The 65,038-nt window shown below is 33.7% G+C and overlaps 6 protein-coding genes across 7 annotated transcripts; 3 read left to right on the top strand and 3 right to left on the bottom strand.

The window, feature by feature from the left end:
* Nucleotides 1-6,784: 6,784 nt before the first annotated feature.
* Nucleotides 6,785-9,242, bottom strand: P24BETA2 (emp24/gp25L/p24 family/GOLD family protein). The gene is made up of 5 exons (XM_078319831.1): nt 9,101-9,242; nt 8,317-8,526; nt 7,879-8,065; nt 7,385-7,492; nt 6,785-7,034 (listed from the first exon to the last, which is right to left on the bottom strand). The coding sequence occupies exons 2-5, from the start codon at nt 8,521-8,523 to the stop codon at nt 6,901-6,903; spliced, it is 636 nt and encodes a 211-aa protein (XP_078175957.1). The 5' UTR covers nt 8,524-8,526; nt 9,101-9,242; the 3' UTR covers nt 6,785-6,900.
* A 7,090-nt stretch (nt 9,243-16,332) lies between these two features.
* On the top strand, nt 16,333-22,058 carry LOC144569552 (uncharacterized). Its single transcript, XM_078319949.1, has 6 exons — nt 16,333-16,582; nt 17,906-18,143; nt 19,160-19,266; nt 19,699-19,831; nt 20,241-20,435; nt 21,464-22,058. Exons 2-6 carry the CDS (start codon nt 17,913-17,915, stop codon nt 21,767-21,769), a joined length of 972 nt encoding a protein of 323 aa, XP_078176075.1. The 5' UTR covers nt 16,333-16,582; nt 17,906-17,912; the 3' UTR covers nt 21,770-22,058.
* Nucleotides 22,059-26,178: 4,120 nt separating this feature from the next.
* On the top strand, nt 26,179-32,177 carry LOC144569898 (transcription factor). The gene is made up of 5 exons (XM_078320385.1): nt 26,179-26,309; nt 29,549-29,643; nt 30,043-30,115; nt 30,376-30,431; nt 31,954-32,177. Exons 2-5 carry the CDS (start codon nt 29,609-29,611, stop codon nt 32,066-32,068), a joined length of 279 nt encoding a protein of 92 aa, XP_078176511.1. The 5' UTR covers nt 26,179-26,309; nt 29,549-29,608; the 3' UTR covers nt 32,069-32,177.
* A 5,916-nt stretch (nt 32,178-38,093) lies between these two features.
* On the bottom strand, nt 38,094-38,848 carry LOC144569534 (uncharacterized). The gene has a single exon (XM_078319919.1). The coding sequence runs from the start codon at nt 38,751-38,753 to the stop codon at nt 38,286-38,288; it is 468 nt and encodes a 155-aa protein (XP_078176045.1). The 5' UTR covers nt 38,754-38,848; the 3' UTR covers nt 38,094-38,285.
* A 6,224-nt stretch (nt 38,849-45,072) lies between these two features.
* Nucleotides 45,073-50,626, top strand: LOC144569660 (putative serine/threonine-protein kinase PBL7). Of its 2 annotated transcripts, none has more exons than XM_078320116.1 (6): nt 45,073-45,604; nt 46,205-46,416; nt 47,439-47,628; nt 47,941-48,174; nt 48,546-48,703; nt 49,788-50,626. In XM_078320116.1, exons 1-6 carry the CDS (start codon nt 45,481-45,483, stop codon nt 50,244-50,246), a joined length of 1,377 nt encoding a protein of 458 aa, XP_078176242.1. In that variant the 5' UTR covers nt 45,073-45,480; the 3' UTR covers nt 50,247-50,626. The 2 variants fall into 2 exon arrangements, with proteins under 2 accessions (XP_078176242.1, XP_078176243.1); XM_078320117.1 differs by having other exon boundaries at nt 45,529-45,633.
* Nucleotides 50,627-50,829: 203 nt separating this feature from the next.
* Nucleotides 50,830-54,554, bottom strand: LOC144569661 (bidirectional sugar transporter SWEET13-like). The gene is made up of 6 exons (XM_078320118.1): nt 54,365-54,554; nt 53,137-53,173; nt 52,659-52,869; nt 52,235-52,396; nt 51,840-51,959; nt 50,830-51,304 (listed from the first exon to the last, which is right to left on the bottom strand). The coding sequence occupies exons 1-6, from the start codon at nt 54,414-54,416 to the stop codon at nt 51,005-51,007; spliced, it is 882 nt and encodes a 293-aa protein (XP_078176244.1). The 5' UTR covers nt 54,417-54,554; the 3' UTR covers nt 50,830-51,004.
* Nucleotides 54,555-65,038: the final 10,484 nt, after the last annotated feature.

Raw genomic sequence — 65,038 nt, 5'->3', positions numbered from 1 at the left:
GATGAGGGATATACCTTGTAATTTTTATCTTTTTTGAAGATTCGCTTTCCTCTTGCGGATTTGCATCTGATTTTTCCTCTTTTGGAGATTCGCCTTCCTTTTGTGACGATCCCTCAGATTCTCCAAGATTTTCTGTGACCGGCACCTGCGCCTCTTGTGTGTTTTGCTAATCAGCTACCACCATTGCATTGATGTGCTCACGTGGATTGTTCTCCGGCTTGCCAGGTAGCATACCTTGTGGGCGGGGAAAGGAGTGGCTTGTTGAGCAATTTGGGTCTCCATTGACTTATTTTGAGCGATTATGGTTTGGAGGAGGATGGTCGTGTTTCTCATTTGATCATATATGTCAGTATTGAAATCCCTTTGGGTCTTGTTCTTTGCCTCTTGATCCTTGATAAGCACAAAATATATATACTTTTGCTTAGGGTTTTGAATCGATAACTTGACCAATTTCCCTGCATTTAGGTTAATTTAGCATAATTTAGCTTAGAAATACATCAAGAACCAAGTTACTGCCGTTTGTTCATCTTATTTGTAGTTTTGGAGCATTTGCAAGCTTTGGAACGGTCTCTGGGGCACTTGGTGCGACCGTATCCACTTTGGAAGAAACCTCTATCAAAAAGGAACAAAAATAACCAAGTCAGAGAGGTCGTGCGGCCTAGGCGACCCGCACACTTCTCAGCGCACCAAACAACAAAGCACAGCACAACTGTGCGGCCACCACTGGCCGCACCCTGGGCCGCACCAGACAGAATTTCACCAGATTTTATGCATTTAATGCTGTATCTTCGCCTGATTCACTTCCAGATTGTGCCTGATTATTCCCAAGTCACGAATTTTGTTATATAAGGGAGGAGACAGCCATCTGGAGAGGCATCTCACACACCACCATTCTCTTTTGAAAACCCTAATCCCTTTTGTTCACACAAAAGTATGCACAAAGTTTCAGTACAGCAAGCTGTACCATTTAACCTTGTTTACACCTTTCGAATCAGATTGCAAGTGTACAATCCTATTGAGTAGTATATTAAGGGTATCGATCCACATGACGGTTCAAGTCTAATCTGGTCAATTACTCAAACTAATTTGTTTCTAGAAAACTGTTACTCTAGTAATAGGGCATTTGCAAGATAATATTTTGCCAGATGAATACAGTTATAACTAGTAGTGTCTCCAGATTGAAAGATAATAGGGCATTTGCAGCACTTTGGTAATGTCTCTATATGGCAAGAGAAGAGCATCGTTGCAACCCCTAATACAACACTCAAATTGATGTTGTTTGGAGCACTATAGTATTGTCTCTATATGGCAAGATAATATGGCATTTACAACCCTAATACAACACTCAAATTGAAGGCGTTTGGAGCACTCTAGTAGTGTCCCTATATGGCAAGATAATATGGCATTTATTACCCTAATACAACACTCCAATTGAAGGTGTTTTGAGCACTCTAGTAGTGTCTCCAGATGGCAAGATAATAAGGCAATTACAACCCTAATACCACTCCATTTGAAGATGTTTGGAGCACTCTAGTAGTGTCTTCATATGATAAGATAATAGGGCATTTACAACTCTAATACAACACTCCAATTGAAGGTGTTTGAAGCACTCTAGTAATGTCTCTACATAGCAAGAGAAGAGGGTAGTTGCAACCCTAATACAACACTCCAAATGAAGGTGTTGGAGTACTTTTGTAGGGTCTCTATATGACAAGATAATAGGGCATTTACAACCCTAATACAACACTCCAAATGTAGGTGTATTTGTAGCACTCTAGTAATGTCTCTCTTTGGCAATATAGGTACATTTAAAAAAAAATCACTAGTGATCTGAATCTCAACTCGAATCAATGAGGTATAGAGAGATCAAGATCTAGATCGCTCGGAGCTAGATCAATCTCAAAGGAGAAGGAGAGAGAGATGAAACCCTAGCTGATCGGCTAGGGAAGAGAGGCAGCGGCCGATGGTTCCCAAACGACGGCGGAGGGACAAGGCCGATCAGATCGACGGAGAGGCGACCTCGGCTTGATAACACAAGGAGGGCTTAAACGGCGGCTCGGCTCCAAGCCAATTTGGCTCTTGGCCGATCATGTGATAGAGGTCAAATAAGTCACTATTTTTCCTATCACTTAGCCTATATTATTGTCATTTATCGAGTTACAATTGATTATTTTTTAGAGAATCGGATTCTTTTTTGTTATTTCACTTAATTTTAGAGAATTGCATATTTTCAATGATATTGGAGCAAAAACAGGCGTAAAACAAGCAATTTTGACATCTCAGACGCACGGATGCCTTCATCCGCATACTACTCGGAAGAGCTATCGCAGGAGGTTATAACTGCCCGTGCGGATCTTAGCCAATCCCCATGCTATTCCAGCATCCGCATGCAAAAATTGCCAGAACAGCAGTTACAGATCTAACTTCCCAACCAAGGCCTATTTAAGCAAATGAACACCTAGGAAGGATCTCTCTCTCTCTCTCTCTCTCACTCTCGAATCTCTGGAACCACAGAAGCATAGACATATCTAAGAGCACTTAGAACTAGGGTTTCACTCTAGTGGAGGCTATGCAAAGGAGAAATCAATAAGGAATAACAAGGTCTCTACTAGAAGAGAATGAAGGAACAAGGCGTAAAGATGGCATGCATGAGATAAGGGGCAGCATAGGTGTTCTCCCTCCATCTCTCTCTATTGCTCTCTCTCACTTTATGTATTTTGTTTCTTTTGTTGTTGAACCCGCCATGAGTGGCTAAGCAACCCTATTCTAGGGTGAAGACATGTAATCTTGAATTCTTATGAGTTTAATCTAATTGTTCATTTATATTATCTTTGTACTATGATCTGAATTCCTACTGAGATTTTATGCCTAATGTTCTTGTTTATTGGGTGCTTAAAGTGACCTCGTATGATAGAAGTACGTAATACACTCATACCTAATTGGAGTTAACTAATATCCGAAGAATATAAGTTATCCTAGATATAAGTAGAATAGACTGACCAGTTGACCGCTTGTATTCGAGCCACAGTTAAGGGACCTATTGGGATGTGGTTTAGCAGACGAATGTCACATTCTATTACTAATAGTGGGGTAATCTTAATTGTTATTATTACCAAAGGTTAGAGGAAGGACCGACCAAGTGAACTTGACCCTTTTGTAATATTAGTAATTAAGACTTATCATTAATCTACATGAAATTGTGCTAAGTATCCGACAGGTACTTACTCAGTTAGGGTGTTGTGAGACTGACCGGAGATCAACACTAAAATAGAATTAGCAGCTCTCAGATCGCAGAGATACCAGTATCGGACGTGTACGGTTCTGGCCAAACCGTGTGCGATTCCAACTGGAGTTGAAATCATACTTTGTACGGTTTATCCAAACGTGTGCGAATGGTGACAGAGCCGCATGCTATTGAGTAATTTTGCAACTGACAGGTATTAGCAATAGCATGCTGTTGGTGACAGACCGTGCGCTATTGTTATGACAACCATAACTTAGATTACACAAGTTTGAATGATAGAATGTATGATTCCCTGAAGCTCATCTTCTAAACACTTAATCTAATACTACTCCTCTGTTGTAATTCAATAATTATAACCGAGCAACCAACAACCAATCAACCAAACACACTTAACTCACATAAAAGAACCAATAACCTAGACCTTAGTTTACATCTTAGATCTCTTAATACATCATCCCTGCGGATCGACACCCCAATCTATACTATACAATAGATTCATGCACTTGTGAATCGACCAAACACATTAGGGTTATAAATATTATTAGCATTGATTTCCACCATATCATCGAGTCAGATGGAGCAACGGCCGGAGCTGCGGACCGGCAGCAACTCGGTGGTGGTGTGGGTCAAGGGGGACGCGACGGCTCAGTGGTGCTCCTTGCTTGCTTGGCCAAAGGAAGAGAAGAGAGATAGAGAAAAAAAGCTCTAGAACTTTCTAAATCTACTTTTCAAACTTATGAAATGAATTTGTGTTAGATGAAAGTGTAGGGATGTCATCTTATGTAGATTGTCATAATTACTTTAATGCCTCCCATTTAAAATCAAAATGATATGACATTAAATGAGAACATATGAGTAATATCATATAGCAATGGTCCATTGGACCATTAGTCCATCCAACTTTCATTCAAAAGGTTGCTTACATAAGAAGCAATTTTCCCCTCCATTTTGTTGACCAAGTCAACAGCACTCTCTTCTTGGTCAAAGTTGTTGACCAAAGTTTGACTACATTTGACCATGGTTAAACATTAATTCCAATGATCATAACTTTTGAACTATAAGTCCAAATTGCGCATGCCATATATCCACTCACTTGTATGATAATCATATATAACATGGTATGATCAAATCAACCAGAATAGAAGGTTTAACACATCTCACATAATCAAAACACCATTTGTAACTCGTATTATGTGATTCACTATGCATGTTGTTTCCGACATATTTGCACGGTGTCATAAATCTGTATGACATCTCGACCAAGGGACCCTGTAGGTGTGACCGGCTTGGATCTTTATTATGTTAGCAATCTGGAACATCCTGTTTCTAATTGATCAAGATTAGTGTCTAGCAACATGCCTTGACTATCCAATTATACATACGATATGTAACCTGACAGTATCGTTGATCTATATAGACAATGCATGACACTGCTTGTGTTGTTTTCAATATCTCATGATGATCCAATGATAAACGTGAGACATGATGTTTGTCGTTCCCACTGTATCATCGATTATGTTTCTTGACGCGTGAGCATCATATTATAATACATGATTGCAACTGGTCAATCATGTTGTGCACATATAATATAATCTCTATCAAGAGGCCTAGGGATATCATAACTTACTCAGCATACACCAGTATGCAAATAAGGGATATTAGTTCTGTTGACATATGCGTACTAACCAACGTAAGTTATACACATAGAGAGGATGTTTTTATAACTCCCTGTTACGGCGAGTGGTGGACAGCAACCACTGATGTACATACCTAATGTCTCAGAAGACATAAAATATTACCGTGAACCATCAATGATAAAAAAAATATAAAATCCTTTATGATGTTCACGTGTGGTCAAATCCGACAACATATAAACACTTATATGCATCTGTGACATTGAACCGGCAACACGGCCGTGTTGATCTGTGATAGCTGGATTAAAGCTTTCAATCGTCACACTAGCCTTACATGTAATCAGTGTTCCTTGCTGATTACCTCGGTCGAGGATACTTTACATTACTTTTATCAGCTGGTTGCTACACAATCTAAGTACTTAGATAAACCATAAGTAATGCAACTTTAGGCAATAAATTGACTATCGTCAATCAATCATATGAACAAGAAATACAAACAAGAGTTTGTTCTAGGGCACCTAACTCTATCATAAACTGCATCCAATGAATGGGTCAAAACTCAAAAGCCAATCTAAAAAAAAGGATTCATTGATCAAATTCAAATAAAAGAGTTGAACTAGAGTTTGTGTGTGAAGGCATAGCACAATACGACATCCTTGTTTCATAAAACGTGTTGCTCCATAGAAGTAAGGAATTTACCCTAAATAAGAGAGGGAAAAAAAATAAACTGATCGGTACTTGCATAATCACAAAATTCTTGAATAGCAAGAATGAAGGTTGGAACACAAAAGAGTACTTGGAGATGAGGTGTAGATCTGGCCGGAACTCCAAGAACAAGTATACCAAGTAGAGCAGAGTACACTAGAGGTGATGAATCGTTCAATGCTTAGAAAGACAAGAGGGAGGAGACTAAAAGAGCATAGGAGAGAGAGAGGTGGGTCTCATCAACGGTTAAATTAGGAAAAAAGAACTGGACTTGGAGAAAAATCAAGATGAGATATGCAGCCTCAGCCTTTCTGTGGGTGATCGCGTGGCCTTCATCTAGACCAATGAAACTTAGATATTCTGCTTATGAATAGCCTGACATGTTACCAACTGCGTCAATGAGAGTCAAGATGACTGGAAATAAAGTACCAATGCATACTCCATATAGATTGCTGCCATGAAGAGAGGTAATTTTGTTGCAAACAGAAAATAATATAAGAGGAGGAAAGCAAACAAACAGTGTTTATGTACAAGGTTTGCAATGGAAGTTGCATGATTATAGAGAAAGGGGGAAAAAATAGAAAATCGTTTAAGGAGAAGGGGCACAATAATAATAACGAAGGCTCATGTAATTATTTTGCTGGATGGTGCAAGTGAATACCATTGAAGGATTAAGAAACGGTGTTTATTTGATGGAGAGCTTATGTAGGTTTAGTCTCGATTATAGCCAAAACATCAAAAACCTAGTGCCTAGTTAAAACGGCACTACAATACCAAGCTGGAAACAGCCAAAAAAATCAGCATACTAGCTGAAATTGCTATAATAAACACCTCAAAATCACTTTTCTAAAGTTATCAAAACAAAAAAAATTTCAAAGTGAAAAACGCTTTATGCAAAAATTAATAATTAACTAAGAAAGCACATATATTGAAGCACAACCATCAAAGACAGAAGCACAGCCATTTGCCCATCATATATTGAAGATAAATTACCACCTTAAATGCATAAATTATGTTCAATGTATACTGCTCCCAACAACTAAGGCATTTATAAACCAAAAGCATTTTTCTGGTACCAATAACAAACAGCACCGTCTCATATGAGAATATTTCATTCACAGAATCCAATCTTAAAAACTTGGAAGCTTTGTCATATTAGATAGTTAATAAGTTTTAATTTAAAAAAAAAAGAAGAAGCAAGATGATGTTCCTAGATTATAAATGTGAAACCTCTTCTAAGATACAAAAAAGAACATATAAATTGTTAATAATAGTACAAATGGAACGAGAATTAAAATATCACAAAGAGAGTGTTTCCTAAACCCTAGTGGTACCAAGCTTGCGCTCGAAAAGGCGTCGCAACAGGTAAACCTGTAACACACTTGCGCCAATAAGTGCCAACGACTCAAAGATTGCCTTCTGTATCGCCCTCTTGCTCATTCCTTCATTCACTGGCCCCAAAAGATAATTACAGAGAGATAAATAAAGATAAAGTCATGAGTGGAAGTACTACTTCGCATACGGAATGTTCTGGTTTTCAGTGTTTCTTTTTTGTTTGTTTATATGGGTTCATATGGTACCAAACTGGAAAACCTTGTTAATAAAAAAATTGTACACAGATGCATGTGAGGTCAAGGCATACACAAGGGACATGATGCAATTCCTGCTTATTATTACAAGAATATATTGACACTATCAAGTAGTGTATGTAATGCCAGACATGACATGACATGGACAGTACATAATTTGGTCACAGGGAGGCAGGGTGGGGGAGAGAGGAAGAGAGAGGAAGGGTGATTACAGATGGCCTGTCGGTCAGTCTGAGCCTCGATCCAATGCTGCTCAAATTGTATGTTGTACAATGCTTCATCTAGCTTAGCTATTTGGTCCAACAAAGGCGCAAAATGTTCTGCAATTTAATTCATTCACAAAAATATTTCATTACAGGAACCTCTACTGAAAGTCTGAAACTCCTAAAACTCAGATTGCACTCATAATTATACTCATATTCCTATTTTTGTAACAATAGTTCACATGTATAATTGTATCGTAATAAGTGGAAAAAATAAAAATGTCAGACCTCAGATGTTTAGTTTCAGTAAGATACATACTGTAGCATCCCTTGCTGTAAGGTATGCTATAGCTGATGTGTGTTCTTTTCTTTAAAGCTAATTTAACAAATCTCAATTACCAAGCAGCAATTGCTGTATCACTAATACTAGGAAAGAGAAGTTGAAACAACAGGAATGCTACAGAGTTTGTAGGCAAAATGGATCAAGGTATGGTGATTATTACCGTCTTTGGCATGTTGGTCGAAATAGGAAAAATGGCCAACGTGGACATCAAAATCAATGGTTTCATGGTATGGTGATTTGTTGGTGAAACAGAAGCGGTGGAGGCCTCTTTTCTGCACTACAAACTCAAGCTTGTCACTTATTTTATCCCTTGAGTCATGAATTTGCGCACCAGATGGGTCTTTCACCTGGAAAGTCATAAAATGTGCAATATTAATATTTACCGAAATAAACTGGAAAAGTGGGGAGTCAAGGAGCAATTGAAGCATGGTAAGTTGGGAAGACTGTTCAGGTATCTTTCAGGAATTTAGGACAAATTACAAAATTCTAAGGCATGTAAACAGAAATATCAAAAGTAATAACTAATAACTCATATAAACATTACAAACAGTAGTAGTAGCAAGCACTAAAGACATGATAAGCAGCATCAGGACCATACCACAAGATCTACACCCTCATCGGAGTAATGCCAGGGGGTGTCAGTCTTAATGACAACAAATGACGCGTGCAAAGTATCGCCTTCATATTCAACTTGGTGTGAGAAGCACTCTTCCCTATCTATAACGAATCTTATACCCAGAGCAGGTCCCATGTACAGAAAGAGACTTGAAAGTAGTAACAGGTAATTCAATCTCCTACACGCCATTTCCTATCAAAAGATAGTACAATAAGGATGTGAATGACAGAAACAACATACTTGGGGTAATTACCCATTAGAGAAAATAACACAAACATATAGTCTAAAAAAAACTAAAGCACTGAGAAATCTCTAAGCAGGTCATGAATGCTATAATGGACAAAACAAGGTATAACCCAGGGTTGTAAAAAACGGCCGTTTAGGCCGATTAATCGACTGATACTAAAAAAAGAGTCAAACAATTCCACTGGATTTGAAATTTCTGACTAAATTCCTGTCTAATTAGCCTAGAAACACCACATGTAACATATTCCCCCATGACTGAGACAAAGCTAAAATTCCTATTGAGATGATATTAACCACTACCACTTGCTGAAATGGAGATCCCAACTGTAAAACCCTTTCTCTTATCGCTCATACTCAAACCCTCAACAGTACCATTACTTAAAACTAGGACCTTCTACTGTACCGAGCAATAATCACTCCATTGTTGCGCTGCTACCATGGTTTAGAAAATCTATTATCCATTGGCAGCCCCCAATTCGATTATTTGGGCGAAAAAACGGTGGAATCGGAAGAGACTTACCGTAAGAGTTACGCCGATTCTTCTTTGCTGACAAGTTCTTCAGATTTGATTTTCTACCGATTTCGATTTCGATTCTTCAAAGGCCGATCTGATTTATTGATGATTGGAAGAGAGATTTGGTGATTGCGTCAATTATGTTTCGCTAATTAAAAGGAGAAAGAAGATCCGAAGGTCATTCTATTTTTTGTTGCGGTCCTTCTTACTGACTTCTAATAAATCAAATTATATAACATTCTATTTATTTTGAAAAAAATATAAAAAATATTTCTAATATTTTTAATACAAAAATAGATAAATCATAACTTTTTCTAAAAAAAAAAAAAATTCCCAACCGGCCATTTAATGGCCGGTTCTCATTTTAATTCTCAACTGACCATTAAATGGCCGGTCTGGGGTGGACATATTTATTATTTTATAATTAACTTTAGATATTAATAAAAATGTCGGAATATGAATGATATATATAGAGAGAGTGACTAATATGCATTCGGTAGCATATGGGCCGATATGCATACGGTCCAAATTTGAAATTTCAAAATCCAAAGTCGATCTGAATCATTCATCTTGTTCTCCATATTAATATGTGCTTGGAGACCAAATTTTACATTTTCTGAATTTTTTTACTATTTATTAAGCCATTTTGAAAATTGTTAATCCAACAGTGGCTTAACAAAACAGTAAAATCAGCAGCCACCGTTGGATTAGCAATTTTCAAAGTGGCTTAATAAATAGTAAAAAAATTCAGAAAATGTAAAATTTGGTCTCCAAGCACATATTAATATGGAGAACAAGATGAATGGTTCAGATCGACTTTGGATTTTGAAATTTCAAATTTGGACCGTATGCATATCGGCCCATATGCTACTGAATGCATATTAGTCTCTCTCTCTCTCTCTCTCTCTATATATATATATATATATATAGAGAGAGAGAGAGAGAGAGAGAAAGTTAGGCTGGGGTGCTATAGATAGCATAGAGGCCTCTATGCTACGGTTCAATATTCGAGTTTTCAAAATCCAAACGGTCGATCCGAACCGTTCATCTTATTCTCCATATTAATATCTGTTTGGAGACCAAATTTTATAATTTTCTGAATTTTTTTACTATTTATTAAGTCACTTTGAAAATCGCTAATCCAACGGTTTTACTGTTTTGTGCAGCCACCGTTGGATCAACAATTTTCTAAAAAACTTAATAAATAGTAAAAAAATTCAGAAAAATGTAAAATTTGGTCTCCAAGCAGATATTAATATGGAGAATAAGATGAACGGTTCGGATCGACCGTTTGGATTTTGAAAACTCGAATATTGAGCCGTAGCATAGAGGTCTTTATGCTATCCATAACACCCCAGCCTAACTCATATATATATATATATATATATATATAGTACGGCTAACGCGCTTCCTCTAGCATATGGGCCGAAATGCTTCCGGTGGAAAGTTGAAATTTTAAAATCTAAAAAGTCGATCTGAACTGTTCATCTTCTTCTCCATATTAATATCTGCTTGGAGACCACATTTTACATTTTTCTGAAATTTTTTACTATTAGGTCCTGGGTTCGATTCCCCTCAGCCACAAAATAAATTTGGTTTTGCGCGGTGCATGGTGGACCATGCGCTGTGAGGGTTGTATGTGCGGTTCACCGTGAACCAAGCGTATCCCATACGTGTCCATTCGTGTCAGAGGCGTATCCTAACGAGTCAACCCGTATCGGAGACCGTATCAAGATGGTTGGGACGCGCCAGCTCACCTGACACGCCAGCTGGCGTGTCTGATACGTGTCGTGCCCGTATCGGAGGCGTGTCGGTGTCGGATACGTGTGAGACATGGGTACGATGGGTTTCCAGGAGTGTCAGGGTAACATAGCTTGAAACTAATCTGATAGCTATGTGACAAAAGAATTAACACGAGTAAATTGTTTACTGGATCGTGATATTGTACAGTACAGCATCATCTGTGTAATTGGATGGTCATAGTGTATACTGCCAGATGCCTCCTATGATTATAGAAGTTAAAACAGTTTTAACTCTATTTACCAACATAACACAGATCCTATCGGGTCACACCATATAGGAGTTAATCGGAGAATCTTATTGTGATTGATTATAAATTGGTTATGATCAATAGTAAGATGGTTAAAATTAATTATACGTGTTATAATTAAATTATAAATGTTATGTAAAAATAACAAGCAAAAACATTGGTTAATTTATAAACGTGTGTGACACGTTGTATAAAAGTTAACCGGTTAATTTATAAATGTGCAGGACACGTTGTATAAATTACCGAAACAACAACCGCAAGAAAAATATATATAATTGTTCAGAATAATTATACGAATATTATTTGTATTCGGGCCGAGGGCATTCAGGTCTTTTCAGATTCGTTCTTATCCGCATGACATGTCATCGATCCTATCCAGATGACACGTCATCGATCTTATCCACATTACATGTCATCCTTATCCATTCAATGGCATATCTTGTAAATAGGCATATGTTGAGGGGTATTTCGGTCTTTTGAGAACCTCCTCAAAAGCCTATAAATAGAGGGGTGCATGTAGAGAGAAAAACTGCTAATTCACTTGTATCGTTTCGTGCAGAATCGAATCGGTATTTTCTCTCTTTCTCGGTTTCTCTCCGAAATAGTGTTTCGGTTGAGAAAAGAAAGTTATACGTAGTTGACATATAATCTTGCGGGTTGTTGTAGAGTATATTTACGGGATCGATGAATAGTGTTTTCCTGAATTTCGCGGTATGTCGGTTTTGCTTATTTGTGAAACTGAGTAACTGAAAATTCGTGTTTACGGGTTTTCGTTTTTTTCCCATGAATAGTTTTTTTGCAGAATTCCGCGGTTTATAGTATTTCTGGCAAAAGAAATAAACCGTTCTCTGGTTAGTCCTGGTGGATAACTTATAGAGGTATCACACGTGTGATACTCCGAGTCGATTCCTTCCCTGGTGAGGCTCTACTCGCTCGGTCTGCATTCCAACTGTGATTTGGAAACAAGGTATAAATATGTTATATTAATCTATTTAATTGGTAAGTAGATTAAAGTTTTAGAAATCAATCATGGAGTAGATCTGTAAAAGGATTAAATTGGGTTTTGATGCCAAAGGAATACTGAAGGTGAACCGCCTTGGAAAGTTTCCTGACATGCCCCGTTTAATCCTTGGCTTAAGTTAGAAGTAAAAATTTTTGTTTTACGTTCTTTCCGTAGCTTAAGCCTAAACGGGTTTTGGTTACCCCGAAACCCAACAATTACTTCTATTACTAATCCGAGAACAAAATAGTTGTTGCTCGTCATGGTATATTTTTTTGGAGAACGATTTCTTGCAAAAAGAAGTAGTGGGAGTAATGTAATACTTGAAGAAATTCAAGATACATCACACAATACAATATCTGAACCAGATCAGATTAACCCACCTCTTGATTTTCGGCTGATGAGCATCTGGAAGTACCAAATCCACAAGTAGCTGTGGATGAGGTTCTAGTCCCGAGCTCAAGTACTTCAACGCAAGTTGAAGAAGAACTAGATCCGCAGACCGTTGTGGATCAAGTTCGACAGCCCGAAGAACAAGTGCTACGTAGGTCAACAAGAACAGTCCATGCACCCGAGAGGTACTTGGGACTGCACGATATCTCAGTCTATGACACTGAAGATCCTCTGACCTATGCGGAAGCAATGGATAGACCCGACTCTGATAAATGGCTGAAGGCCATGAGATCCGAAATACAATCCATGTATGACAACACGGTCTGGAACCTAGTTGTACCACCTGATAGGGTAAAACCCATAGCTAACAAGTGGGTTTTCAAAATGAAAACAGACATGGATGGTAAGATGACTATATACAAAGCACGGCTAGTAGCGAAAGGCTTCAAACAGATTCTCGGTGTAGATTATGATGAAACATTTTCGTCCGTGGCTATGTTTAAGTCAATTCAGATACTCCTAGCAATTGCCGCATTTCATGATTATGAAATATGGCAAATGGATGTCAAAACCGCCTTCTTAAATGGAAATTTAGAAGAGGATGTGTACATGACACAACCTGAGGGTTTTGAAGATTCAAAGAATGCTGGGAAGGTGTGCAAGCTTCTTAAATCCATTTATGGACTGAAGCAATCTTCGATTTGACGAAGAAGTCAAAAAGCTTGACTTCGTTAGATGCGAAGAAGAACCATGTGTATACAGAAAGACTAGTGGGAGTGCCATCGCTTTTCTTATCTTATATGTAGATGACATACTACTAATGGGAAATGACATTCCTCTTTTGCAACAAGCCAAGTCTTCGTTGAAGAAAGTCTTTTCAATAAAGGACTTGGGCGAGGCTGTCTATATACTAGGCATAAAGATCTACCAAGATAGATCAAATAGACTTATAGGTTTAAGTCAAAGCACGTACATTGACAAAGTGCTGAATCGGTTCAGCATGCAGGATTCTACGAGAGGATTCCTGCCAATGTCACATGGTGTTCAGCTAAGCAAGACTCAGTGTCCTTCGACAACTGATGAGCGAAGCAATATGAGCAGAGTACCATACGCTTCGGCTATTGGCTCTGTCATGTACGCCATGTTGTGCACTCGCCCTGATGTCTCGTACGCTTTGAGTGTGACGAGTAGATATCAGGCTAATCCAGGCATGGAGCACTGGATTGCTGCTAAGAACATCCTTAAGTACTTGAGAAGAACTAAGGATATGTTTCTCATCTACGGTGGTGATTCTAAGCTTATAATAAATGGTTACACTGACGCCAGTTTCCAAACTGACCGTGATGACTCAAGATCACAGTTTGGGTATGTATTCATACTCAACGGTGGTGCTGTGAGCTGGAAGAGTTCAAAGCAAGAGACTACAGCAGACTCAACCACCGAAGCAGAGTACATAGCTGCATCCGAGGCAGCTAAAGAGGGTTTCTGGATCAAGAAGTTCCTTAGCGAACTTGGAGTGGTTCCTAGTGTTCAAGGCCCTGTGGACCTCTACTGTGACAACAATGGAGCTATAGCTCAGGCCAAGGAACCGAGATCGCACTCGAAATCCAAGCATGTTCTACGCCGTTATCACCTGATACGAGAGATCGTAAATAGAGGTGATGTAAAGATATGTAGAGTTGACACAGTCAGCAACACAGCTGTCCACTCACAAAACCTCTTCCTCAAGCCAAGCACCAGATGCATACTGCTTCTATGGGTCTGAGACACATAGGAGACTGGCTATGAGTTTTTCTTTAGATCTACAAGATTTTTAGAATACTAGAGATTTGTATAAGTAGTGCCTACGATGATTGGCTCCTAGCTTAAGTGGGAGATTGTTAGTTTGTAATAATCTAGAAGTCAATAATACGATAATTTATCATAAAGCTTTGTTCATGAATTGAATGTTTAATTATATATCATTTTGTTGCCTTGAATATTATTGTATTATGGATCATTTCGAGTTCATGACTGGAATTGTGAAACTCCATAATTAAGATGATGTATATTCTTAAGAAGTCACTAACTGAGGTAATTAGCAGGAACACTAATTAACCGTTACTAGGTTAGTATGTGGATTAAAAGATGGTTAAGTTTTACAAACCATATACACGAGATGTCATTTTAATCACATAGATACATGTTCTAGGAACATGGTATTTAACAGACCTCGAATGAAACATTGAATAGAATTGTGTTCGTGTCATTAATGTTTTCATTCAGTGTCAAGTTCTACAGTATGAGGTATTTATCGTTCCTACTAAGTAATATTTATGTGTGAGTGTTATCTAACGCTGTCCGTAAAAAGCAGTCATAACGGTAGCATTTCCATATGTGTAGCTTATCATATGAAATTTTATATATATTGTGTGTATATAAGTATATTGGTTTTCTCAAAAATTCATGAAAGGAATGTGTACAACATTATATATATAATTACTAGACACATGTGTTTGTAATACAAAAAAATAAAAGTAGACTTATTTGATAAAATATTTTAACTATTGTTTATATATAAAAAAAAATATTTAGCATCATTTACATAATTAAAAAGATAATCAGAATTAAAAAATACTTGCAAAACTCTTTTCTCCAATCTTTCTATCATCATATACAAATTTTAATGAAAACTAGTTCAATATTTCTTGTGTGTCATTTAAGTGCACGTATAATATTACAACCTTTAAACTATTCAAAAGTAAAAAAAGTAAAACAAAATAAATTTTTACAACAATTTTTTTTAATAGCCAAAACTAAAAAAAAGACGATTATAAAACATTATTTCATTTTTTTTCCACGTAAAAATATCATAATACATACATTAATATTGAAGAAATCACTATAATATATACAAAATTGACATGATAAAATATATTATATAAAAATAACTTTTGACATTTATAAATAATTGAAAACCGAAGCTAGTGAAAAAGTGATTAAAAAAAAAGATAATAGTATTTATGTCTACTTGTGAAAAATAAACACATTTATCTCTAGAGCTACTTATGAGCCGAGTTGAGAACAACTTAGATTCAACTCGCGAATTCATGAGTAGAGTTGAGTTTGAGTTGCTAATCCAGTTTCGAGTCAGAAATTCTAATTTGGAATCAACTCACGAGTAACTCGAGTCAAGGTGATTCGACTCGTGACTTATAATATAGTATATAGTGAGACAATCTAATTTAATTATAATAAAAAAAATATTACATAATTTATCAAAATAATACATAATTAAAGACAAATACATAATGAGAGAATAGTCAATACATAATTAAAAATTACGAAAATACTAAAATAGTACATAATTAAAAATTACCAAACAGATAAAGTTTAGTTATTTGAGAAGCGGCGATTTTTTTTTTTAGTTTCAAGCAGCAATATAGTAGATTGTAGGAGACATGTATAAGGCATGGAGACACATAAATTAGAAATATATGTATTATAATTTGGTGTGAGTGCAACCGAATTGATTCCAAACCGAGTTGGGAGTAACTTGAATTCAACTCATAAATTAACCGATTCAGTAAACTCGAATCAATTTCAACTCATGTTATTTACGAGATCCGAATTAATTCCGAACAGAGTTTTCATTCGTGAGCTCTAATCTCCGTTTGCACAGTCCAAACGTTCACAATAAAATAAATTATCTATTTTTTCTCTAATTAAATAAAAAATTAGGAAATAATTGTTTGCCTAAGAAAACTAATTATAATTGGATTTTCTCCTTAACAGCAGTTAGCAGTCTATTCATGACATCAACCATCGCATCCATTCCCACCCGAGATCTGATCTGACAGTCTGTGACAGATCCACCTTCAGATCTTCTTTCTCCTTTTAATTAGCGAAACATAATTGACGCAATCACCAAATATCTCTTCCAATCATCAATAAATCAGATCCGCCTTTGCCCTTTGCGGCTTCGCCTTTGAAGAATCGAAATCGGTAGAAAATCAAATCTGAACAATTTGTCAGCAAAGAAGAATCAATCGGCGTAACTCTTACGGTAAGTCTCTTCCGATTCCACCGTTTTTTCTTTTCGCCCAAATAATCGAATTGGGGGCTGCCAATGGATAATAGATTTTCCAAACCATGGTAGCAGCGCAACAATGGAGGGACTATTGTTTGGTACAGTAGAAGGTCCTAGTTTTAAGTAATGGTACTGTTGAGGGTTTGAGTGTGAGCAATAAAAGTAAGGGTTTTACAGTTGGGATCTCCATTTCTGCAAGTGGTAGTGGTTAATATCATCTCAGTAGGAATTTTAGCTTTGTCTCAGTCATGGGGGAATATGTTACATGTGGTGTTTCTAGGCTAATTAGACAGGAATTTAGTCTGAAATTTCAAATCCAGTGGAATTGTTTGACTCTTTTTTTATTATAAGCTCTTGGGCACTCTTACATTGTGGTAGAAAGATGAATTGCAATTTTTAGCCTTTATATGCATATGCATGCAGACACATTTGTATGCTCGGCACTTTGACCACCTTATACAGTTATACATAGATGTGCCTACTAAATGAAGAAAATGGCACTGAGAGTTTATTGCACACAAGTAAATTCTAATTAGATTTGAAATACTAAATTTGGACCAGTAAATAAAGAGAAAAACATCCATAAAAATAGAAGGAAGCTATTTTTGGAAAAAAGAAAAGAAAAGAAAAGTTGATGAAATATCTTTTCGTGCTGAATTTTATTGAACAATGAGGTATTCATACTTATTATTTGATATAAAATGGATTTCCCATCTATTTTCTGACATGGACGAAATTCTTCGAAATCAGATATCATTTTCTAACAAAATGGGAATACTGTCACTTGGACCTTTAACATGTCCATTAGTTGCAACTTGCATATCCATCCCATTTATATCTATCGAGGTGAAACTTATTTTTTGTGGATCTCTTCTTCAGGATATAGGAACTCTTTCTTTCTTTTTCCTTGAAATATTCTTTCCACAATCTAAGCAGGTGATAGCTCATGTCATGATGTTCTTGTTACCAATGTTTGAAGAATCTATTTTGTTGTGAATAAACCATATATTGAGAAATTTTCGATATGTAACTCATTATTGATATGAGTTTTCTTCCACAAAAAAGGGATATCTTTTGTTATAAGAGATGTAGATCATTTAGGGGTAAATTGCCCAAATACTTCATATTTGTGGTATTATTTAGTAGTATGGTTGTGATTTTAACTTGGACGCCTCTTTCATTCATCATAATGTACTATTACCCACTGTCGTGATAATTGTCATTTTCTTTAGAGAAATGAGTGTATGCTACTTATATGTAATCACTTTCTAATGGCATTTTGTTTTCTTTTTTCTTCAGCAAAAAGATGTCAGATAGTGCCCTGAAAGATCACAACGTAGTACCTCCTCCTGAAGGGAAAATTGCAAAAACTGTTTTGCAAAAAGGCAATGGTTGTAATGCAATTACAGCCAATAATAATTTGCAGTTGAATGAGAAAGAAGCTTTGAGCAATGAACCAGAAGCTGTGATTATAGATGTGGAGTACATTGAGTCTGAAAATTTGACAGAAATTGCAGATGTTGATTCATGCATGACGGTATGGTTTTTCATTTGAACCCCTATATTAACTCATTTGTTTCTATAGCCTATTCCTTCTCCTTTCTTTGTCATGGAATGCCATTTGATATGTGCTGTGTAAACTTCTATGCTCTATGCTTAAGTATCCTTAAATTTCACGAATGCCATTTAAAGAAATCTTGTATGTAGTGACCTTCTTCAATTTCAGGAATTTGGATACTTAATACTGTACCATCCTGAATCTTCATTTATACCTTTTGAAATATCAGACCTTACATAACCCTTTTTTTAAGTATTATTGCCATTTAAATATCTTCTTCGAACTGGATGCATGTACAATTACACGAGGGTTAATTTTATCAGAGCCTCAGAGGTCCTTTACCTAATGTTACAACTTACAAATTGATCACAGGACTTTTGGTCAATTTTAATTTTAATTTCATTTAAATTGACCATACAATTTTGAATCCACAACCCCTCAATATAATTTTCCAATTGGGTCACTCTTATACATCCAAAATTCAAAATGTACATATAACTGTATTTGATTTGTCAAATAGTTAAAGCTCTTGAACTTCAATAAATTGCAGGGAATATATTGTGGCAGTAAGTTTTAGGTAAGTGCTTATATAGTCTTTTAAACTTTGAATGAGTCTTCGCAATTTTCTGTAACTTACAAATTATGGGATCAAGTGCTCTAAACACAATATTTAATACTTGGGATGACATAGTGGCTTGTTATTCTGCAATTTATATTTTGTCTGTATTTTGAATATAGAACAGATGTAGAGATCCAGTGGATAAAATATTAGTTGAGTGGCTTTGAGTGGAAACTGATGATGACCTCTGGCGAAATTTTATCAAATGTAATTTTTTAAAAGGGCATGTGTGCAGACCCCTTCAATTATTCTGATACAAGTAACAAAATCCAACATGCGTAATTTCCTTGAAGTTTTAGTATTGGGAACGTGGATTTTTTTTTTAATTTCTTTCCATGGAAAGACTATAATGCTAATTTTCAATTCAAAATAACAGACACTAATGACAAGGCTGGAATCAAAGGACTGGGTCACAATATGCGCAGCACTTAACAATGTGCGTCAGATCTCACTGTTTCACAAGGACAAGTTGCTGGATAAATTGTAATCCCCTATTAATATCTTAAATTCTGCATGTGTTCATTATCTTTGTACATCTCCCTCCCCCTTATACTTCTAGTTATGCATTGTTGAAGGTGGTGCTAATGTTATTACCTTCACAATCAACAAATTTGCATTTAAGTGTGAGATTTTTGGTTGCTCTGAAGAAAGCCAGAACTCTTGAATGTGGTGTATACTGTACCAAAGATACTATTTCAGGCTTTTAGCTGGCTTATTTGGTTCCATTTTTTCTACAGATATAATCATAAAGCCCCTTCCATTTTTGCAATTTTGTTCATGAGAGAATGATTGGAGAGAAACATTATGGAAAGATCTCATGGATTTGGCTTGTTCAAGTACATTTATATGGTAGACACCTTTGGATACTTGTTGATTCAAGTTTCTTTTTTCATATTTCTTATGTTTTTCTGATAGGGTGGTGGTGATACAGCTTGTGGTGAAGTCGTTGAAAAACCCTAGAAGTGCTGTGTGCAAAACAGCAATAATGACATGCTCTGACATCTTCACCGGCTATGGTGATACTGTTGTGGAGTCTCTTGACCCACTGGTATATCCCTTTTGTTTTCATTTTGACTCCTTATTCTTTGCTGGTTTGAGCTAAGGATTAGAATTTCATACATTAGATTCTTCATTTTATCCTTCACTTTTACTTAGTTTCATCACTATCATTTATCACTTTGCGTAATATATAGACAGTTTCTTTGGACACTTTAGTGATTAATTCATCTTGAGCATATTGTGTGTCCAATTTAAGTGAAATTAAAACTGAGAAACCTCATATAAGCTCGATAAAAACTAAGCTATTTGGACATCTGACCATAAAGATAATTGAGCAACATGCTGGGTATAGGCTTAATAAAGTTGATGGTTAAATTGTTCATTTTGTTTGGTATCATTGATATTTTATATCCCTTCAAAATTTATCTCATTTTGTTGTGTTTTTTCTCTTTCCCTAGCTGGTACAATTGTTTCTTAGATCATCACAAGACAAGAAATTTGTGTGTGAGGCAGCTGAGGCAGCCCTAATTAATATGACAAATCGGGTTTCACCATCAATTTTGCTGCCGAAATTGGAGGCCTATTTGAAGCACAAGAACCCTCGTGTAAGGGCAAAAGCGTGCATGTGCTTCGGCCGTAGTGTGCATCATCTTGTAAGTTCATTTCTTTTAATTTAACTGTGTGTTGTGTAAACTCCATAAAAGCTGGTCAAACTGTTGGCAAAGGGAAGTTGGTTATTCATCCATTTCAGTATCGTACTGGTCTAGTGCAAAGTTCCGTTCCAGGATTCCACTGGGACTGTATCTTTACTGCTTGCAGAAAGTTATTATTGGCATCTAAGTTAATCAGAAATTGGTTATATCAAGAATTTCTGTTCATATGCAATGTGATTCTTTTATTGTGGGCCTCCTTGTTCTAGGCTGTTCAGGTTCTTATTGCTCAATTGAGTCTAAATTACAGGTTTAGGTTCGTTTTGATACAAATTTAGAGTCAATTCATGTTAAAGGTACTTTAAGATGGTTGATGCACATTTAACTCGAGTCAGGCTTGATTGAATATCTGAAATTGTGTTGGTGCTATGTTCTGTTAATTGGGGCTCTAATGGGTGCTGATCTGAATGAAATGTAGGCTTGTTGTCATATTAAGGATTAATTTGCCCATTAAACTGCTGTAAATGGATGCTTAGTTGACCGAATGAGACTTATTTCATACCAAATGTAAGGTTATTGTCCCAAGTTGCTTCGGAACTAGAAACTTTTCTGTTTCTGAGCAATTGTCGCACTGGCTTGGTTCAGGTTTTGGTCAGTTGGGTTTCAGTTGCTCTGGATCTGGGTTAGATTCAGTGAGAGCAATTTATATTAAGTTGGGTTTGGGTTCAGATTAGAGTCGATCTGGTTGGTTGTTGCATTATTTTGGCTTTTCAAATGAAATTTGGTCAGGTCTGGTTTAAGTTGTATGTGTTCAGTGGTTATTTCAGGTTAGGTAACATTCTGTTAGCCCTAATGTCCAGTGGTGTTTATTCTAAGTACATTGAGAATTAGATTATTAATCTATGTAAATTAAGACTAAAATTCCCAACTGGTATTGGTGTGCAGAATACCTGTGCAAATATACTTTGATAAACATGAAAAGATCGAGGTGGAACTCATCATAAATTCTCATACAAATTTGAATATTCTAGGGACTTGAAGGGATTAAATCATATGGCATCGATAAGCTAATTAAAGTTGCAGCTACTCAGCTAAGTGACCAATTGCCAGAATCCAGGGAGGCTGCTCGAACCCTTTCTCTGGAATTACAAGGCTTCTACTGCAAGTTAGAAGATGAAGATCTTTCTGTCCAATTAGAACCTAACCCAGACCCTACCTGTCAGTCTAAACTTTCATGGGAGGAGTTTTGCCATGCAAAGCTCTCTCCCCTCAGTGCCCAAGCAATACTACGTGTCACTACCTCTTCTCAAAAGGAGACTCTTGTTGCAGATTGCTAGAATTGAAGTGATTGTATGTAGTTTTGCAGGGGTTTAGTTCTGTCACTTGTGTTTTTACCATGTTCCATGGTAAGATGTAAGGTGTGTTGAGAGGTGTCCATACCTTTTTTGGGTGATTGCTTTCTTTGGGGGGGTATAATTTGAGAATTATTGTACATCGTTTTATGTTGTTTTGCGGTGGGTGGGGAGGGGGGAGGTGGGGTTATTTACAGATTCTTTTCGCATACGTTGGAGCCAGCCTTTCGAGTGAATTATTCTTTTCTCTGATCTAGTTCCCATTTTTGTTAAATTTCTGTCTGTGGAAACTTGAGAGATTTTGAGATATCTGCTGGTTACCATCACATTGTTTTCTTAAACAGTAGTTGTACACTTGTGCTACCCCATTTCGTTGAAATAAACAATCCATACGAGGGCCAAAATAAAGGAAACAAGTACAACTTTTTTTAAGTCAAAAATATATTTTGGTGCTTATTTGGATTATAGGAGATCTGTTTTGAGATTCGTGCCAGGTTAAAAGAACAGTCCGGATCTATTAAATGCACCTCAGTATTTTTGAAAATTTATTATGGATTTTTAAACCTAAGATTTAACTTAATGAGAGAAATAAAAATTCAAGATGTTGTTTGAATGACGATGGGGTCTCATGGCAGGACTTCTCATTGACGGATGGTCACACAGATCCCACTTCTTAATTCTTCTCTCTCTATTTCTATTACAGGCGGACCCCACCTGTATCCAAATATCCAAAAAATTCAAAAATCCGGATATCCGAAAAATTATCCGATTATCCGAAAAATATATCCGAAAAATGAACAATTTGGATATCCGAAAAATCAACGTATCTGAATTCGGATAATTATCCGAATCCGTATCCGTATTCGCTTCTGAAATTAAAACCAAATTCGTATCCGTATCCGGATAATATGTGCTTGGAGACCAAATTTTACATTTTTTGAGATTTTTTTACTATTTATTAAGCCACTTTGAAAATCGCTGATCCAACGGTGCCTTTTGATTTTACTATTGCCGTTGGATCAGCGATTTTCAAAGTGGCTTAATAAATAGTAAAAAAATTCCAAAAAATGTAAAATTTGGTCTCCAAGCACATATTAATATGGAGAACAAGATGAACGGTTCGGATCAGCTATTTGAACTTTGAAATCTCAAAAACTGATTTGTTATAACTTAGGTTGAAATTATAACGTTATGACATTAGGAAGCATTTCGACCGAGGTTCTTCCGGGGCTATATTAGCATATGTGATGTTCAAACAATAAATTCAAACCGTTAGATGTTTAATCTATATTAAAATCTACTTGGAGACCAAATTTTATATTTTTTTGGAATTTTTTTACTATTTATTAAGATGGTTTGAAAATCGCTGTTTTTATTAAAATTATGCACCGTAAAAAACAGCGACTTTCAAACCATCTTAATAAATAGTAAAAAAATTCCAAAAAATATAAAATTTGGTCTCCAAGTAGATTTTAATATAGATTAAACATCTAACGGTTTGGATTTGTTGTTTGAACATCACATATGCTAATATAGCCCCGGAAGCACCTCGGTCGAAGTGCTTCCGGTAGCAAATTAGCCACACTCTATATATAGAGGAGGGATCAAGTTACAACAATTTTTGAGTTACAACAAGGATTTTCTATATTTTCAAAGTCCAAATCGTCGATCCAAACCGTTAGATGTGATCTCTACAATAAAATGTGCTTGGAGACCAAATTTTACATTTTTTGGATTTTTTTTACTATTTATTAAGATGGGTACAAAATTCAATGGTTTGAATTTGACTAGTTTTTGTACCCATCTTAATAAATAGTAAAAAAATTCAAAAAAATGTAAAATTTGGTCTCCAAGCACATTTTATAGTAGAGATCACATCTAACAGTTTGGATCGATGATTTGGATTTTGAAAATGTAGAAAATGCTTGTTATAACTTGTTGTAACTCAAAAATTGTTGTAACTTGATCCCTCCTCATATATATATATATATATAGAGTTAGGCTGGGGTGCTATGGATAGCATAGTGGCCTCTATGCTACGGCTCAATATTCGAGTTTTCAAAATCCAAACGGTCGATCAGAACCGTTCATCTTATTCTCCATATTAATATCTGCTTAGAGACCAAATTTTATAATTTTCTGAATTTTTTTACTATTTATTAAGCCACTTTGAAAATCGCTAATCCAACGGTTTTACTGTTTTGTGCAGCCACCGTTGGATCAACAATTTTGTAAAATACTTAATAAATAGTAAAAAAATTCAGAAAAATATAAAATTTGGTCTCCAAGCAGATATTAATATGGAGAATAAGATGAACGGTTCGGATCGACCGTTTAGATTTTGAAAACTCGAATATTGAGCCGTAGCATAGAGGCCACTATGCTATCCATAGCACCCCAGCCTAACTCTATATATATATATATAGAGGAGGGTTCAAATGCATCCAAATTTGTGTGCACCCTATCTTTCATATCCTTTATCTCCGTTTTCAAAGTCAAAACAGTCAATCCGAACCGTTAGATGCGATCTATATATTAAGATGTTTTTGGAGACCAAACTTTTCATTTTTTGAAATTTTTTACTATTTATTAAGTCACTTTGAAAATCGCTAATCCAATGGTCCATAAAATGAAAAATCAGCAATTTTCAAAGTGGCTTAATAAATAGTAAAAAAATTTTAAAAAAAATGTAAAATTTGGTCTCCAAGCACATCTTAATATATAGATTGCATCTAACGGTTCAGATTGACTATTCAGACTTTGAAAACGGAGAAAAATGATTTGAAAGATATGGTACATTTGGGTGCACAAAAATTTGGGTGCATTTGAACCCTCCTCATATATATATATATGAGGAGGGATGAAGTTACAACATTTTTTAAGTTACAACAAGCATTTTTTACATTTTGAAAGTCCAAATCGTCGATCCAAACCGTTAGATGTGATATCTACAATAAAATGTGCTTGGAGACCAAATTTTACATTTTTAAAATTTTTTTTACTATTTATTAAGATGGGTACATAAACTAGTCAAATTCAGACCATTGAATTTTGTACCTATCTTAATAAATAGTAAAAAAATTTCAAAAAAATGTAAAATTTGGTCTCCAAGCACATTTTATTGTAGAGATCACATCTAACGGTTTGGATCGACGATTTGGACTTTCAAAATGTAAAAAATGCTTGTTGTAACTCAAAAAATGTTGTAACTTGATCCCTCCTCTATATATCTCCATTCTATTATTAAGCACGTTGAGTGTCCGATCCGCCAACGGCTACGATTGAGAGATGAAACTTCAGATTTGATCTCAGCTCTCCAATTATATAATTTTTCTTCTTTTGATTAAATGCATCTCTTTTATGTACAGAAGTCTAAATTTAGTTAAAAACATACCCACCACATGTACTGCCACACGATACGTTACAATTTAAAATGAATAAATTCTGAAATTTAGCAATATATTTATTTGTTTTCTTATTCCTTTATTTCCATATTTCTCCTCTTCAATTGAGAAGACTCAACCTTCCATTTTCTTATTTATTGTTTCCTTACTTCTTCGTTTCTATACGAATCACAATGAAAATCATATTTTTTTTATTTTCCTTATTTTTCTTTCTTTGTTTCTATACATATTGGTGTGGGCAATTTAGAATATATTTCCAATATATAATATATCAATATATGTATGTGTGTGTGCGTGTGTGTATTCTAAATTGGAAACAAAGAAGAATATAAATTGGAACGTGTGTGTGAATATATATTTTTCTTATAATATGTGTGTGTGTGTGTGTATCCTATACATACAAACGATAACACTTTTTATTTATGTTTTTTTTATATCATATTATATGTTGATATTGAATTGTTGTATGATATTTGATATTAGATTCGAATCGAGCTATTATTTGATATCATTGGTACTTAAAAATAAAGAATCATCACATCATCAAATTGTTATCAGAGATCACGATTAAAGTTAATTAAAAATACATAATCATATAAATTTTCTATTAACATGTGTTTTAATTTTAGATAATTATTATTTTTATTGATATATTTGTTTCTTATAATATGTCCCCGTTGCAACGCACGGGTATGATACTAGTATATATTTCATATATATAAAGTTGGAAGGGTTGAGTATTGTTCATTGAAGCGGTGTCATCTCCTCAACCGTTGAAATTGGATTCAACGGATTGTGATGAATTCAGATCTATTAGTGTCACACGTGTTCTTCTTTCGTTTATTCTTCCGATTAGCTCCTCTTTCTTCTTTCATTCCTTCAACCCTCCGTCTCGCCGACCTAAACCCACGCCTCCGCCTCTCTCCCACCCTCTCCTCTGTTTATTCTCTTCTCTCCCACCCTCTCCTCTGTCTTTTCTCTTCTCTCTCGTCGTTTTCTTCTCAGCCTCCGACCCGGTGCCACTTGCTCCAACTTACGACGGCCTCTCCCTTCCGATTTCTTTGCTAATATTCCAGCTAGAGGGGAGGAAAGCAGTCCAGCGGTGCGCTCAAAGCAATCAGGTTGGTACATTTTAAAGATTTTTAGGTTTTTTCAGAAATTAGATTCCTACGTTTGTGAGAAATTAGTTTTCTAGGTTTGTAGATTGTATGCTTTCAACCATATTTGCATGTTTGTGAGAAAATTAGATTTGTACGTTTCTCAGAAATTCGATTTCCATGTTCGTTAGTTCATAAAATAGATTTCTGGGTTTGGGAGAAAATTGGCTCATCCCATTGTCAGGTGTTATTGGGTTCAAACCTGACATCTCTATCTTGCTACCAAGTGTGGTACCAGAAAATCAAGAGGTATGTTTTCATGTTTGGAAGAAAATTAGGTAGTCAACATTTTGATTGCAATAGAAAAACAAACACCTGATGCTAATGAGCTTTAGAAATCATCTCATGTACTAATTTTGAAATTTGTTTTCTCAATTTCACCTGTTGCAGACATAACAATTTCCTCATTTATGGCATAATTTGAAAGTCATCATTGAACTTTCACTACCCATTAATTAATTTCCAACATAAGTGTAACATTGAAAATAAATATCGAAATAGTTAAATATGCAAGAAGTGTAATATACAAATTTGATACACTGGGCAGATGAAGCTTAAACAGCACTTGAAAACACAAACTATACAAACCAATAAAGCGTACGAAGTCCACCTGCAAATGTGGAAATGAGAAGAAAATCAAAGAAATTAAAAAAAAAAAAAAACAGATAGGCGTGTTTAGAGCAAAACACATCAAAATTCACCAAATATTCATAGGTTCATTGACTTAATTGAAAGATATGTAACTGATGCAGTACATGTGAGTTTGGCACGGAAATATTGAAACCATTCCAATACCTACTAATGAATTTTGAAGCATGGTGTAGTCGACAAGTTTGTTGAATTGTATGCTATGTTACTAGTATATATATATTTGTTTGATATATCTGCCAGTCTGGTCAATTATTAAAAAAATAAAAAATATATATAAAGAAGAATCGTTGTGAAATGCCAATCAACATTGAACAGTAGGTGGACTGGTGGAGACAACAGAATGTGCTCCATCACCATGATTCAATTCTAGTGCCGCCAAATCTTGAAAATAGAAAGAAAATTGGTTGCAAAATTCAACCGTTTCATCCGCATGTGTAGGAAAATATATTCCTATTTATTTTACTGACAAATTTTATATTTGTCCTCCACCAACTCTCCTTCATCAAACACTTATTACGGTATCCGTATCCAAATTCTAATTGATTACTAATTTTATCTAAATTTTAATACTTTTTTGAGTAATTAGAAGTTAGAATTCGGTCTGACAAGAAGTAGACAGAAGAAGGGATGAGGTAGATGAGGAATGTAATTTTCCATTCATGTCAAATAATTACATCAATTGAGTTTGTATGAACCCTCAATTTTACCAGAGAAATTAATGATAGAAAATAGATAAACAGTAAAAAGTAAAAAACAGAAGACCAGCTGCGATTGGCTGCGTCATCAGAATTCACATCCTCTTCAATACCTGATGAGGGAATCTTTTACAATTATTAGATCTGGACCGTTCTCTTTAACTTGGCACGAATCTCAAAGCCTAATAATACTGCCCCCCAAATCCCAAACCGATTGAGATTTAATCTCAAACCGTAAAGTGAGGAGAGAGGATACAAATCCTCCCCTTGAGAGCTCAAGACGGAAAAAGAGAGATAATACTGACGATGAGGGCCCCATCTTCAGTCTCTGTGCCGCCATTGACTAAAAGTCAAACCGAGATAATCAACGTCACCATCCAATCAGCAACTTTGTCACCTGACAAAATGATTACTCAAATGACATTATTTAGAAAACTTCATTTTGTATATTAGCATCAGGTCTACATTAATATATTTTTTTGGATAGCAATTAATTGAAACCAAACCGAGTGCGCCATATTAGAGACAAGTGTACCACATATATGCAGTGTTATCAGAACCGGATCGGACCGGTTGGTTCGACCAGAAAAAACCGGAACCGGACACCTGTTCGGTTCGGTTCTTCACAAATATTGTTTAAGATAATAAACCGGTCACAGCTGGTTTAACCATTCGGTTTTATTAAAATCCGTTGAATCGAACAGACAAAAATACCCGGTTCATTTCTCAAATCTCCTTCTCAGAGTCACCGCTTCCCATCTCAGATCTCTCTCAAGTTTCGATCTCGCTAACCTAATATGTTCCATTAAATTTAATAAGTTTCGATCTCTCAAGTTTCCCAAATCTCCTTTTTCTGGGCTTTAATTTTTCTTTGATCCAATATTGACACTTTGTAAAATGAGGATCAAAGATTGATGCTGCCTTTGGTCATTTTGTGAGGAAATATGTAGTCGTTGGTATAATCAGCTGTTAAAAAATTATTGATTAGTTGTGCTGATAAAGTGATACCTAGTACCTTCAATCGTTGCCCTCGTTGTCCCATATCACTTTTTTTTTCGGTTGCAGTTTTTCAACCAAATAAAATACTTTTCTCTACTTTAGTCTGTTTTTTATTTTATTCATTTGTAAAGGCACCAGAAGAAGTTATAAAACTTACAATTCTTTCTACTGGTACAAGTACAATGTTCGAACTTGTGAAAATTTTATACCATCAATGATATATCCTTTTTCAATGATGGAGTCAGTCACAAGCCAGTACACAATAGCTGCAGTTACTGGTAAAACATAGCTGTTGTAAATTGATGGAGATTTAAAACTGTACCGAACTGGTACATGATACTGCTTGTACGATAGGAAGAAGAACCAGGGGCTCTTGTGTAAAATAGCAACTTCTAAAGGCTGTTTCTTTTGTTTCTGCTTTTTCTGTCATTTTTTATTCGACCATCTAGAGACTTCTCTTTCACTTGCTTTGATTTTCTCCAATTTATTTTCTGGTTTCAAGCTCAATTGTTTTGAGCATTTAAAATTTCTGTAAACCGTCAATACAAACTTTGTAACCACAATTATCAATTAAATATGAAATTTGACCCAAATTTTTCTTAAAAAAAGATATATCCTTATTCAAGGGTCTTCTCATTTCCTTGTTTCTAATTATTAATTCAATTATAATGTGTCTCTGAATATTCAACTAGAATCAAACTGGCAAACTTTGTTTTGTTCAATTTGAATGTCAGACTACTTATATTCCTAATGCAAGTGTACCATATAGCATGAACAATATTGACCTATTAACAAGTTTCTATTGAAGTCATCTCTATTGAATTAAATTGAAATTTTATACTTCTTTGTTCCGATCAGAGCCACACTCTGCCGCGCGCTCGGTTTAAAACCCTAAACTACTCGGTTGCACCGCACGAGATGGAGGTCGCTACATCCAGTTGGGATTTTAGTTGGTCAGTACTTTCTTTCTGGATTTTATGGACATCTTAAGACCTGATTGGAGCATGTGTTGGTTGAAGCTTTATTTGTATTTTCATTAATTATCGTATCAAAGGAATTATTGAGTACCAGGTTCGGTGTACCTGTGCAAATTTTAGTTCGCACAAAATACTTATATATCCTTATTTTTGGGATTAAACTCCCAAAATAGTTGTACACAAATCTTTAAGAGATAGGAAAGTAAAATAGAATGCTACTGTATGGTGTGGAGATTTAGGTTGCAATCTCTATTATGTTGCAACAGTAGAGCCTATTGTTCTCTATAAATTTTTGAGTTAAATCTTTTTAAGAGCTAATTTTGGGTGTTGACTTTGAAACCATTTGAAACTATTTGTTTGTATTTTAAATTATAGTGACTTTGAAATCAATTTTGGATCGAGCGAAAATGCCTCAATTGTATACTCCGTATTAGCTGTTGATAAGGAGGTATGCTTCTTCATTCTTATTTTCTCAGGGGCTTTAGTTGTACTTCTCAAGTTTCTCTCTCAAAACTTACTGGATTCTGGTTAAAATAATGTTAATTTTAAGGGGTATCTAATTTGTAAGAGGTCTATGAGACTTATATGCAAATATGACCCGAAGGTTGTACTTCTCAATGTATTTTAATTTAATTTGATAGGATTAAGTGCAAAAAGGTGAAGATTTTAGTTTACAAATTTGTTGATTTTTGTGATTTGAATTTACAGTTGCAGCCTGACAAGGTTAGAAGAGAAATGTCTGTGTCAGATGGCAAGATTTTTGTGTATGTCTCTATTTCCTCTCTCTCTCTCACACGCAACACATCATTTGTATTCTACCAAACATATAATTCTGTCAATTAAATGTAATTACATATATGCTAGTTATATACGGCCTTAGAAATATAATACTTCCAAAGGACATTAGTAAAAAAATGTGATTAATTCTAATATGTTTATTAAAGATGGTGCTATAATTATTCTGTACAGTTAGCTTTAGAAAGCGAAATACCTTTTACTCCACTGACTGATAATTATTCCATATGCATCCCTGAAAAAATGTAATATTTACGTATCCTACAAATGGTAAAGATGTTATCATTCTCCGGGTAATAGTTTCTCTTCAATACAAATCCAATTTGTATTAGTTTCTCTCTCTTCTCAAGAAATGAGTGAGAAACAAGTACCAGCTTGGTTTTTTTTTTTTTTTTATATCTTTTGGAAGAAATGCGGAGGACTGAAGTACCAAAGGTATTTTCTGATATTATTTGGGGCATGCATGATATCTCTTGCAACTGGTATGAATTAGGTAAAAAAAAATCGAATGAGGCACAATGCCCATTTTTATTACTGAAAAAAGTTAAATACAGACTCAAAATCGTAGTAGCTATTATAATCTTTTCCTATACCCTTTGTCCCAGAGAAAAACCCTCTGTTACATCTTGCCTCAGCTGCTCACACACCCGCATCCTTAACTGGCTAGTGAAGCTATCAAAACCTTAAAAATTTGGTTAGGCAGTAGCAAGATTTCAGCATTGAATTTGATTCATCGGTAGTTACTCAAAGCTCAAGTCCTACCCAACAAGCAACCAACTGGTACGACATATATCTAGTTATCGGCTGTAACAGCTCACACTTGTTTTTACAACCCATATAAATTTGAACTCAAAAGCTTCTTTTTGAAGCACAATATGGCCCTCATTAGATCATTTTTCTGCTAGCCAGAAGTTGTGGTACCATTGGTACCACTCTTTTTTCAGCCCTCTCTGGCAAGGTCTCAGACGGGTACAGACACTGAATAGGGAGGCATCTAGTTGAACAGGCAACCACTTGTGCAAATGGAGACATAGTTGCTTCATCCATATTACCCATCAATAATTAATCATAGCACATATTAGCAAGATCATATTTCTTGTGGATTTGATATTTGTACCAGAAAAAACACTTCATTTCTCATTTTCAAGATACACAATTAGGTATAAAATCAGTAGACATTCTTGACCTGATGTATAATATGGGAATCTGTTACGGTATTTTACTGTAAGGTATCCCCATTAATGCATGTAAAATGGTTTATTTACTGCTAGTCCTCTAGAAAACTTGAAATGTACTATGTGTTTTCCTATAACTTGAGAATATTATGCATGCCCCTTTGAATGAGAATAAGAACAAGAACATGTCTTAATTTCTCCTCTCTCATACAACAATGGTTGTCTTAATTTCCCATTATATTTCTGATCTTGAAGGGGTATACATGAAAATGCTCTTAAAGATGTTTTTACACATTTATTGATTTGTTTATTGTAGTCACTTTGAAGCTGTGGAGGCACGGTTTTTAAGGGCTTCATTTAGTTCTCTTTGCGACCTCATGGTACTGGCAACACAGTTTATTGAAGAATATGGGGGCAGCAATGAAAAGTGATTGTGATGATAGAATTGTAATTGGAATTCATCATTATTAGTGAGTGTACTCGTCAACTGTGCTTGATTAAGAAATACTGTTTAATTTAGTAGTTTAGGACTTTTAAATACCTATTTTGTCAATGTATTTTTAGATGGATCTTCAGAAGCCTTTGGATAATTGGGCCTTGAATCTATTAAAGTTGTACCCAACTTTGTACTTATTATGGAGTTAGGCTAATATGACACTAGTGTTATATCAAATTAAATAACACCACATCTTAAACCCTTAGATCTGCTTTAAGATTCGTACTATCTGCTTTTACTGTTCAAGCACTTCATTTTGTACGAATCTTAAAGCAGATCTAAGGATTTAAGATGTGGTGTTATTTAGTTTGATATAACACTAGTGTCATATTAGCCTAACTCCTTATTATGAAGACATTTTCTTTTCGAAATGAAAAGAAAACTAATAATAAACACAATGCAGAGAAAGGGGAGGTTGCAAGTGGGAAAGTATCATTTGCGCAGTTTTTCCATGCGGAGTTGTGCGGAGCTTTGAATCTGGTCCGTTCGTTTCGAATCGGACGGACCAGATCAGATCTTGCTCGAATTTTAAAAAACTCAAAATTTGGTGAATCCTTAATCTAGTCCGTCTGATTCGAAACGAACGGACCAGATTCAAAGCTCTGTACGGAAAAACTCCGCAAAGGATAGCGTTCCGGTTGCAAGTTGGCTAGGAAAAAGTTCCTAAAACTGTTAGTTAACTAATAGTAACTGCAATCCTAAGTGCTCGCATAAGTTTCTATTTTAAATGTGCATGCTAACTGTTGGTTTTATTAATTTAAAGGACAATCATTTTGTAAAAACAGAGATTTTTTGTTTGGGTGAATTGTCGGCAAGAAATACATTAGAGAAGTTTGAATATATACTATTGTACCCTGCGCAGAGCTCCCATGTTAAAGCGAATGCGTATCCTCTTCATTAACTCAAAGGGAATCTTTTGAGTTAATCAATTTCAACCGTCTGATTTTGAACAGAGGCAATCTGTCACCTACCTATAATATAAAGGGTCTTTCAATATTAGTGCAGATCTGGTCTGTATGAATTTTAATACAGATTGGACAGTTGAGATTGATTAACTCAAAAGATTTCCTTTTGAGTTAATGCAGATGATACAGATTCTGTTAAAGCAAGGTAATTTGAAACGTAAATATATATATATATTTTTTTTGATATATCTGCCAGTCTGGTCAATTATAAAAAAAAAATTAATTTTTTTTTTAAAAGAAGCATCGTTGTCAAATGCCAATCAACATTGAACAGTAGGTGCACTGGTGGAGACAACAGAATGTGCTCCATCACCATGATTCAATTCTAGTGCCCGTCAAATCTTGAAGATATAATGAAAATTTGTTGCAAAATTCAACCGTTTCATCGGTCTGTATAGGAAAATATATTCCTATTTATTTTACTTGCAAATTTTATATTTGTCCTTCACCAACTCTCCTTCATCTTCTTTGGTAGTTTTATCTAAATTTTAAAACACTTACGGTATCTAAATCCAAATTCTAATTAATTGCTGATTTTATCTAAATTTTAATACTTTTTTGAGTAACTAGAAGTTAGAATTCGGTCTGACAAGAAGTAGACAGAAGAAGGGATGAGGTAGATGAGGAATGTAATTTTCCATTCATGTCAAATAATTACATCAATTGAGTTTGTATGAACCCTCAATTTTGAGAAGAAATAATTATGTAGAAATTAATAAAAAGAAAGAGAGAGAAACAAAAAAAGTACATCAGATTTTTGATTGATAGAAATATCAGTAGGATTTCTACTGATTCTAAAAATAAAAAAATTTAGATCATTGGGAATTCCACATATCTAAACTTAGATCTTTTTCTTTTTTAATCTAATGCATAGATGGAGATAATTCTTCTATTAGATATGTAATAAAATATAATTTTTTTTTAAAAATAGATGGAATATTTCTATTGTATCTAAATTAAAAGACTATATATATTTTCATAAAAAAAATTATATATTACTAGAGAAAATTAAAAGAAAAATAAACTAGTTTGGATCGATAGAATCCCTACCTATCCAAATTTTTTTATTTTTAAAATCGATAAAAATTCTACCGATCTTTCTGTCAATAAACCTGATGTACTACTTATGTTTCTCTCCCTTTATTTTTATTAATTCCTACGTAAAAAAATTCTGCTCAATTTTGCGAGAGAAATTAACGATATAAATTACAAGAAAAGAAAACAGATAGAAGTAAAAAAGTAAAAACAGAAGACAATGGTCCCATCATCCTGTGTGGACCCCACTCTGATAGCTCTCCGTTTCTTACTCTGACAGTGGTCCCATCTCCTACGAAACCCTCCCCATTTTCAGTCTCTGTGTTACCATTGACTAAAAGTCAAACCGACAATCAACGTCACGTCACCATCCAAATCAGCAACTTTGTCACCTGACAAAATGATTACTCAAATGATGTTATTTAGAAAACTTCATTTTGTATATTGGCAATTTGGCATCAGGTCTACATTAATATTTTTTTGGATAGCAATTAATTGAAAACAAACCGATTTGGTTTGGCCATATAAAGGACAAGTGTACCTACCACATATGGACCACCACCAGATATATGTAACAATGTAAGGCTAGGCAGTAGGCTGTAGGCACCAAATCGCTTTAAATTCAAATCATGTGAATTGGTATTTCCTTAAATTCAGACCATGTTGGCATAATGGCATGTCACTAAATATGTTAGTTACCATATAAATGCTTCGGCCTACCAACCGTTGAAGCAAAATTGCTTCCATCTCAGCATTACATTACATAATTATAAATTTATAACAGTACATCCATCTTTGATCATTTTGGAGAGGACGGAATCTGACATTAGTATTTCATCTTTAATAAGACTTTAACACCGAAATTAGTAGATTGAAAGATTTTTTAAAATTTAGATCAGCTTTGTGTCTTATTTAGAAAATTTTGGGTCAGGCGTGATTAAATCATAATTAAAAGTTCATCGATCGGTTCGCTGTTACCTGTTTTTACCCTCAGTTTAAAAGATACGTTGCGTCTAAATAAACACAAGTTGCAATCTGAAATCAACATAAAATCATAGCAAATCCGATCATTCAATGTGTATTATCCTTTTAATTGTTTTTCTAGTACAAAAAGGCAGATGCGGATCTGTGAAATCAAACCAGAATGATTCTAGGATTCATAATTTTCAGATACGATGGCATGATGGGGTGCATTTACCAATTTACCACATATTTGACCTTCTAGAAGACGACTATGCACATTGCACAGCAATATATGTAAAGAACGAAAAAATGTTGGGGCTTGACCAACTTTATTATGTTATGACACAAATACAACGTAATATTAATAGCCTATGTCATGGAATTTTTTTGATAAACAATCGCCTAAAGTTGAGACCGAACGGTCTGTTCGGTCTGGGGAATAGGCGAATTGTTTATGGTTTTTCAAACAAAAAACAAACAATCATGTTGGTTCCGTAAAATTGATTTAATTATTTATGGTTTATCAAAAAAAGTCTATGTCATGCGGGGTCCGGATCCCCTAAAGTAATTCAACTTTTGGATTTTGGATTGGTACCGTCCAATTCAAATCCATCGCTTGTGATCGTCTCAGAATTTAGATTCGTAGTTTGGGAAATGTGCGCTCCACTTCAGTGGATCTTCGTGAATTTGAATCGAATGGTCCCAATCTAAAATCTAAAAATTGAGTTAATCTGAATTATGTCATGCGTAGCTAAAAACGTGATGTGATTTACATGTCGTTTGACGCTTAACGTTTGACATGATTATTTGCATAACGTATTTTTCTCAATAAAAAATGATACAATACATCACGTCATGTAAACCGACATTGACACATCAGGGATCATTACAGATTTATAGATACATCGTGATCATTTTTCACAATTTTAATCACTTTCCTAAAAAATATTTCAATCATGTCAACGTTACGTGAAAAAAGAAATTTAATCACATCACGCAACACTTCCAATTTTAATCATGTCTCGTTACAATTTTACATCACTACATGACTTCTCAACCTAATTCATTACAAAAATGCAGGACAAAAAAAAATGTTACGTGTAGACGGATGGTAATCTAATAATACGAAAAAAATGGGTAGGTTGTTAGATTCAGTGGCCGTAGTCAGAATTTGAGTTATATATAGGTAGACAGAAATTAAGTTTGGATTCAAATTGTCTTCATAATTCTCTTTCTATCTCCATCCGCCTACCAAATTGCATATATGCTTATTGAATCGGTTGTAAATTCTAAATTACTAATTGGTACCAAAATTACTAAAACAATTGGTATTAATTGGGCGGAGGAGAATCGCTACTCCGAATTGAACAAAGATTTAAAAATACATTTCTTCTCTAATTAAATTAAATGACTCATACATCTATCTTTGAAGTCTGAACTGATAATCGCTACTCTGAATTAAATCTAGGAGTAGGCATAATAAAATTCAGAGATATGCAAGACCCATTAAAGAACCTAACCCACAAAAAAGAAAAAAAAAAATCTAGGAATAGACAACTGCCTACCCCTGCGGCACAATAGTTCCGCCCCTGGTTAGATTCAATTTGAACCATATAATGTAATAAATAAATAAATGGTCGAAATATGATAATACGATGAATTCTGTGATGAGGGACTAAGGGAGAGACCAACTTGTTTGAAATAAACTTATCTTATATTTCTGTCTCAAATAACTAAATGAGTCACGAGAAAATGATTCATCGAACAATAACTTGGGAAATCGTAATTATGGGTGAAAAATATTTTAGGAATGAAAAGAGAGAAGGGTATCGTCACTTACAAATTATATATAATAGCAAAAAAACTAGTAATAAAATTCTACCTGGATAAAAAAATAGCAAAAAAATTATCAATTATTATAAATTTTATTTCAAGTAATTTTTCATATCAAAATCATCTTTAGACCTCTAAATCGGTCATTTAAACTTTATAAATAAAAATATTGATCACTGAGACACATAGCTTTCCTCATTAGGTCAAGGATTGCTATTTTGCCACACAAAGTTTTAAAAAAAAAAAAACACACTTGAAACGGCCTTTTTTTTTTTTTTTTTTTTTTATCAAGGTTCAATAATTGCAGTCAAGCATTTTATTTTATTGGTGTACAATAATCTCACCTTGATCGCGACTTCCCCACGAATGCACCAAACAACCACCACACTTCATGATCTCACTTCCATTACTTTATCCAACTAACACGTTCTTCAAATGAAATGATATTGCCAATATTTAAAGGAATTCAATTATACTCTTGGTGGCACCGAATTACATTTCAACATGATGGATATATTAAAATGTGCTTGCAGATCAAATTTTATATTTTTTTTGAATTTTTTTTACTATTTATTAAGTATTTTATAAAATCATTGTTTTCAGACCATTGAATTTTTTTACTCATCTTAATAAATAGTAAAAAAAATTCAAAGAAAATATAAAATGTCATATGCAAGTATATTTTAACATATTCATTATGTTAAACGGTTTAAATTGACTGTTTGGACTTTGAAAATATAGAGTGTAATTCCATGTCACCAAAAAAAGATATAATTGGATCCCTCATATTTAAAACTGCAATTAGAGCATCTACATCCCTGAAACTATTAGAGTTTCTAATTTGACGTGGCAGTTTCTAATCCAGTTTCAGAGATGTGAGAGAATTTCTTATTTAGAAACTATGCAGGAAAGTTTCTTATTAAAAAACTATTTATAAACTCTATGTTGGCCAAATGATTGACTCAAATTGTTTCTCCTTTTTAATTTGTTGCTGACGTAGCTTAATAGAAACTCTAAAATGAGTTTCAGGAATGTGAGAATTAGAAACTTTAAAGACCATAATTTCTAAAAAATAGTTAATAGTTATTTAGAAATCCTTTTGAGTTTTAGAAATGTAGATGCTCTTATACATTGAAATTGACATTTTTACAGCCCACCGAAAGAAACAAGTCAACTCTTTCCATTTAACAAAACAATCATATTTGTTGCAATACGAATTTTGATTCAACAATTTGCCCTCATCGATCTATTTCTAAATTTAGTCCAATTCAATTGCAACAGAATAAACTGCATAATAAGTAAATACAAATTCATCTTACGAAACACAATTTATCACTGTACTGACATACTGTTGCATCATGACCTGATGGCTATCACACTGGCTTCAGTCGAGACAACGGGACCCTGAGAAATAAGCAAATTCTTGTAAATCTCGACGAGCATTTTCTCATCGTACTCCTTCAACCTCCGGGACCCAAACGCCACGTCAGCGCCACCGTATCCACCTCCGCAATCATATCCATACCCGTATCCCAGTGGAGCTGAGTTAGCGACGCGTAGCATCATATTCACATAGGCGTCACGCAATCGGGCAAGCCAGCGTTTCGGCGAACCGATCCGCCTGGGAAAGCGGATCCGACGAGGGATCCTCCAGAAGCGTCGGCGGCGAGAGGCGCAAATGCCGGACGTGGCGGAGTCGCAGTCTTCAGCGGATCCTAGAACGACGGTGGTGGAAGGCGGAGGTCGGCGGAGACCGGAGTAGTTAGAGACGCGCTTCTTCCAGTAGCCCTTGATACCACCTTTTAAGCTCTTGCATTTCGCCATAGGTTGTCCCTTTCTGTGGGCGGGTCTCTCTCTCTCTCTCTCTCTCTCTCTTTTACCTTTTCTAATTCCTTTCCTTCTGTGATCTCTTTCTCAGTTATGCATTACAGAGTGCTTGTGATTTTATCGAGGAAACGAGTGAAAAAAAATGCGAATTCGTATCCTCTGAAATATCTCGTATCTTGCGTGATGTTATGGAAAATCTCAACCGTTCAAATATGTACGCACGAATCTCAAAGCAAAAAATACTGGCCCCATGCGCTATCCCCGAATAGGCACCGGACACGTCGGCACGCAAAATATGGAGATTCTCATTGAATGTGCAAAGCGGAGTTGGTGAGAAACTGAGAATTGCAAACCCGCTTTGCACATTCAATGAGAATCTTAATTTCTGTTACAGATTACTCAGTAGTATAATAACTGATATGTGGGCTCCACTGAATTTTGTCAATGTAGATAATATAAACTCTTTGGACCGTCAGTGACCCGCAATAAGAAGTATTGCAGAGATTCAGGATTTATTCTTGTTCCCAAATAAAAGTTTCGGAAAACCGACCGATATGGAATCATATCCGGTGATTTGGAGTTGAAACACTTTGATAAATGGTGACATGTGAACAGCTGTGAGAGGAGGAGCAACATCAATTAAATGCGTTGGTGAGATCTGGAATTAAGGTATCCAAAGATATGATTGAGATTGGACCGGCACGACCACACGAGGATGGCGTGATGAGCTTGCTCCCTCCGTAAAGGCAGATCTAAAATTATTCTAAGATTTTAAAGATGACAGACTCTATTTGGGCCCAAGTCCATGGGCCGGATGTCTAAAAATAAGTTCTTCGTAAAATATGTCCCGGTAGAATAGCTTCTGGGCTTACTTTTAGTTTTTTTTAAAAAAAAAAAATCAAGTATTCTTGAAAATAAATAAATAAAAATAATCGTATTAAAATTAAGTTATAATTTTTTTAACAACTTCATTTTACACTAAATTAATTTAAAAATGTATACATATATATATGTCATGTAAACATATTATTCATAAAGTAGATCGATTTTGACAGTTAGGATTTGTTGTTTGAAATCATTCTGACAAATTTTGAAATTAAATTCACTAAAAAACTTAGTGAACTTAACTGCTTAAGAGCACCATAATTTTATTATGTGTATTGACAGTATTTTTTTACTTTTTTTTTGGTCCCTACATATATAATAATTTCTATATTGAATATAAACTATTTTATGCATAAAATTTTGTTTATCTCAAGTTGTAAATTCTAAAAAGAAAATAATTTTATTGTTTCATATTTATTAGAGTAGAATTAGAGTGTTTCTAAGCTCATCAAATTTATTGGTGAATTTAACTTTAAAATTTATCAAATTGACTTTGAACGACAAATTCAAAAAGTTCAAATTAATCTACTTCACGAGTGATTAATTTATATGTGAAATTATAATATTGAATTAATTTAGTATAAAATTAAGGGATAAAAATAGTTTATAAGCTAATTTTATTGCATTTATTTTTTATTATTTTTTATTGACTTTACTCTAAATTAACTCGAAAATTTATATATGCATGTAAATACATCACGAGTAAATCGGTTTTAATGATTTGCATTCATCGTTAAAGTCAATATGATAGATTTTTCAAGTTCAACTCACCGAAAAAAATGGTGAGCTTAAGAACATTTAGATCTACTATAATTATTGAAAATGTTTAATGTGTTATAAAATAAATATAAACAAGCATAAAGAAGAATAAAAAAAACAGAGAAGAAAAAGATAGCAATCTCTTTATTCATACATTTTTCATGTGTGTACAATACAAGATTACAAAGCCTCTATTTATAGGCTACAAATTATAAATAAAAAACAATCTAAATAAATGGAGAAATAAATTCCAATAGTAGTGGCCATCAATTCCAATAATAGTGCATGGAGTAGCGGGGAATAAATTGAGAATTAATATTGGGAGTTACAAAATGAATGGATCATCCACTATTATATTCATAACACTCTCCCTTGGATACCTTATTTCTTTGTTTTTATATTTCTCATCTTCAATTGAGAAGACTCCACCTTCCATTTTCTTATTTCTTTGTTTCCTTACTTCTTCGTTTCTATACGGATTACAATTAATTTTTTATTTTTTATTTTCTTATTTCTCTTTCTTTGTTTCTATACATATTGTTGTGGGCAATTTAGAATATATTTTCAGTATAAAATATATCAATGTGTGTGTGTGTGTGTTCTAAATTGAAAATAGAGAAGAAGAAGAATATAAATTGGAATGTGTGTGTGAATATATATTTCTCTTACAATATGTGTGTGTGTGTGTGTGTGTATCACATACATACACACGATAACACTTTTTATTTATGTTTTTTTATATCATATTATATTATATGTCGATATTGAATTGTTGTACGATATTTGATATTAGATTCGAATCGAGCTATTATTTGATATCATTGGTACTTAAAAATAAAGAATCATCACATCATTAAATTGTTATCAGAGATCACGATTAAAGTTAATTAAAAATACATAATCATATAAATTTTCTATTAACATGTGTCTTAATTTTTGGATAATTATTATTTTCATTGATATATTTTTTTTTTCTTATAATATGTCTCCGTTACCACGCATGGGTATGATACTATTTTAAAATATAGTGAATATTGTGTTTGTTCTTTTTAAAATAAAGATACTGTGTTTAAATCGTGATAAGAAAATATTACGTGCATATAAACTTTTTTATCAGTGAATAATTTGATTAGAACAATTATGTATTTGTTATTTCTAAAAATAAAAAAATTATATTTTCTTTTAACATTCATCTAATTACGAAAAAAGTAGAATGTGGTCTTATTTCTTTCGTGGCGTCCATCACATGTTTTATTTTTCTAATTGGTTCAAATAATATATAAATATGTATTAATAAAAATAGGACGGCATACTCTTCTTTATGCTATGATATTGGTTAAATAATACAAGAAAAATAATGTAATAGAGGTGATTTCTGTTTCAGAATTGACCACATAACACAAAAAATGTAATATTTTTTCTTATTTAGAGATTGTAAAATAAAACTATATATGCATGCCCTTTAAGAATTATAAAATAATAGTAACAAATATTATATTATATTCTTTACAATTGATTAGATGATAAAAGGCGATCCTTACATATCTTGTACTTATTTGATATGTAGAATTTATATTAGTCTAGAGGTGTCAATGGTATTCTTTTACTCGTTTATTCAACCCATATCGTATCTGAAAATACAAATAATGGTAATTTTTTTTCGTTAACTTATTGGATACGAATAAGGATAACAATTTTTTTTTGTTATCTTACCCGTTTTCGTATAATATAATTATTAAAAAATAAAATTATATATATATATATATATATAGAGAGAGAGAGAGAGAGAGAGAGATAGGCTAATATACAATTGATTGTTCCTAGCCTCCCGTACAACCAAGTTGTTTTTCGATTTTTAAAGTCCAAATGATCGATCCAAACCGTTAGATGTGATCTCCATATTAAAATGTGCTAGGAGACCAAATTTTATATTTTTTAGAATTTTTTTACTATTTATTAAGCCACTTTGAAAATCGCTGATCCAACGGTAGCTTCTGATTTTACTGTTTGGTTAAGGCACCGTTGGATCAGCGATTTTCAAATTGGCTTAATAAATAGTAAACAAATTCCAAAAAATATAAAATTTGGTCTCCTAGCACATTTTAATATGGAGATCACATCTAACGGTTTGGATCGATCATTTGGACTTTAAAATTCGGAAAACGACTTGGTTGTACGGGAGGCTAGGAACAATCGATTATATATTAGCCTATCTATCTATATTTGTATGAAGATGAAACATGATACAATAAAGTTTTGTATTTTATTAATTTTTTATAAGACAAATTAGTCGTATGAATTATTTTTTTTTCTTGTTTTGAAGAATATTTTATCGAAGACAAAAATCAAAATGTCAGTGGTACTTTTTATCCTTTACCCGACCTATATCGTATTCGAAAAAACAGATAAGGGTAAATATTTTTTTCGTTATCATAATGGGTACGGGCATGAAAATACCTCAATCCGATCCGTGTCATACCCATTGACACCCCTATAGTAGTCTTTTCATATTATACAGATAATCACGAAAGATGTTAATGTTAATTATTGTTCACACAAAAGTGTATGCACAAAGTTTCAGTACAACAAGCTGTACTTTTTAATCTTAAATACACTTTCGGTTCATATTACAAGTGTACAATCCTATCGCGTAGTATATTGTCGGGTATCGATCACAGGGACGGTTCAGATCTAAACTGGACTTAACCTAAATTACTTAAAAACTAGAAGTTGGAAAATGTTGATTTGGTTTGTTTAATTTCCTAAATTCAATATCAATAATTAAAACGACAGAAAGTAAAGATTGGTTTTTATCAATTATAAAAAAGGCATTTTCAGGATTTTTGATTTCATCTTCAACTCTGCCTCTCAGTACCAGACGCGCCCCGCGTACTCTCATACGCAGCCGGCGTGGCCCTCGAGTTGATACAACAGCTGTTTGTTTATGCGTTGTTTCTTTGTGTAAGGTTCTACTAACCGTACCTAATGTTCCTAAACCTCAACTCTCGTTTGTTGGCTTAATAAACTTGGTAACGAAATTGCAATTTTCACCTTCTTAGGTTTCCAAACCTCAAGTCTCGTTTATTGGTATTCAACCTAAGTTATTTGTCCGATTTACTAAAGGTATCCACCATCTCTCGATGAATGGAAAGTTCACCTCTCGGCTACTATTTGGCCTCGCATCTCGGCTCAAAAACCTACCTCGTATACTTAGTCTGGTTGAGAGAAACATCAAGGCCAAAGTACAAGAAAGATGTTATAGATCATCTAACAGTAAACCAAGAACAATCCAAACAATTTCAACTGAGCAATTAGAATAGTACTCAAACAAATAAACACAAACATCAACATAGATTCAAACAACATGCATATAAAACAGAGTATTCGACTACATCATAACCCTAGAAACTAAATAAACTACTCAGACATAGTTCTAAAACAAGTAAAATAAACAAGGAAAGAACAAATCATGATAAAACCTGAAGAACAAAAAAGATCCGTGATCAAACTTGCGTCTTTTCGCTTCTCAACTTCGTCTCCAAGCTAGCTGTCAAGTCCAAACCCTAGAATTCTCTCCTTAGCTCCAGAAAATGCAGAATGATCTCTCTGTAGCAAGAAATCTCGTTTTATAACCTTTCTGGCCGACCTTCCTTCAATTGGCTTCTGTTTCCAATTCTGTTTTGTTTTCGGAAAAGGCTGACGCGACCCGCGTTCCTTTGTCTCTTAAGCGGTTGATGAGCGATCGCGTCGGGGTGTGATGTGGCCCACCTCGGATGTGACGCGACCTGCGTGTAGAGCTTCATAATTCACAATCTTCCCTGATGTTGCCTGTTTTCTGCAAAATAAGAATAAAAACGCAGCAGTACCACATTTTATAGATATTCAATGTAAAAGACACGATTTGGTGGTTTAAAACACAGGTTTTGGTACAAAATTTGATCAGTTTTATAGATCAAATAACGAGACATCAATTGCTGTACATTTTTTTAATAAATGGCAAAAGATTTTGCTTAACTTGTTTCATACTAACATTAGTTATAAGGGATAGTGTTCGTTAACTGATTTTTTTTTATATGAAATAAAATATTATAAATATATTAGATCTTCCGACATTATAAATAAAATATTATAATATTATAAATATCATAAAGGATAGTTTTATTGGATCACTAAAAATAGTAACTAATTCGGAATAATGTTACTGTTTGAAAATAACATTCAATGCAAATATGCACTTGCTAATTCAAGAACAATACTATTATGTTATTCTTGATAATAGTTGAAATAGTAAAAAAGGAGTTCCCTAGAACAACAATATTTTTATCTGACTAATCTAAATATAGAATTCATATACTTATTCTTAACATAATTCAAAAATTACTTTTTTTCTCTATTCTCATTTACTAATTTTAATTGATCTATCTTATACTTGTTCTTAATCCAGACGTACAAAGAGAATAAACTAAAGTCTTCAAAACTAACATACTATATAAAAAAAAAAAAACTTAAAAATGAAATTTTGCGTAGGAATAGTCAATGAAACCTTAAAAAAGCAACTTGAGCTGAGAATGATTATAGTAACGAAACCAAGCTATTAATTGAATATTTTAATCGTAAGACTTGCCAACGACGATATCAAGGGAGCTGATTCAATCGAGATCCACAATTATGAAAAAATAACCATAAATTTATTTTTATGTAATTTGCATTGCCGACTCTACTCCCCTTTCTTTCTCCATCTCGCCATTGTCGACTCTACCTGTTCTGGATCAAGTCAATTGAAGAAACTGAGGAAAGAAAAAGAGAATGTAATACTGAATACTTGGGTAGAATGTTTGAATTCGGATTGAGCTCTCAAGGTGGTTTTTGGCGATAGCTTCGATTTGAAGAGCTCTGTTTGAGCTATCTCTTGCTTATTTTTCTTTTGTTGATCGAAAAGCGTGGATCTTTAGCCATTTTGGAATATGATTCTTTCGCATTTCTTCGATTCCTTCAAGAGAGGGATTGGCGGGCGTTTTGTTCGATCCTGCAATTAAAGTTTTAGAAGAAGAAAGTTTCATTTTGCGTTGGAATTGAAAAAATGGGTTGCTTCCCTTGCTTTGATTCACCTAAACGAGATGAATTGAATCGCAATCAGAGAAAGGAAGAGAAAAAGAAAGAAGAACAACCTATGGTCCCACCAAAAATGGAGAGACTTCAATCTTGTTAGTTACACTTTGAATCTCACTCCTAAGTACTTCCATTCTTTAATCGATCAATGCATTTGTAATTATATGTTTTGTTTTACTGTTGAATTACCGTAGCCATGCTTTGTGATATAACTAGGATATATTTGTTATTTTTTCTAGTCCAGACGACTTGAAATATACTTGATTTTATTGCATGGCATATATGTTAGTATGGTGTTGGTGTTGACATACACAACCATACATTTATAGTTGTACATAGCAGTGCCAATTGAACCAGTACAACATTGATTTAGAAGGATTTCATGCATATTACTGTACATGCACAATTGTGCCAGTACAGTTTAAGAAGCATTGCTATTCAATACACCAGGTCCAAAACACCAAGCATAGTACAAGGAAGAAACCCCCCCCCCAAAAAAAAAAAAAAAAAAAATGCCGCCATGTATCTACCAAACATGATATCCAATCTAAACACCAGGTCTAACCATCCAATAATGAAACAACTGAATAATGAATAATTAATGATATCTCCCAGAATGTTTTAGCCACTTTTATGTTGTCCAGTTCTCCACAAAATTTTCTCTTTTGATAGTTATACATTTGATATGTATCCAGCTAATAGTATATCAAGCCGAGGAGGGTTGGATTTAGAAAGAGAAGAAGAAAAGGCCGTGCAAGTGTTACCACCGGTGACCCACAATATATCAGCACAGACTTTCACATTTCGGGAGCTGGCAGTTGCCACTCGCAACTTCAGACCAGAGTGCTTCATAGGTGAAGGCGGCTTCGGCCCTGTATATAAAGGTCGCATTGAAAGTACTGGTCAGGTCAGAAATTTGATCCTCATAAATCATAATATAAGTTGGTTTTTGCCTTTTTGAACCCTCAGGATTTTCCTTGTTTGCAATAGGTCTGGGTATTTTATGGTTTTTGCAATACCACTCAACAGCATTAGAATGTTGTTTACAACTTGCTACTAAAACCCAACTTTTAAAATCCATTTAAATATATCAATAACAAAATTCCCTTAGTTTTGCATCTCAACTAAAGCAAATTGCTCATTTATGGCTTGATTTTGGTTTAGTTCAGATCCATGAAAATTATATTTCATAAGTAGGCTTAATGTATCAGCATTTAATGGAATTGGTGTTGACTGCAACTGTTGAGAAATATTATGTGCTATCTAGATATATAGATGACGTACTGGGTCTTTATTTGCGAGGGGCCTGGACAGTTATATTGCTACTCCCACTATAGTGTGTGTACACATTTTCGATTTTACTTCTTAGATACTATAATAAGAGTAATTGTTTGAATCAAGCGGTTGCTTAGATTTAGTTCCCCGTATAGGAGGGATACATGCCAAATTGCCAATACAATTATGAAAGAAAAAATTCCTGGGTGTCTTTACTACCAGCATTTAATGGAAATCTACCTTTTCCATAAATAACTTGATGGTATAGAGTATTTTCTATTTTGTGAATGTGTCAAAAGATTGGGTCTTAACTGCAACTGTTGAGAAATGTTGGATGTTAACAGATATATAGGTGAATTATTGGGTCTTTATTTGCAAGGAGTGGTTTGGACAGTTGTATTGTTACAGTGTACATGCAGTTTTTTTCATTTTAGCTTGGAGGATACTTTAATAAATAATGAATTATTGTTTGATTAAGCAGCTGTTTAGATTTAGTTCCATATAGGAGTGTTAAAATGCCAATACAATATGAAAAAGAAAAAAATTTGGGGTCTTTGCAAATGACTTCAGGAATAGAGAATTGCACCGTGGTATTGAAGCTATTAGTTCAGAGCTGTTCCGTGGGCATTATGGTAACAAAAATTTGTTGGACAGGTGGTGGCGGTGAAGCAGTTGGACAGGAATGGTCTCCAAGGGAACAGAGAGTTCCTTGTGGAGGTTTTGATGCTAAGTTTGTTGCACCATCCCAATCTTGTCAATTTAATCGGTTATTGTGCAGAAGGGGAACAACGCCTCTTGGTTTATGAATACATGTCTTTTGGCTCATTAGAAGATCACCTTCTTGGTACCCCCTTTTTTTAACCTTTTTGGTTTTCTGCATTCCTTTATGTTTCTTCCTGTTCCTTTTCTTAATTTTGAGATGAGGGAGTTGATGTAAAAGTTATAACATAAAATAAAAAATAAAAAATTCGAAAAGAAGGGTTGTAGTTGATAGTTTTCTCCCTTTTGGTGAGGAAAATTGTACATTTTCCATTCAAAATGGGAGAAGTTTTTAAAGATAAAATGGCAGAAAAGATGAAAGAAATCAGAATGCAAAAGGAGCCCCGTTTATTACCTGTGCTTGATACCAGAATTTATTTTTATATGAAATTGACAGATCTACCCCCAGAGAAGGAGGTCTTGGATTGGCCAACCCGCATGAAAGTAGCAGCTGGGGCTGCCAAGGGTTTGGAGTACCTCCACCACCGAGCTGACCCTCCTGTCATATATCGAGATTTCAAATCTTCTAATATTTTATTAGATGAAGAATATAACGCCAAGCTGTCTGATTTTGGCCTTGCCAAGCTGGGCCCTACCGGTGATAAATCACATGTATCCACTCGTGTGATGGGTAACAATCAGTTTGCTTATTGCGCCTAATGTTTCATGAATTTGCATCCTGGCGTTTTATATTGGCAGCTTCACAATTGTAACAACTATTGTAAATTACATATCAAATTCTCATTTGCCTCAACTGATTAAATAATTATGTGATGAAAGAGAATTAGGCAATTGAGCCCAATCAATCCTCAACTAAGTTTCTTTTTTATTTTTTTGAGGCACAAGGTGAAAAGCCTTCTTAAAAAAAGAGCCTCCACTAAGTTTCTATTCTGCAACAAGCCTTCTAGCTTCTCGATTGTACAATTCTACTTAAGATATATATGAAGTTGTTGTAACTTCATTAAAAAAGTTATTTAATACTTTGGTTTTGTACTTTATTAGGTACATACGGGTACTGTGCACCTGAATATGCAATGACAGGACAGCTTACTGTAAAATCTGATGTGTATAGTTTTGGGGTCGTTTTGTTGGAGCTTATCACTGGCCGACGGGTCATTGATAGCACAAGACCCCGCGGGGAAGTGAATCTTGTCTCATGGGTACGTCCTTTTCTCCTAATCTACTAGTTTAGTACTTTTAGATCGCTCAATAGAACCTTATTTGGATATAGGATCAGTTTTCTCAGGTTCTAACAGTTCTACCATTTTATTAATAGTTCTGATTTATTTCTCTTCGAGGCTAATAATATTTTGATTTTATTCCCTATAATCAAAATCTCGATGTTAATTGAAAATATCCAATTAAGAAAGCACTTCTAGTCCCAATTTTACTCAAAATACGGTAGCCTTATGCACTTCCAACTGCCAGCACATACCTGTCAGTGTAATCCCTGCATTTGTGTTAGAAAAGCTTGTTTTTCTTGTTATTTTCTTTTTAATAACAGGTCCTATTGGGGGATGCTTTTTATTGAAGGAAATTGTTGCAATATTACAAACACAATAAAGTATTATTCCTGTAGATAGGTTATTTCTTAAGTTGAAAATTTCCAACTTGAATTTGCCCTTTTCTGATTTAATGAGGGTCAGCTTGTTTACTGTTATTTGGCGGATAGACTTTGCTGATTTACTGAATACATGCAAAAGCAAAGCCACACAGTTAATGGATCAGAGAGGGGATCCGTATCCTCCCAGGTACCTGACTCAACACAATTGAAATGGACGGTCCAGATTTAGTTTCATCCGGTGGGTGATTGGAATGGCAGTAGGGGGCAGTATTATTTGTGCTTTGAGATGCGTGCCAAGTTAAAATTTCCATTTTTGGACCGTCCGATTCAATTCTACTCAGTCAGGTAACCTGAGGGGATACAAATTCTCAGAGAGGACCCAAGTGTCAGAGTTCGTTTTGCTTGCTGACGCCTGACCTGATAACCTATGGCACAACCTGCATGAATTCTCCACAGCTTTATGTGCTTCTCATCTCATAAGTATTAAATGGTTATCAGATTATGCAACTCCATATTTGTCACCACCATGTGCAACCCAGGTGGGGCCTCTGATATAACCTAATAACGTCCCTGTTGATAGCCATTAACCTTGTAAACCTAGCCATGAGCCAAGCCAGTTTGATATGACCAAGTAACGGCTTAAAAAAAATTTGTTAAAAATATAACTTTTTTTTATACAGGCAAAGCCATTGTTCAACGAAAAGAAACAGCTGCCGAGGCTGGCAGATCCGCTATTGGGGAAGCGTTACCCTATGCGGGGCTTGCAACAGGCACTGTCGGTGGCCTCCATGTGCATCCATGAGAACTCTGCCAGCCGGCCCCACATCTCTGACGTTGTCACAGCCCTCACTTTCCTTGCCCAAAGTACTGATTCTACCCCACCATCCTCTGAGCCCACGACCCCTGTCGATAGTAATAGTAATAATAATAATGGTAATTGTTCTGCAAGCTCGTCAGGGGGTGTGTGTGGGGTCCACAGGGAAGAGACAGAGAGCAGAGAAATTGCAATTGTTTTGGGAGGTGGTGGGGGTAATAAAGCGGAGCGAGACAGAGAAAGGTTGGTGGCAGAGGCGAAGCAGTGGGGCCAGAACTGGCGTCAGAAAATGAAGGGTGAAGGCTTTTCAAGTGGGGATGGTTAATCAATTGTTCTTTTGACACCCTCCCCCTCCAACTTTTTTTTATGCAGAGGTAGATAAACTTGATGCCTTTGGCATATTAATGACTCGGTCAGTAGCATTTTCAGGTTTTGGTTGTTTACACGTTGTGACTTGGTTCATCAGCCGTTTCGGGTCCCGGTCGTAAATATGCTAAAAGGTGTATCTTTTGTATTTATTTCCATTTCTTTTGGCTGAGAGGGAGAGCTTAATGTATATTGCGGCGGGAACAGTGGCAAATGTGAAACTAAAATTTTGTAGACATCTGTTGAGAAGTTTTGCGGTCAGATTTCATGAGCTAATAACTATGATTCTGATATCCCACTTCACATTCAGAATTTTCTTTGATGCGCATTGTATATAGCCTGCTTGTGTTGATTTGCATAATGGCAGCTATGAAAGAAAAATGTTCTGTACTAAAGTGAATTACAGATTGTAGAAATCAATTAAAGTATTTGCTGGGGGAATGGATGCTTCCTTCAAATGACTTGGTGAATTAGAGAAATAAACTAATAACTAGTTGTTACTGTCCCTATTTCAGATTACCAGAAAAAGTGAACTAGAAAGATTTGGTGTTACTCACAATATTATCTTGTATTGTTATGAATGTCAATGTAATACAGAATACTTTAAGCATCACCATATCAGTAAGCCTAACTAGAGGATTTGAAAGTAAAAAACACAACTATTAATCTTTTGTAACACACAAGCCATATATTTTAGTGATAATCAGGCACACTTCCTCAAGCTGCAACATCAACCGTCTTGACCGGTGCCGAGAAAGGTGTGCTTGCTTCAAGGTCAAGTTCAGGTTCAATCCGACGCACCTGCACAACTGGTACCGGGCTCATTGTCACAATTGCGACATGCAAATTCTCAGGCAACTCTATTATGCCAGAGAGGTCTAGTGCATTTTTAGCAGTTGCCGGAGCTGGAGTTTCATGAAATGGTGTTGCCGGGCGAACGATTGTCGGGCATCTCCAGTAGTAGAGATACAGGCCTATTTGGCCCACTCCAAACAGAAAGCCCAACACGTTGGGCAGCTGGGTGTAAATAAAAATGAGAAAGAAATAAAACAATAAGCACAGATTGGAGAAAGAGATAAAAATAACAAGTATTGCATCTCTTTGATTCCAAATTAGATGTTCAGAAAACAGTTCTAAGGAATTGGATATTTTTTTAATTAAGTTAAAAATAATTAAAGCAGGAGTATGTTGTTATTATTCTAATATAAAGGACAAAAAAAAGGACTGAAGATTACTATTCAAAGATCCTTTAATTTCTAAACCTACTCCCAAATAACCAATAAATTTTTGCACCATATTGAGCTACCCTCCAAAGGATTTTCCTTGAGAGAAAACAAATAAGTTGGTACAAGAATTGAAAAGAAAATAATTAATTCAGTCTATCTCTATTGCAACCAGAAATTCAACTAATTTCATTTATAAGGAGCTCTTCTGTGGAAGTTCCCTTTCATAGTAACTAATCAAATTGAGAAGTTTTATGTGTTTGTATGAATAAAAATTTAATACCAGTATTGAAGGTAGATTAACAGGACATGTTAATTTCTCTACTTACCGCAATATAACGGTCATGAGAGAATGCACCATAGAGGCCCCAACATACGGCGCTTGCAGTGAGGAAGCAAGAGAGAGGAAGAGGCATGAACTCAACGCTCCTTGTACGGATTACAAGTTTCTGTTACAAACAGAAGACTAATCAAAGCCCATATGACAAGGTGATGTCTTTTAGGTAATATAACTTATAAACTTACTAACAATGACCATAATTAAAGAAGTTATTGAACCATAGATCATTCGAAAAGGCGGCTTACAACAATAAAAATACTAAAAAAGATAGCAAAAACACGTACAAACAGGTTAAAATAACATATTATAGTAAGTTTGATCATACAACTATTGTATTTTGCATTCAGTAGTTTCCAAAAGAAAAAAATAGAGAGAAAAATTTACAATGATGCTTAGAGGAGCAGCGAAGACACTAACGGAGAAGGTCATGCATATCCACCCGAGGATCGTTGCACGATTGATACCATGAGAGAGAAACATTGTAAATAGAACTATTCCAGCGAACACGACCCCATTCAATAAAAACATGTATCCAAAGGTACGCACCTGCAAAACCAATGGAGCAAATAATAATTATTACTTGTTGCTACTCTTTCAGATATGGAAAGAATGTAGGGAAGAATGCAGGAGATGAAAAAATTAAAATGTCTGTTCTTTAAAGTATAGTTGAAAGGTGTATCAGGTGATTGCTTAGGATAAAAAATGTATTATATTTGAGAGTTCTCATGAAAACTTGAAAGGTTTGTGCAACTTATATTATATAATTCTGAGCAAATTAATTAATTGTGCAATCAGTTTATATATTTACCCTAGACTTTCGCGGTGCAAAGATGAGAAACGTGATGATGTAAACCGACTCGATGATGCATCCAACAGAATTGATAGTGATCAGAAGGACAGAGTTTGTTTTGATGAGAGCATAAAAGATCCAGAGCATGGCACTGAACAGTGCAACCACATAAGGCACTGATTGAAAATTTAATGTTGATTTTGCCTTATACACACGACGGAACGTCGGACTGCATAAAAAATTAGGTCAAGATCAAAGAGAATTTTCTATTAGTTATCATGCTATTGTTACCAAATTATCCATATACTTTATATAGTAATTGTTTGCTGGTTAGCCTAAATAACACACTGATTTTTCTTTTCTAAATCATAGAAATTTATCGAAAGAATCAATGTAACTAGATGTTGGGACTAATGTCACTGTCTAATGACAGGTTAAATATAAACTCTCATTATAAGAGTATAGTATATTGCAAATGAAAGGTAAAATAACTTACATTGGTGCAAGATAGACCATGAAGGAGATTATGTTTCCTGCAAATTGTGAGCAAAAGGAAGTTAAAATCTTTCATTTTGTATTAATTTTCAAAACCATTAATATTAAATGAAATTAATTTTAAAAAGTGTAACTGATTAAATATGTTTACTAATTTGATGGGACACTTGATCATATGTGGTTAGTTATCACTTCGGTGATGGTTAGATGAGCACTAGATGTATCTCAAAGTGGAAAGACTTCTCCAGAGTCTTAGATAAGATTTTCTCTTTTGGTTACATATTTCTTATATATTCTAAATTGGAACTTTTCCCTGCTGGTGATTTATGCATTTTCTTTGTCATTAAACTGAACAAAGTAAACTACGTAGTTGGCTAAGGTTTTAATTAAGAGGTTATCTTTATTACTACTTCAGTTCAAAAGTAAACCTAAAAGCAAAGATAGCTCATGTTGTCCACCCATCTTCACATATACTTGAAAGCACATTTAAACTTTCAAATTGAATATATACAACTTAATTACTGTCCTAATATTATAAAAGGAACCTATATGCAATATTGTAGGGACCTCTATGAAAAGTTCTTAAAAAAATAGTTGATCTCTAGGTCAGATGGTAGTGGAATGAGATCATGATTGGTTTCCTAGAATGGTGCATGGAATGCAACTTGTTCGTACGTACCAATGGATACTACATACTAAGAAAGCATGCAGTATCTCTATATTGAACAAAATTGCACCAACGTCCTTTGGAATGCCAAAAATAGGAAAGAGAGAGAACAAATATTTTCAATAATAAGAAATGTAAAGGAATAGAAATAGATGGAACTATTGCCAATTTGTGTTGTACTACATGTGCAGAATACTTCCCTGTAATGTATAGTAATGTACAATTGTAATTTCTCTTTGTTATTTTCTGTCTGTGTGTGTGTCTGTGTAGGTTGATCAGTTGTATATTCATGATGATACTTATTTAGCGAGAAATATAATTTCAAAGGAAAATACAGAAGTGGTAATTACTCATACAATGCACATTCATGAACTATAGGAATTGGTACATACTTTGATTTAATTTAAATAATGCGCGCTTAAATATAGATCATGCTCTTAAGATTAAGAGTAAAAAACCTAACAGAAACCACTCTAAGACTTATGGTATCAGATAGTTTCCCAAAAAAAAAAGAAAAAAAAGAATGGATAAAGCAATTAATATTTAAGTTTACAGAACAAACCTAGGAGACCAAAAATGAATGCACCAGGGTTGTCTAAAGATAGTCCTGCCATCTAAGCTCTCTCTTTCTGTGTATCCAAACAAGAAAATTCAGTGAAGAAAATGGAGTGAGAGAGAGAAAGAGAGGCTAGGTGCTCCTTAGTGAAAAAGGGTGAAAACCCTAGATAGCTCTTGTAAGTATTAGAACTAAATGCTGGCTCTGTCTCTCTTTGTGTGCAGTAGGAGGTTTATATAGAGGGGCTTAAAGGTAGTATAGGGGCATATCCAGGGACAATATCTGGCGCACTGTATCAGTGTCCCTGTTGGGTTTGTGAAAGTGAGCTTCTTTGGTTCATCTCCAATTCATATCTAAACATAGCATTCTGATTAGCATTTAGCTGTTCAGCATGTACTATTGAATTAATTAATTAATTAATTATTCCCCTTTTGCACATGCATTCCTGCAAAGTTTATTATTTTCATGTACTCATAATATGCAGTGTGTGTGTATATATATACACACTCATGATAATGGTATTAATTAATTGACACTGGGGTCACCAATGATGCAATTAAAGTTAACAGTTTGGTATTTATTAGTGTTAACCCAAATATTATAAAGATTTCTATTTTGTACGATAAAATAAAATGAATATCACCATAATGACTTTCATGCATGCATGCAAGAATTATGTTTGCATTTCGACCAAAATACAAATGGTCTAAATTATGTTAATATATATACTTCAATGATCGATTGATCCTACCAGCTGCTCAGTATCTTTTATATGTCAAAATCTTGTACGATACTAAATTTTACTATTTTTAATTAAACTATTGTTTTTTCTAATTTCTCAAAATGAATTTATTTGTTATGCAAACATTTTTATCTTGTAATAAGTTTTTGATATCCTTATGAGATTTTGATAATGGAGAAGACGTAGAGCAGATTTTAATATCAAATCTTTTAATATTCTTGGCAATAGTCACTTTTTTACTGGAATACCTAATTAACTCAGCATATATATAAAAGTAAAACATTATCAGTACCGTAGAACATATTTAATTAGATGCTATGTGAGAACTTCATAATTTTTCCAGAACAATTAATTAATTAACTTTTTGAGATAGAAAAATAGAGGCCTAGCTTTTTAATTAATTTGTATTTAATGTTTATATATAATTAAAGGACCTCTAATTTGAAGTTCGAACTCAAGATCTTCGACACAGATCGATGTTGGCATTTGCCACTAGACGAAAGGATGATTCTTTTCGGGAACTAATTTTAAGTTAATATGTTTCCAAAGTTGCTTCTTATTTCATGAATAAAACTAAAACAAAAAAGAAATTAGAAAACAATAAATATATAGAAGTGATAATGCGCTATAACACGAGATGAGCTCATGTTAATTAGTACAAACTTAAATGCACATTTGTGTTTGAGTCTAATTAATACTTAATTTCTGATTTGGATCCAATTAAATATGAGTCGTAAAGAATAAGATTAAAATGCATTTCTGTCATGATCAGTCTTGAAGGGCTAAAACTAGTTATACATTTCTGATTTTGATCCAATTTTTATAAACTCACCAAATTAATAAAGTTTGTCATTACAAGAGAAATGTTTTCTGATATATCATTTGCATTAGTTGGAGAATTAATTTGGTTGATGATCCATTTAGACCGTTCCTTTATTAATGCATAATTAAGCTAGATGATTAATATTAGTGGAAATTCATGTGTCTAAGTTATGTCGAACAATATAACCATAAAAAAAAAAAAAATAGATCTCGTCTTCTACGGAAAAACGCATATTTAATTTCAAGTGACAACATCATCTTTTTATATATATTTAAATTCGAAATTCAGATGAAAAGGTATATAATATTTTAAGTTAGAAGATATATACAACATCATCTTTATTTAAAAAAATATTTAGTATTCATCCAATTAAATTGGAGGAAGCAACACTAATACACACACACACACACACTTATAATTCTTCACGCAAGTACTATTTAGATGTTCGTTATGTTATTTCTAATTATAACAACTTGTATGATTGTATATATTCCTAAATTGTACTGTAGTTAATATATTAAAGATGAGAATTAATGATCCTAGCTGGCTAGTTGAGTCTATGACTCCGGCACATACCTACTAAAGTAAAAAAAAAAATTAGATGGATTATTTTGAGAGCAAGTTATTTTCTTTTCTTTTATTTTTCTTTTTAATTTTCCAAGTGATGCATGCTCTGAATTCAATTTTTTTTTGCCAGGCGATTGATATATATGACTCTTTTGTCCGCACCTTTTTGCTTATTAATCGTAGCCAGCCTATAATTTTGCAACCTAGGTTTGACCTTAATTAAAAATTAGGCAATAATAATTAGATTGTGAAGATGGAAATAATATATTTTAAAAATATACTAATTAATGGTTTTTAATTATAATATTTGGGCATAGCTAGTTAGGAGTCTAGAAGGCTCTTGAGGATCCAACAATGCTGGAGAATCCAAATTAAGAAAAAAGCTCAGCGTGTGATTAATTAATAATATATTTTTGATCCAAGGAGACCATGTTTTTTAGTGATATCTAATTAAATGCTAGGAGTTCTAGTACTTAAAGTCAAAGCAAAAGAAATTTTGTATCCTCTAGTACACTCTTTTACTATATATAAATATAAATTAGATGGATATTGGATTTTAGATCTTCATGTTGAGTTCCTTTTTATCTCATAATTACTTTCTTCATAAGGTTGTAGAAGTAATCACCACCCAATTTACTCCTGTTAAGATAAGATTTATATCATGTAATTAATTAAATGTTTACCTTCTAAGAGCACCATGATAATGAATTATATACTAAAGATAAACATAACATAATACATCTATGGTCCTATATAAAAGGGGAAATTTCATTTATTGCAATACAAACCCTAGCTAGTTGGAATTCACTGGGGGTGTCAATGATACCCTTTTAACCATTTACCCTATCCGTAAAGTATCCGATAAAGCGAGAATGGATAAGGCTTTTTTCGTTAGCTTATCAGATACGAGTATGGGTAAAGATTATTTTTCGTTAGCTAAATGGGTAAGGGTACAGGTAAAGACTATTTCATACCCGTTATCCTATCGAGTATTTAAAATAAAATAAAATTACATAATAATGTTTGAGCAATAATTAATGATCGATGATAAAATTTATTTGTGTGATATATTTCAATGATAATGTTTGAGCAATAATTAGTAATGTATTTTTATTATTTAGTTTATGTTTTTTTCTATAAGAAAAATGTTAAACATATTTACTTTTATTTACATTTTTATTATTTAATTAGATAATTGAATTTGTCTAAAAAGATATTTGTGTTCTTAAATTCTCTTGCTTAATAAAAAAAACAATTTAGTTAGAACTGATTGCACATTTATTTTCATGAATGTGATTGTTTATGTGTGGAATGAATGAGTTATAAATTTTATTTAAAAATATAATAAAATTAATTATTATATTAGTATTATTTATTATTCGTCCGTTACCATTTTGTTATCCTATAATTTTAATGAGTAACGATATTATAGAATAAGATTAATTTTTAATGAATAAAGATAGAATATATATGAATAAGATTAAAAATAATAGATATAGATATAAAAATATTTCTATCACATCCGTATTGTACCCATTTCAAGGGGCCGCTTTTATGATCCATACTTGAGAAAATAAACGGTTCAAATTTTTCACAAATCAACTCAAAATGTGAAATATCTCAAAAGGATATGAATTTCCGGACTTCAATCCTATCCGTACTCCTGAGAACTGTTTGCACTTTTCATTTTCAACATTAGAAAATGGGTTATAAATCTGCTGTTATTTCAAAGGGATCACATGACTCTGTTATTTCTATTTCATGCTGTTCAATTTTTTTCATGTACGAATCTCAAGAAAAAAAAGTTTTTTGTGCCCGAACTCGAAAAAGATCAACGGCTGGAATCAGAATAAGAGAGTGATGTTATCCCTTTGGAATAACAACAGATTTATTCCCCAGAAAAAGTTGTCACAGCCTCATCTTTTACTTTAAAACAAACAAAAAAAACAAACAAACGATACACAAATAATTAGTGAAGCAAAATTTAATTAAGACTAATACCAAATTTTAATTATAAGAGGTTTTATTCAACTAAAATTAATTAATTAAAAAATATTAGATTTCTACGAAAAGGTATACTTATTAGGGTTGATTTCTTAAAGTTACTCAAGATAAGATAACTAAACCAGCTGCCAAGATAAATAGATAATGTACTGTCCGCCACCAAAATACCCAAATTAGCAAAAATGAATTGTCTGGAGAAGGGTAAATGATGATGATATATATACTATCCTAAGTAAGTTAAAAAAAAAAAAAAAAATCAAAAGTTCATGAGCAGAGAAAATATCATATCATGCATATATATACAGTATTTCAAAAGAGAAAAGTGCATGCAAAAGTTTATATATTTATATATTTACGGTTTCACCTTCTAATTAAGCTTTCTACCTTCCATATCTTCTTATAGCTACAATTTGAACAATCTGGACAACATATACTTCAACTCTTTAACCTTTTTACCTTCCATTAATTGTCTTATAGCTACATTTTGAACAATCTGAACAACATATATTTCAACTCTTTAATCTTTTTACCTTCCATTAATTGTCTTATAATTAAACTACCTCCATATTCTAGGGTTTCAGAATTCATAGTCCTTAAGGGAGTACTATATTGAGAGCATCATTTGAAATTTTGAGAGCTGAGAGAAATTTTCTTTTTAAATACCAATTTTGTCCTTGTGCTCTCTCTTCTTTATCAATCACAATTAATTATATCATAATTAATACAAAAGTCAAAGGAAAAAATTAACAAGAATGTTAAGAAAATAAAAAATTATAATTTTGATAACAACTTTTACTCAGCATAGCTACGACTATGCCCTTTTATTTATAACCCTTTGCAGCTTCTGGGTTTATCTCATCAATATCAAAACAAAAATACAATTATTTGAGAATAGGAAAGAGCCAACAACAATTGAACATTCAAATAAAAGAGAAGGGTTAAAATGCACCATTGGTTTTGTACCCCAACCATACCCCATGTCTCTATCTCCGTTTACAAAGTTCAAACAGTCGATCCGAACCGTTCATCTTGTTCTACATATTAAAATGTGCTTAGAGACTAAATTTTATATTTTTGAAATTGTTTTACTATTTTTTTAGATAGGTACAAAATCACTGCATCTGGACCATCCAAAAACAGTTATTTTGTACCTATCTAAAAAAATTCTAAAAAATATAAAATTTGGTCTCTAAGCACATTTTAATATGCATAACAAGATGAACGGTTCAGATCGACTGTTTGAACTTTGTAAACGAAGATAGAGACGTGGGGTATGGTTGGGGCACAAAACCAATGGTGCATTTTAACCCTACTCCAAAAAAAATGTCCAATTTATTTTGGTAGAAACATGCCCATAACCGTTGCTATATAAAATGCAGAATATATATCAAATTATTTGTGTCATGGTTGAAAAAGAGAAAAACTATTACTATGCGCCTAATATGCCCAAGAGTCTAGCATAATTAATTGTGTCTGAAAACTAGAGCACAGAGGAAAAAAAAAAAAAAAACTCGGCACAACAACATATACTCATCAAAGCTGACAAAGCATATAGATCTTTGAAACAGTTTAGTATGCACTGCTGGTATTCCTGGGCACAGTTGACAATTGTACTTATATTTTGCAACATGAGAGAAGCGAGCCCTTTGCATTGCCAGATAGACTTGAACATGATGCCCCATCGTAGATTAAAGCATGAACTAGAATCAATTCCGAAAGGAAGAAGAAATCCATAAAAAAAAGATCAAATTCAAAGTACAGTAGAGATAACCTCTAAGGAGCAGAATAATAGAAGCCCTCCTTGATTACCAGATTTACATAACACCCCCGACTTATGAAATTTACAAAAGATGCCTTCAGCTGACAACCTCCAAAGAGCCAAAAAGAACAGAAAACCCTCAGAATTGCCAAGCAGTAGTGTCTGATAACCCAGTAGTATGTAACATACCCTGAAGTGGAAATTTCAAATATCACCACCCCCCCTCCCCCACCCCAAGAATTTACAAAATTTACAAGCAGTAGATTCAGACATGAAGAAGAGCCCTTCAAAATTTGATGTAGTTGTTTTATTAACCTCTAACACCGTCATCGTTGTCCATACAAACATAATAAGAATAATGTGGTACGAACAATTTAAAATGATATACTATTCACATTTTAAAAAACAAAACTTACTGTGTATTGTTGTTGTGCATGAGTTTTTTTTAATGCGCTCTAGATTAATATACAATAAGAATGAGAGAGTATTCACGATGATAAAAGTGACTATCTGCGAGGATATACCGTCATAAAAGTGTTTTTTTTTCTGTTAGTGACGGTAGTATTCACAACGGTAAACCGATAGTATCAGACAATTAAGCTAGACTATATGTATTTGGAGCGTATAGTTATAGTTTTTCTCTCTTTCAACCATGGCACACATATTTTTATATATCATGCACTTTATATTGCAACTTTTATGGACACGTTTCTATAAAAATAAAAATAAAAATTGGACATTTTATTTGAATGTTCAATTGTTGTTGGGTCTTTCCCATTATCAAATATTTGTATTTTTGTTTTGATATTGATGAGATAAACCCATATGCTGCAAAGGGTTATAAATCAAAGGGCATAGCTTTAACCATGCTAAGCAAAATTTGTTACCAAAATTATAATTTTTTCTTTTATGTCCGAATAACTTTCTTTATTAATTTTTTTTCTTTATTGACTTTGTCTTAATTATTACATAATTAATTGTGATGGATAAGGAAGAGAGAGCATAGGGACAAAATTGGTACTTAAAGAGAAAATTTTCTCTCAGCTCTCAAAATTTCAAATGATGCTCTCAGTATAGCACTCCCCTAAATATATAGGTGATGTTCGACAAAGGGTTTTCTTAAGCCTCTTAAGGCTAAAAGAGCCTCATTTAACTTAGTCGCTTAATCTTGTGGAACACCGGTTCTTTAGTGCAGATTAAGACAATATTCTTTAGCCTCCTTTTGTCCGGATCTTAATCCCCTGCTCCTTTCTTAAGGCACCTCCTCTCTTCCTTTAGCTTTATTTAGCTATTTTAATCTCTTGTCCATTCCTTTAGCTTACCGAATAACTCCTTAGCACGGATTAATACAACCTCATAAGCTTTAAATGCATTTTATCTTTTTAGTTGAAATATATTAAACTATGTATGTCAGTTTGGACCTCATTCACATATTTTAAAGGTATTGAGAAATATATACCTTAATTTGCAGAGAGCTACTTGAGGAAATGACTAAAAGTTGCTATGCGTAGCTTTTTCGTTTTGTTGAATCTCTTCCGAAATAGATTCAGAATATATGAAATAACATTGGAGGAAAAACGAGACAATTAATTAAGTTTTCAAATCCCGATGAGAGATTAATTAGTTTAGTCAAATAAAATAGGAGTAAGACTCTAGTTTTCTCAGAAGAAAAAGAGAGAGAGAGTAAAACTAGACATAGACCTATAATTTAGGCGGTTTGTTCTCCTCAGCATATATGTTGAATGGAAATGAACGGGGATATACTACAAGAATGTGACAGTATCTGCGAGAGTAAAAAGTGACTATTTGCGAGGATATACTGACATAAAGGTATTTTTTCTATTAGCGACGGTCTACCGACAGTATCCCTCGTACATGAGGAGCAAATTTCAGAACGATATTGGCATCGCCTGATTCGCATGCATTGCGGTGCTCCACGGTAAGTTGACCTTTTAGATTATGACAGTTTGACACCATAATTGACAGTTTGACATGTTAGAGACCAAATTTTACATTTTTTGAAATTTTTTTACTATTTTTCAAAAAAATTCAGAGCAGGATTTTTCCATTTTTTTAAAAATATTTTTTTATGATTGTTTTGAAAAACTCTAAAAAAAATATTCCAAAAAATATTAAATTTGGTCTCCAAACACATTCTAGTATGGAGAACATGTGGAGTGCTTTAGATCGACCATTTGAACATTAAAAACGCAAAAATAACTTATAAATATATCTCCTCATATGCTTATAGAAGTAGTAGCCAACCCCCCTCTATATATATATATATATATATATATATATATATATATATATATATATATATTAGACAACCTAAGCTTGGTTGGTCTAATAATAATTATTATTATTGGATATGTATAGTACGTAACATTCCGATATATATATGAATAATTTAATATATTAAGACCAACCTAATTTTTCTTTTTTTTGGGTAGAACCAACCCAATTAGCTTATGTGTGTCCCGTGTGTGAAATACAAACAACAGAGGAAAGTTTGCAAGATTGTTTTCATCAAAACAAGTATCCGGATCATATCTTCACAACTAATTAATTAAAACATGGAATTATGAATGTGGGCCAGCCCGGAATCAAAATCAAAATGCTGTGTGTAAATACAGTGTAAACATTTCTTATTGAGTTTTCTGTATAATTTATATTAGTTTTTTTTTTAGTTGCAAAATGTTTTTATTAAATAAATATTATTGGAGATCAATTTATTCAACTATTTATTTGATATTAACAAGAATTTTTTTTTTAATTCGAAGTTTAAACCCACAACCTCTCATACGTAAAGTATTTTGTTACACTAAAAACTAGTTCTCCAGTGTTAACTGCAAAAAGATGAAAAATAATAATAATAAGAAATTTAGCTTAAATTAAATGAATACGTACCATTGCATTAACTCAAAAATGAATTTGAGTTAATGAATCTCAACCATCTGATTTTAAACAGAGCCAATCTAGCTTCTGTCTATAACATAGAAGGCCGTTTAATATTCGCATAAATATAGTTCACACGAATTTTAAAACATATCGGATGATGGAGATATATTAACTCAAAAGATTCCCTTTGGAGTTAATAGAGAGGATACAAATTCAGATTAAATATGAAAATATTGAGCTAACTTCTACATCTAGTTAGAGAGACCTAACTTTGACCTAGAAGTGCATGTCTAACCCCTAATCTAACATGGGAGGCTTTTTAAAGCTACTTTGTAAAAAAGGTACTTAGCACAAAAGTCAACTTAAGAATCCGAACCCAATAGAACTCGGTCAACGGTACTCTATTTATTCTGTTTCCAATCATAAGTAAATATCTCCTAATTATTCTTTTTTGTTGAAAAAATGATAGAAATTATATCTTTGCTCTTCTATTTTTTTTTTTTCATTTCTTTTATCTACAAACTACAATTTTTGAAATTAATGTGCATGATACCTTAGGGATAGGGGTGAAAACGGAGCAGTGATAAAACCATATTCCTATATTTTTCTTTTTCATTTATCAGATACAGATATGGAGTGGATATCAGACGGATACGAATACGGGTCCGAATCAGATCGGATATTTATGAAAATAATATAAAAGAACATTAAAAAATATTAAATTTCGTAATATTTGTCTAATTACAATGGTGAATAACATAAATTTTTCATAATATATAGTATATATCTACTATTCGGATACGGATAATTGAAACGTAAAACCATATCAATATCCTTATCTTCACGGATATTCAAATATCGAATATCCACATCTATGTTTTCGAATACAGATCAGATATTATATATCCATACCGTTTTCACCCCTACTTGGGGATCACTAATGTACTTACTCTAAAATAAATAAAAAGACAATCACCATTTTACAACCACAATGGGGCATACAAGAGAAAAAGAAGAATATAGCAATTTGGACCCTACTTTTTACAGAAAATACATTGAGGGGAACAGTCTGAGTCGACTGTCTTTGTTTACTTCCTTTTTCTTACATTTATATCTTGTATCAATAGCAAAAGTTGGGAATAAATGTTTGGTTCAGATTTACAAATGGGACCCATGCATGAGTTGCTAGTTTGGCATTTTCACCGGTTTTTTCAGCCCATTTATAATCCTTTCAAAATGAATTTTGTTCTTGTATGCGCTCAAATTTATAATTATAAAAAGGTGATTTTTATATCACAACAACAATTTAAACAATCAAAATTATACTCGGAGTGCAGCTCCGGAGAAAATATGTACAGATTTTTTTTTCAAAGGAAATAACAACATAAATTAAGTTTTGTATTTAATTAATTTTGAACACACAAGAAAATTTGAAAACGCTAATACGTGTATAATATTAAACAAACATGATCAGATGTGTAATAATTACGCAGAGGAACACAAATCGGACAGGAAAATATATAAATGATGACATAATTAAGAAACTCGAAAAAACAATTCTCTGCATGTATATTATAAATTAATCTTCAAATGTTAGACCATATTTTCCGTAATTAAATTCTATTTCATTTTTGGATATCCATTCAATGTATCCATGTATTATACATTTCATGTTCTTACGTACATTTGATCGTTACAAATCAATTTTAATTGCGTAAAAATTACAATTTAATAATTTGGCAACTTATGTCTAAAATTTTACGCCAGTTTTATAATCCATTTTTAATTTGTACTTTACTTTTGCTAAGCTTATTTGTCTTGCTTTACTGTGGACAAATTTAAAATCAATTGAAAAAAACCATTAATTTTGAGATATAATATTTT

This window comes from Carex rostrata, chromosome 18 (assembly GCF_964058835.1).
Source record: "Carex rostrata chromosome 18, lpCarRost1.2, whole genome shotgun sequence".
Taxonomy (NCBI): Eukaryota; Viridiplantae; Streptophyta; class Magnoliopsida; order Poales; family Cyperaceae; genus Carex; species Carex rostrata.
Note: the sequence above shows the minus strand (reverse complement) of the source record. Positions and strands in the feature narration are given on the sequence as shown.

Coding starts and splice junctions, on each gene's coding strand:
- LOC144569534 (XM_078319919.1), bottom strand. CDS start 38,753: ATGGCGAAATGCAAGAGCTTAAAAGGTGGTATCAAGGGCTACTGGAAG.
- LOC144569661 (XM_078320118.1), bottom strand. CDS start 54,416: ATGGCAGGACTATCTTTAGACAACCCTGGTGCATTCATTTTTGGTCTC. Junction 52,870..53,136: donor ATGGTCTATCTTGCACCAAT/GTAAGTTATTTT, acceptor TTTTTTATGCAG/TCCGACGTTCCGTCGTGTGT. Junction 51,960..52,234: donor CTGCTCCTCTAAGCATCATT/GTAAATTTTTCT, acceptor TGTTTGTAACAG/AAACTTGTAATCCGTACAAG.
- LOC144569660 (XM_078320116.1), top strand. CDS start 45,481: ATGGGTTGCTTCCCTTGCTTTGATTCACCTAAACGAGATGAATTGAAT. Junction 45,605..46,204: donor AATGGAGAGACTTCAATCTT/GTTAGTTACACT, acceptor ATATGTATCCAG/CTAATAGTATATCAAGCCGA. Junction 48,175..48,545: donor TGTATCCACTCGTGTGATGG/GTAACAATCAGT, acceptor GTACTTTATTAG/GTACATACGGGTACTGTGCA.
- LOC144569552 (XM_078319949.1), top strand. CDS start 17,913: ATGTCAGATAGTGCCCTGAAAGATCACAACGTAGTACCTCCTCCTGAA. Junction 19,267..19,698: donor GACAAGTTGCTGGATAAATT/GTAATCCCCTAT, acceptor TTTTTCTGATAG/GGTGGTGGTGATACAGCTTG. Junction 19,832..20,240: donor TGGAGTCTCTTGACCCACTG/GTATATCCCTTT, acceptor CTCTTTCCCTAG/CTGGTACAATTGTTTCTTAG.
- P24BETA2 (XM_078319831.1), bottom strand. CDS start 8,523: ATGGCGTGTAGGAGATTGAATTACCTGTTACTACTTTCAAGTCTCTTT. Junction 7,493..7,878: donor CGACCAACATGCCAAAGACG/GTAATAATCACC, acceptor ATTAAATTGCAG/AACATTTTGCGCCTTTGTTG. Junction 7,035..7,384: donor GACTGACCGACAGGCCATCT/GTAATCACCCTT, acceptor TTTTGGGGCCAG/TGAATGAAGGAATGAGCAAG.
- LOC144569898 (XM_078320385.1), top strand. CDS start 29,609: ATGGAGGTCGCTACATCCAGTTGGGATTTTAGTTG. Junction 30,116..30,375: donor TATTAGCTGTTGATAAGGAG/GTATGCTTCTTC, acceptor TTGAATTTACAG/TTGCAGCCTGACAAGGTTAG. Junction 30,432..31,953: donor TCAGATGGCAAGATTTTTGT/GTATGTCTCTAT, acceptor TGTTTATTGTAG/TCACTTTGAAGCTGTGGAGG.